The sequence below is a fragment of the Globicephala melas genome, chromosome 8, assembly GCF_963455315.2.
Source record: "Globicephala melas chromosome 8, mGloMel1.2, whole genome shotgun sequence".
NCBI classification, from domain to species: Eukaryota; Metazoa; Chordata; class Mammalia; order Artiodactyla; family Delphinidae; genus Globicephala; species Globicephala melas.
This window is the reverse complement of record NC_083321.1, coordinates 48900192-48961139: the sequence shown is the minus strand read 5'-3', so window position 1 is coordinate 48961139 and position 60948 is coordinate 48900192. Positions and strand designations below refer to the sequence as shown.

At 42.2% G+C, this 60948-nt stretch overlaps 5 protein-coding genes and 1 pseudogene across 5 annotated transcripts; 5 read left to right on the top strand and 1 right to left on the bottom strand.

Annotated features, from left to right (window-relative positions):
• Nucleotides 1-362: 362 nt before the first annotated feature.
• LOC132597759 (RNA polymerase II subunit A C-terminal domain phosphatase SSU72 like protein 3-like) lies at nucleotides 363-947 on the top strand. The gene has a single exon (XM_060304449.2). It carries the CDS (start codon nucleotides 363-365, stop codon nucleotides 945-947), a length of 585 nt encoding a protein of 194 aa, XP_060160432.1.
• A 1911-nt stretch (nucleotides 948-2858) lies between these two features.
• Nucleotides 2859-3446, top strand: LOC115839490 (RNA polymerase II subunit A C-terminal domain phosphatase SSU72 like protein 3-like). The gene has a single exon (XM_060304448.1). The coding sequence runs from the start codon at nucleotides 2862-2864 to the stop codon at nucleotides 3444-3446; it is 585 nt and encodes a 194-aa protein (XP_060160431.1). The 5' UTR covers nucleotides 2859-2861.
• A 3291-nt stretch (nucleotides 3447-6737) lies between these two features.
• Nucleotides 6738-11893, top strand: LOC115839421 (olfactory receptor 52B4-like). The gene is given in 3 exon segments (XM_030831064.1): nucleotides 6738-6750; nucleotides 10921-11301; nucleotides 11304-11893. Coding segments are annotated over 3 exon segments (984 nt in total).
• Nucleotides 11894-35113: 23220 nt separating this feature from the next.
• On the top strand, nucleotides 35114-36072 carry LOC115839422 (olfactory receptor 52B4-like). The gene is given in 2 exon segments (XM_030831065.1): nucleotides 35114-35873; nucleotides 35876-36072. Coding segments are annotated over 2 exon segments (957 nt in total).
• A 1715-nt stretch (nucleotides 36073-37787) lies between these two features.
• Nucleotides 37788-45986, bottom strand: TRIM21 (tripartite motif containing 21). Its single transcript, XM_030831191.2, has 7 exons — nucleotides 45921-45986; nucleotides 44367-44821; nucleotides 43771-43866; nucleotides 42441-42671; nucleotides 39697-39719; nucleotides 38919-39019; nucleotides 37788-38625 (listed from the first exon to the last, which is right to left on the bottom strand). The coding sequence occupies exons 2-7, from the start codon at nucleotides 44772-44774 to the stop codon at nucleotides 38075-38077; spliced, it is 1410 nt and encodes a 469-aa protein (XP_030687051.1). The 5' UTR covers nucleotides 44775-44821; nucleotides 45921-45986; the 3' UTR covers nucleotides 37788-38074.
• Nucleotides 45987-60578: 14592 nt separating this feature from the next.
• Nucleotides 60579-60948, top strand: part of LOC115839423 (olfactory receptor 51L1-like) — a 953-nt pseudogene continuing 583 nt past the window's right edge.

The window sequence follows — 60948 nt, the reverse complement described above, 5'->3', positions numbered from 1 at the left end:
GCCCCATCCACAGGTGCACCAACAGGGCTAAGTGGAGATATCAAGACACACCCAGGGGTAAGCATACCCTTGTGGAGATTTAGACGTTCAGGTGATTTAACGACTGGATGGTTCTGATGACTGGATTGGGTTCTCTGGTCAGAGTCCACTATCCAAACCCAATCACTCAAGAGCTAAGCCAATCATCAATCAAGAATTCTCCTCCCACTGTGGGGAGGTGACTCCATATAAACCCGGTTTCCGTTGTTTGACACTAACACAGGTTGGGAGAGCTGGACCCAGCCGGTCATCCTTCTGGATTCAGAGTTCCCTCGGCCCCTGAAGTCCACTCATCTGGCTGGGAGTCCCAAGGAGCTTCCATCATGCCCTCCTCTCCACTCAGGGTGGCTGTGGTCTGTATGAGTAACATGAACAGGAGCATGGAAGCCCACAGCGTCCTCATGAAGAAAGGGTTCAATGTCAAGTCTTTTGGAGTCGGATCCTGTGTGAGGCTCCCAGGACGTGCAGGTAACCTCCCCGTGGTTTATGATTTTTCCACCACGTATGAGCAAATGAGCAAGGACCTTCTCCACAAAGATGGAGAACGCTATAGAAGCAATGGCGTCTTACACATCTTGGGAAGAAATGAGAGAATCAAGCCTCACCCGGAAAGATTTCAAGAGTGCAGGGATCCCTTTGATGTCATCTTCACATGTCAGGAGAGCGTCTATGACAGGGTGGTGGCAGATCTGTGCACCCGAGAGCAGGAGACCTGTCAGCCTGTTCACGTGATCAATGTGGACATAGACGACACCCTGGAGGACGCCACTCTTGGATCTCTGATCATCTGTGAGCTCTGCCAAGGTCTCCAGCAGGCAGATGACATGGAAAGCAGTCTGGCTGAGCTTCTCCTGGCAGCAGAGGGGAAAACAGGAAGGAGCTTTCTGCACACGGTCTGCTTCTACTGAAGATCTTGGCTGGTTTGAACTCCTTCCTCGGTAAGAACTTGTGCCTGGACTTTTGGGCTAGTTGGTATTTTCTGTGAGAAGTGTATTCAAAACTCTTTTTGCTAAAGGACATGTGTATGATTTTTTTTATCAGAGACACCCCAGCCAGGGAAGGAAGTGGGGAAAAGCATTTTATGGGAAATGGAACATGGACTACCACTAGGCATAAAACCCTTTCAACAATGGGGACAGCATTCGAGGTACTTTCCTTGGAAGAGACAATTCAGTGCTCACATAGTTCCGTGAGGAAGTGAACATCCAGGAACTCCACTTCCAGATGAGCAAACCATGGCCGATCCCCTGAGTCTCCCCCCTTCACCTTCTTCACATTATGTGGCACCAGTTAGTGTACTAGTCTTCAAGGGTTGGCTTAAAGAAGTATTTCTCAATTCTTCTGAAACATGGTCCTCCCCTCTGGTCTTGATTATAGTTTGAGCCCAAGATCTTGCTCTTCGCCGTGTGTTAGAATGTTTCAGGTCTGGGTCACTGACGCTAATAAAAAAAATTTCATGCTGTATGTAAGTTCTGAGTACATTTTCATTTATGCCTGGTTTTTCCTACCATGACTTTTCTCTTACAAACATCCTGCTTCCCTTGTGCTCTTGAAGCCCTGCTTGGAACGAATTCCCAGGGACTTCTAAGGTCCAGCCAAGGCTCAGGACCCTCTGCTTTGAGACAGCTGCTCTCATGCTTTGGTGCACATCACAATCACCCTAAGGGCTTCGTACATCCCAGATCTCCAGGCTTGACTCCCAGAGTTTCTGATTTGGTGGTCTGGGGTCCAAATTTGCCTTTGTCTCACATTCCAGGTTGATGTTAAGGCCCTGGGTCTTGGATTCACGCTATGAGAAGACCGAGTGCGTTTACCGAGGTAGGACTCTTTTCAATGTGGCAATCACTATAATTGACAGAGGCACAGGGACATAAAATCTGTGGCTTTCTAAATGGATGTTCATTCTGTACCATTTTGAAGTGACAGGACTGTCTCTCCTTCCTGTTTGGTGTCCCGTTCATGAGTTTTACCTCTATGACCTTTGCTCAGTCAACTGTGCAAACTAACAAAAGGAGTGGAACTATAAATGACTATTTCAGTATAGAATGGTCTGACAGAGCCATACTTGAAGACATGGGAGAGCCGGTGGAGGCCGCCCCAGTCCCTGGAGAACCATCATGAATTCAAGAAAATCAATAGGAGGATGTGTAGTGTTCTTGTAACTCCTGAAACACTGTCAGCAGGGATGTTTTCCAGGAGTAGCTTTTTACACTGGTGAATCATTTTATTACTTTATAGGCAAAACTATAGGAATCCTCCTGAGATTTGACACAATTACACTTCTAGAGTATCAGCTGATGAAAGGAATATGAAACAACTCTTGTAATTTTATGTAAAATTGGCTTAAGTGTGAGCTTGGACGTTTCAAACACGTTTTTCACAGGCATGTTCTCAAGTCACTGGAGGGGCTGGTGACAAGTTTTGGAGGACTCTAGGTAATTTGCCTAATATCAATCGTAGCCCCATCCACAGGTGCACCAACAGGGCTAAGTGGAGATTTCAAGGCACACCCACGGGGTAAGAATACCCTTGTGGAGATTTAGATGTTCAGGTGATTTAACGACCGGATGGTTCTGATGACTGGATGGGGTTCTCTGGTCAGAGCCCACTATCCAAACCCAATCACTCAAGAGCTAAGCCAATCATCAATCAAGAATTCTCCTCCCACTGTGGGGAGGTGACTCCATGTAAACCCGGTTTCTGTTCTTTGACACTAACACAGGTTGGGAGAGCTGGACCCAGCCGGTCAACCTCCTGGCTTCAGAGTTCCCTCGGCCCCTGAAGTCCACTCGTCTGGCTGGGAGTTCCAAGGAGCCGCCATAATGCCCTCCTCTCCACTCAGAGTGGCTGTGGTCTGTATGCGTAACATAAACAGGAGCATGGAAGCCCACAGCATTCTCGGGAAGAAAAGTTTCAGTGTCAGGTCTTTTGGAATGGGATCCCTCATGAGGTTCCCAAGACTGGCGCCCAAGGAACCAGTGGCTTATGACTTTTCAACTTCATGTAATATGATGCAGAAGGACCTTTCCTGTAAAGACCGAAAATACTACAAAGGGAATGGAGTCTTACACATCTTGAAAAGAAGTGACAGAATCAAGCCTCACCCAGAAAGATTTCAAGAGTGCAGAGATCCCTTCGATGTCATCTTCACCTGTGCGGAGACAGTCTATAACAGGGTTGTGGCAGATATGTGTGCCAGAGATCAGGAGACCTGGCAGCCTGTGCACGTGATTAATGTGGACATAGAGGACACCCTGGAATTAGCCACCCTTGGATCTCTGATCATCTGTGAGCTCTGCCAAGGTCTCCAGCAGGTGGAAGACATGGAAGGCAGTCTGGCTGAGTTGCTCCAGGCAGAGAAGGAGAAAACAGGAGGGAACCTTCTTCACACAATCTGCTTCTACTGAAGATCTTGGCTGATTTCAGCTCCTTTGCAGATAAGAACTTGTGCCTGGACTTTTGGGCTAGTGGTATCTTCTGTGAGAAGTGTCCTCAAAGCCCTTTCCACTAAAGGCTGTCTCTATAATTTTTTTCAAGTACCCTTTTTTCAACCCAGGGAAGGAAGTAGAGGAGAATATATTTCATGGGAAACGGAACATGGACCGCTAGTCGGCATCCAAAGCCTTCCAATTTGAGGGACAATGGTGTGGGTACTTGACTCAGAAGAAAGAATTCATGCCTCTCTCTCGCTTTGTCACAGCCCACCCTTCCCCCTCCCCATATCCTCAAGTCCGTTCTCTAGTAGGTCTGTGTCTTTATTCCTGTCGTACCCCTAGGTTCTTCATGACATTTTTTTCCCTTAAATTCCATATATATGTGTTAGGATACGGTATTCGTCTTTCTCTTTCTGACTTAATTCACTCTGTATGACAGACTCTAGGTCTATCCACCTCATTACAAATAGCTCAATTTCGTTTCTTTTTATGGCGGAGTAATATTCCATTGTATATATGTGCCACATCTTCTTCTTTTTTTTTTTTTAAAACATCTTTATTGGGGTATAATTGCTTTACAATGGTGTGTTAATTTCTGCTTTATAACAAAGTGAATCAGTTATACATATATATATGTTCCCATATCTCTTCCCTCTTGCGTCTCCCTCCATCCCACCCTCCCTATCCCACCCCTCCAGGCGGTCACAAAGCACCAAGCTGATCTCCCTGTGCTATGCGGCTGCTTCCCACTAGCTATCTACCTTACGTTTGGTAGTGTATATATGTCCATGCCTCTCTCTCGCTTTGTCACAGCTTACACTTCCCCCTCCCCATATCCTCAAGTCTGTTCTCCAGTAGGTCTGTGTCTTTATTCCTGTCTTACCCCTAGGTCCTTCATGACATTTTTTTTCTTAAATTCCATATATATGTGTTAGCATACGGTATTTGTCTTTCTCTTTCTGACTTACCTCACTCTGTAAGACAGACTCTAGGTCTATCGACCTCATTACAAATAGCTCAATTTCGTTTCTTTTTATGGCTGAGTAATATTCCATTGTATATATGTGCCACATCTTCTTTATCCATTCATCCGATGATGGACGCTTAGGTTGTTTCCATCTCCGGGCTATTGTAAATAGAGCTGCAATGAACATTTTGGTACATGACTCTTTTTGAATTATGGTTTTCTCAGGGTATATGCCCAGTAGTGGGATTGCTGGGTCATATGGTAGTTCTATTTGTAGTTTTTTAAGGAACCTCCATACTGTTCTCCATAGTGGCTGTACCAATTCACATTCCCACCAGAAGTGCAAGAGTGTTCCCTTTTCTCCACACCCTCTCCAGCATTTATTGTTTCTAGATTTTTTGATGATGGCCATTCTGACTGGTGTGAGATGATGTCTCATTGTAGTTTTGATTTGCATTTCTCTAATGAGAGGCATGGACATATATACACGACCAAACATAAGGTAGATAGCTAATGCCAACTGTATTAGAAACTCAGAGTAGATAATGGGTGGCATTTATTACTAAAATCCTGGTATGATCTGTTTAATTAAATAGCTCATTAAATGAAATAAAACCTCTAATTTAAAGATAAAGTGTCTTTTCATTTGTGGTAGGGGATGCATATTACAAATGGATCCCCTTGGCTTCTTATTGTTCAAGCCATTTGAATTCCATGGAGAAAGCATTCTTTCCTAAGGAGAATTTTCTTTATGCTTAAAACATTTATCATTTTGAGTTTTGTGCTCCTCTGAAAGTGGATCCTTACTATTGGGAAGTAAAACACTCTTGGTTCTAATCAGCAGTGGCACCAAGTCCTGTGTGACATGCAGGAGAAAATAAAGGAGAGGTAGTTGGGTTGGTTGAATTAGGTTACTTGCTATGTCACAAAGTAGATGTCGACTTTCTTTACAGAATGTAGGCACATTGGAGCAAGGTTGGACCTGTTGGGACTAGCTTGTACAGTAATTCCTGAGGATAAACGTGGACCCAGTTGTAGGGTGGTGGCTCTGGAGAGGTGGAGTAGATATGGGACCAGAGAGATATTGGAGTTGAAATTACAGGACTTGCTGAAGAGCAGAGAGAGGGAGGAATTTAGAAGCACTCTCAATTTTCTGGTTTTCACCATAGGTGACCAGGTGCACGTACATTCATGTGGCAGTGCTGGTGGTAGGGCGGTGAGGGTTTCTTTCCTGGTAGATTCAGTACCCTTTATGATCAGTCTCTCCTCTGATGGTTGGTAGAGGGTCAGGATAGGTGCCAGGAGGGGATAATCCATTGAGGCTATCATTTCATGTGATGGGAACACCAAATTGAAGTAGATTTTTAGGTAGTTTTGGGTGTTCTGAAGATAGAAATGTTTTGTCCAGTTGATATTATTTTTGCTGGAAAATCCATTTTGAGGAAAATTTAACATGTTGCTAATTGAGTTCCTATCTTTTTGGGCAAGTCAATGAAAATATGACAGATCTGTAAAATGTTGCAGGTGCTAAAAGGTAGTGATTACAGTGATGAATTACAAAATATAAAGTGTATATAAAATAGATAACTAATAAGGACCTACTGTATAGCACAAGGAACTCTTTTCAACTCTGTAATGAGCTATATGGGAAAAGAATCTAAAAAAGAGTGGATATATATATGTATAACTGATTCACTTTGCTGTACAGTAGAAACTAATACAACATTGTAAATCAACTATATAGTCCAATAAAAATTAAAAATAATATAATACATTTACTTAAAAAAACAAAATATAAAGTGTATGTGAATAAGTGAAAAGGAATGGGACTGGATTAAATAGATGGTGGAACATTGTTTGTCTAAGAGTCCTTATAGGCCATAAACATATAAAAGAGATTGGAAAGTTAGAACTTCAATGTTCGTGAATTTACTGTTTCAATTTTGATCTAGTGGTAGAGTTCTTGATGGAACTGTAGAAGTTGGTGTCTCTTGTAGAGTTAGAAAAATGCAGTTGAAGGACTTCCCAGGTAGCCCAGTGTTTGGGACTTCACCTTCCAAGGTAGGGGGTGGGGGTTCGATCCCTGGTCAGGGAGCTAAGATCCCACGTGCCTTGCAGGAAAAAAGCCAAAAAATAAAACAGAAGCAAGATTGTAACCAATTCAGTAAAGACTTTTAAAAAAATGGTCCACATCACAAAAATCTTTAAAAAAAAAAGATGCAGTTGAGGAAGACGTCAAAACCCTGAACATTGTGGGCATTGAGTGGGTAAACTTTTGGTTGCTGGAGTTGCTAAGAATGAGAGCAGAAGGTGAGTTAAAGGTCACCTGGGAGGCTGCCTGGGCCCATGTTTCCTGCTGAACCCGTGCAGCACCGGGGGCTTCCTTGTGCGGAGAGTCGGAAACAGATTAGAAGGGGTGATTGGAACCCAGAGATCATTTACGTGGAGCTGTAGATGTTACCCACAGTGTTTAGCCAGGATTGCGAACTGCTGGCTATCTTCAGGTCTTACTCGTGGTGAGTGCAGTCCCAGGATGCCGAATCCTGATCTTCATAATTGGACAGTCCTTTTACCAGTATCTTAGGATGCTCTTCATTGTGGCAAGTTCTTTCCAGCTTCAGATCCACCAAAATTGAGTCAAAATTTGGACCAGAAAGCTGCTAAATTCTCTGTGGTCCTCTGGGTGCTACATTAAAAAAAATCATTGGGTGGGGAGGATGGGGCTAGATCAGGTGTTAGTTAAATATGGTGGGAGAACAGTTGCCATGTGGTCTGAACACCACTGGTGTTGGTAGTTTTGCTAAATGGAGGGGAAGTTATGCTTGTAAATTGTAATTGTAGCTAACAGTAATATCGTTCTGTCTAACCATGAGGAATGGGAAATAAAGATTCAGATGTGCTGCTGGAAATACAGCAGTTTCTTGAGTAGACAGACATGGTTCCAGTTAAGACACAGAGGCAAATGGAATATTTAGAAGGTTGTTGAAGATGAAATGGCAGCATTTAGATGCAAATTGCTGTAAGATATGAATATACATGTAACTAGAAAGGTTAGGTATGCCAAGGATGGCTTTGTGACTGTGACTGGGCACATGGACACAGCTGCAGGTGTGTCTGATCAAGTTTTATTTCTTAACCTGGGTGATGTTTGCCTTATAAGAATTTGTTAGGCCATTCATTTGTTTTGTTTTGTTTTCTGTATTTGTGTGTTTACAATAACAATTTTAAAAAGTCCAAAAATGACAGAAATACTTTATAATCCAAGAAGCAATAACCTCACAATATAAGTGTGTCAGTAGCTTCATTTGTAATTATTTTATTTCAGTTCCCTCACTTCCCAAGTCCAATCTACCCTGGTGTTGCTTCTTGATTATATATTCACCTTCTGACTGTTGTTCCTACTTTCACTTCACTGTAAATCCACTGGGCAGAGGATATAATACTTCCACCTCACTCCATTGGCCAAAGCAAGTTATGAGGCCATCACAGATGCAAGGGAGTGGATAATAGACTGTAGCTCATGATGGAGGAGTTGTCTTGTGTGGACAGCAGAGGGAAGAATTATTGCCATCCATTTGTGCAGATAGTCCCACTCGACAAACGATCAGATTGACAAATGTTCAATGACTTGACAATATAGTCTACAGGCAAGTCTGTGAGGAAAAAGTTACTTTCATACATTGCTGTTAGTAATGAAAGATAGTGTAGCCTCTCAAAGGGAATCTATCCACATAGGACAAAACTACAAATGCATTTACCCCTTGACCAAGGTAACCTACTTGTGGAAATAGACAATCAGATCTTTCAATAGAATTATCCAATTGGAGAAGAGACAGAAAATACAGAAAAATCAAGAGACTTTCAAATACTGATGGAACAATGTCAAAAGATCTAACATGTGTGTTGTTGTTGGGATGTCGAAATGAAATGAGAGAAGGGGACAGAAAAATGTTTTGTAAGAAATAATTGCTGAGTATATCCAAATGTGGTAAAAACAATAGATTTACAGAGTCGAAAATCTCTGAGAACTTCAAGGACTTTAAAAACAAAGAAAGCTATGTGTAGGCCTCTGCAGATCAAACTGAAAATTAAGATAAAGTGAACAATCTTGAATGCAGTTAAAGGAGTTAGTTAGGCAAATGAAATAGAGACATATCTAAGGCATCCAGACTCACACGTCTCCTACTAACTGCTAAGCTTGTACAATTCTATACCCTTAGACAACAGAGGTAAACATCAGTATTCATGACTCTGGAATTTGAAACTCATGTGAATTTCATTAATTGTTTTCCTGAAGAATAAAACTTTAAAAACCATGAGTCCATATTAATTGTAGGTATTTATATTCCTGTTGTATTACAATAGGCCTGAAGCAAGGCTGGTTTACATGGTAGATGATTTATGTGTCAGATTATCTGGAGATGAAAAAGAGAGAAAAGGAGCGGGAGGAAGTGAGGAAGATGTGAAGTCGTCTTAGAGACCCAGCCCATTTAGGAAGAAGGTGAGGCTCTTGGAGACAGTTCTGTCCCTGGAGCCCTGGTGTAAGTGCTTTCCCTCAAGGGCTCTCGTGACAGAGGATAAACAGCCCAAATCCTGCAACAAGGTAAATTTCCTCTCCAATTGAACGGCTGTTCCTGAAGACTCAGTCTAAGGCTGATAAATGAATTATACACCTGCAGATGGGGTTGGTTCAAGGACGAAGGTAAGTTCTGGGCAGGTGTTATGTCCCAGACAGGCCAGAGGGTACAGGACACTTGGAGGCTGTTAATATGTGTGGAATGATAGTGACCAGAGACACAAATCTGGTTGGTTCTAGCAGAAGTGGAGGGTGAGGTCTGGGGAGGGAGGTGAGAATACATGGTCTATCTGATGTTCCTGAAAGTTAGTAATAAAGAATCATCATCCAAAAAAATAACTGGTGCCCAATAAGTGGACCGGGCATTAAAAGATGGAGATACTGACTTAGACTGCAGATATGTCTTGGCAAATATGAGAGGAGCCCTGAGAATGTCTGGGATCTGTGCTGGGGTTCCTAAAGTAGGGTGTGGAAAGAGGAGACCTCCAGGCCCTCTTAGGCAGATGTGAGAAGAAAACATGAGACAGGAGACATTTGAAAGGGGATTTCTAGGATGAACATGTATTACACCAAAGTCGCTCTATCAGGAGACCAAACAGGCAAATACCCCTGAGTTCCCTGGCTTCCATTTTTCAGTGAAAAAACCCCCAAAAAACAAACAGCACTTCCCTTTTACTCTTTTTCTCCAAACACACACCCATCCTCAGCTTCTGTCATCTCCTCCCTTCTCAAGCCCCTCTCTGTGTTGAATTGTGTCTTTCTGGCTTTTTCCTTCTCACAGAGTAGCCCTATACTCTCCAGAGACAGTTCACTGTATCAAGGCCAGTGACTAGGCTCTCTTGACCAGTAACTGTAATTGTAGAACAGTTTCTTCCATCACTGGGAGGATGGTTATAGGAGCTGATTTTCCTCCGCTCAAAGAAAAAACAGAGGCACAAAGAGAGGTAACCTGGGATGGAAGATAAACTATTAATGAGCCTAAGACATAACTTATACTGAGATAGATATTCTGAGATACCCATCAACAGAAAGAATCAACATTTATCTCCAATATTCTAAAACCACCTGCTTAAAGTTTGCTTCACTCTCAAACTTAAGCCCCTAGGATCCTGGAAGTTTCCCATTTTTTTCTGCATCTGGATTAATGAACGAATGAATGTACACTAAGAACCAAATGACAATATTTCTGCCTGCAGAAAAATCTTCCAATGTCATCCCCATCCCCTTCCAGCACTAATGCCTTATTTTCCAATTTCAGTCATTTCTAAACGTAGTTCCTAAGATGTGAGCATGAGCAGTGTGTCACCTCAGGCACTCAGGCCCTGTCAGTGTTACTCCTTAACCTTTGTCTACTGAATCCCTTCACAAGTGTGCAAATTGTATGTGGTGAATTCAGAGAGATTTTAAATCTCATTTCCATTAGTTAGGCTAAATCTGCCTGTATGACCCCACATGCTGCTTTCTTCAGTATTCCCTGTGCATAGCCGCCTGGATCTGAATGAACACTGTTCATAAATGGTATACTTCAATTTGAATACCTACGTTTTCCATATTACTTTGTTCTCTTTTCATTCTCTTTATGATAAACCATCCACCACAAGGTGAAGTTCAAGTTTATATTCAAGAAACCTCTTGTTACAGCCTTCACAGGTACATATAATGATTTCCTTTGAATATTAATAAGTCTCTGTTGGTAGGAGAAATATATACAATGATATGTTTTGTTTGATTATCTGGAGATATGCATATCTTTTAATTGGACTGTCACTCATTGAAGCAGAGAACATACCCTATTGACCTTTTATGTTTCTTATTATTTGCATGTTCAAAGAAGATGGAGAGTGTGAGATATGCCAAAAGGATATTCCAGGAACATCTGAATTTTTCATCTCTGTGAGTATGAGGTGATGTCTCTGGTGGTCTCCATGGGTATGTTTCCTTAAACCACACTGGTGTCAGTCACACAGTCTTCCACTTGCTGGGCATCCCTGGCCTAGAGGACCAGCACATGTGGATTTCCATCCCTTTCTTCTTTTCGTACGTCATTGCCCTATCTGGGAACAGCCTTCTCATATTCATTATTGTGACAAAACACAGCCTCCATGAACCCATGTACCTCTTCCTCTGCATGCTGGCTGGGGCAGACTTTGTCCTCTCCACATGCGTAGTACCTCAGGCCTTGGCCATCTTCTGGTTCTGTGCTGGGGACATCTCCTTGAATCGCTGCATCACACAGTTCTTCATTACACACAGCACTTTCATGTCTGAGTCAGGGACCTTGGTGGTGTGGTATTTGACTGCTACATTGCCATATGCTTCTACCCACTGAGATACACCACTATTCTTACACACACACTGATCGGGCAAATTGGTGTTACCATCTTTCTGAGAAGTTATTGTATGATTTTCCCCATGATATTTCTTCTGAAAAGACTGACTTTCTGCCAAAGTAATATAATTCCAGACACCTGTTGTGAACACATTGGCTTGGCCAAATATGCTTGTAATGACATACGAGTAAACATCTGGTATGGACTCTCTGTTATAATGTCAACAGTGGTCTTAGATGTCCTATTAATTTTCGTTTCCTACACGCTTATTCTCCATGCTGTCTTCCACGTGCCTTCCCAAGATGCTTGTCACAAGGCTCTCAACACGTGTGGCTCTCATGTCTGCATCATCATCCTCTTTTATGGGCCTGCGATCATCACAACGATTACTCAGCAGTTTGGAAGCCAGGTTCTACCTCATATCCACATCTTGTTGGATAATGTGTGCATTCTGGCTCCACCTATGCTGAATCCCATCACTTATGGGATCAAGATCGAGCAAATTCGAGAGCAGGTAGCTCACATATTTTTTCCAATGCAGAAATAACTTTGGAGGAGGAACAGCGTTTTCAACATCTCTAGCTATCCATGATGTGAACTATGGAACTGGTGGATATAAATGCTAGTGGTAAACTAACACACTAGGTAATAGTTTAGTGAATTGTTTCTGTAGAATGTTCACCAGGTAGGTACTGAACTTCCAGTTTCTACTATCAAAGCAGTACAGTGAACAATGTCGTGTTTGACTGAGTAAGCTCCATCCTGCACAGAGTATGTGGCTAGAAATAGGACTTCCCAAAGTCTTACATCTTACATATCACTAACCTGATCTTTGGTAACAGAAGAAATGAGAACAATGCTCTGGTTTCACATTTTTTTCAATTATTCGTCACTGAGTTTCTCATCCTTTGAGACATCTTGTGACATCCCTGAACTATCACATATAAACCTGCATTCCTTTATGTCTTTCTATATAGCTAAGCGACTTTCTTAGAATCAGTGATTCTTAGGGTTTCAGGTATTTTTATTATACTATAATTTATATCCTATCACATATATGTCAGAGCACAGGAATGTAAATGAATTGCTTGAATCACATTTTCAAAACCCTTTGGGAGACTGAGGCTGATCCCTTGTGTAACGGGAAAATGCTAACGTGGTATTTGATGGGTGCTATGTACCAGGAGAATGTTGAAGAATGGGAAGTCCCTCAATCTTCACATCAGACCATGATCTTCAGTGATCTCATCAGCTGGGCAGTCAAGGACTGTTTTTTGGCCTCCTTTAATGCAGTACTTCCTAGATCAATTTCCAAGGAATCTGCTCTTCCACTGACCCGTCAGCTCATTAACTCTTTACCTTTCCTAATTCATGCCATACTCCAAATATATCCATGCTTTGTCTTGGGATAACATCTCTTGACTTGTAGAAAATATTTTCTCCCAGGTTTATTGAGATATAGTTGCCATACAACATTGTGTAATTTAAGGTGTATATCTTGTTGTTCCTACACACTTAGTTTTTTACAGCATGATTGCCACAGTAGCATTAGTTAACGCCTCCATCATCGAACAAAACTATCATTTCCTTTTTTTGTGGTGAGAACATCTAAGATGTACAGTGTTATCGACTTTCTAGTATATGACACAGTGTTGTTCACTCTAATCACCATGCTGTTATTATCCTGAGAACTTAGTCCTCTTCTAACTGGTAGTTTGTACCCTTTGACCAACATCTCCTCCTTTCCCCCACCCCCAGACTCTGGCAACCACCTTTCTATTACCAATCTCTCTGAGCTCAACTTCTTTAGATTTCACATACAAGTGATATCACACAGTATTTATTTTTTCTCTGTCTAACCTATTTCACTTGACATAATGCCATCAAGTTCCATCTATGTGATCACAAATGGCAGGATTTATTTATTTTTTAATCTGGAATAATATTTCATGATACATATGCTGTATTTTCTTTATCTATCCATGCATCCATGTACACTTATGTTGTTGCCATGCCTTAGCTATGGTAGATAATGCTGCAATAATAAACCTGGGGGTGCAGATGGTTTTTGAGTCAGTATTTTCATTTCCTTCAGATAAATACCCAGAAGTGCAATTTGAGGATCACATGGTAGCTATATTTTTAATTTTTTGAGGAACCTCCATACTCTTTTCTGTAGTGGTTGCAACAATTTACATTCCCACAACAGTGCACGGTGGTTCCCTTTTCTTCACATCCTCACTGGCACTTGTTATTTCTTGTCTTTTTGATAATATCCACTGCAAAGGTGTGAGATGACATCTCCTTGTGGTTTTGATTTGTATTTCTCTGATGATTAATGATGCTGACCTCCTTTTCATGTACCTGTTGGCCATCTGTATGTCTTCTTTGGAAAAATGTTTATTCAGATCCTCTGCTCATTTTAAAATCAGATTGTTTCAGTTTTTCCTATTGAGCTGTATGAGTTCTTCATATATTTTGGATATTAAGCCCTTACCATTGTTGAAAAATTCAATTAACAATCAAATTGAGAAGAAAAAGAGAATTTTTTTCGAGCCAAATTGAGGATTATAACCCGGGAGACAGACCCTCGGAATCTCTGAGAACTGTTCTGTCTCTTAGAAGTAGAAGGCAGAGTACATTTTTGAGACAAAGGATCATATATCAAATGACATACTGACATTTTACATAAAGTTCACCAAAGATACATAGTCCAGATAAGCAGGTACAAAGTGAACAGCAAGTCACCATGACCCCCTACAGAGTTGGAAAGAAGGCTGATATTTTAAGAAGTTACAGTGTTAGCTTCAGAAGAAAGGAAGAAAGACATTGCTCTTTGTGATTGAGAAATATTTCTCCCTTTGAGGAGATCTGTTTAATGTGTAAGGCAGATGCACATTGCACATTAGGGAGGGAAGGAGGAAGCCCAGACAGACAGAGCAAAGAATCTTATGTTTAAATGTTCTTGTCCTGCCTTAAAATATACATTTTATTTCATTACCAGATATACGATTTGCAAATATTTTTTTCCCAGTTGGTAGGTTGTCTTTCCATTTTGTTGATGGTTTCGTTTGCTGTTCAGAGGCTTTTTAGTTTGATGTAATCTCACTTGTTTATTTTACTTTTGCCTTTGGTGTCAGTTTCAAGAAATTATCACCAAGACCAATGTCACATGGCTTACTGCCTATGTTTCCTTCTAGGTGTTTTACAGTTTCAGGTCTTCTGTTCAAGTCTTTAATCCATTTTGAATTGATTTTTATGAATGGTATAAGAGAGGGGTCCAGTTTCACTCTTTTGCATGTGGCTGTTGAGTTTTTCCAAGACCATTTGTTGAAGAGACTGTCCTTTCCCTATTGTATATGCTTGTCTTCTTTGTTGTAAGTCAATTAACTTTATATGGATAGGTTGATTACTTGGCTCTCTTTTCTGTTCCATTGATCTATGTGTCTGTGTTTATGCCAATATCATGTTTGATTACCATGGCTTTGTGAATTAGTGTGAGCTCAGGAAGCATGATGCCTCTAGCTTGCTCTTTCTCAAGATTGGTTTGGTTATTTGGGGGTTTTGTAGCTCCATACAAATTTTAGTATTGTTTTTCTATATCTCTGAAAAATGCCATTGGAATTTTTATAGGGGTTGCATTGTATTTGTAGATTGCTTTGGGTAGTATGGTTCTTTCAACAACATGAGTTCTTCCAATCCATGACCACAAAATAATTTTCCATTTGTTTGTGTCTTCTTCAATTTCTTCCACCAATGTCTTATAGTTTTTAGGGTACAGGTCTTTCATCTCTTTGGTTAAATTTATTCCTAGGTAGTTTATTCATTTTATGTAATTGTAAATGGAATTGTGTGTTAATTTCTCTTTTGGATTGTTTGTTATTAGTGTATAGATACAGAACTGATTTTTGTGTATTGATTTGTATCCTGCAAGTTAGCTGAATTTGGGTTTTTTGCTAACAGTTTTTTGATTACTACTGAGTTTGAATATTTGTTGGATAGTTTTATTTCTTCTTGTGAGTTAAAGATAGCTATCATTTGTTAAGTGATTAGCAAATTGCAGCTCCATGCAATAAGCATGATACCGAGGAAACTGAAACTCTGCCAAGATCAATGGAAGAGGTAGGGACAAACCAATTTCTGTTTTATTTTTAAAGTCTGTTCTCTTGGGTCCTTTAACTTGTAAATGATCTGGCTCTTCCTGTCTTTGCTCATTTAACTCTTGAAAGCTCTATGTTTTTCTTTTCTATTTTCATTTTCTTTAAAAAAACCAATAATTATATTTTCTCTATTATATTTAGTTTAACTATTTGTGCAGTATTTTTAAAAACTTTTTATTTTATATTGGAGTATAGCTGATTAACAAAGTTCTGATAATTTCAGGTGCACAGCAAAGCGACTCAGTCATACATATACATGTATCCATTCTCCCAGAAACTCCCCTCCCATCCAGGCTGCCACATAACATTGAGCAGAGTTCCATGTGCTATACAGTAGGTCCTTGTTGGTTATCCATTTTAAATATAGCAATGTGTACATGTCAATCACAAACTCCCTAACTATCCCTTCCCCCACCCTTCCCCCCAGTAACCATGTTTGTTCTCTAAATCTGTGAGTCTGTTTTGTAAATAAATTCATCTGTATCATTTCTTTTTAGATTCCACATATAAGTGTATCATACAACATTTCTCTTTGTCTGACTTGCTTCACTTAGTATGATAATCTCTAGGTCCATCCATGTTCCTGCAAATGGCATTATTTCATTCTCTTTAATGGCAAAGTAATACTCCATTAGTTAAAAAAAAGACAAACATTAATAGCTATATTTGTGAAATATACTTTGTCTTTTTCATTGTTTAATGTTTGAAAATTCTTAAGCTACGATTTGAATGTTGTTTACATCAATTTCTATATTTTAGTTTTTAAACTTAAAAATGAAAGATTATTTAATCAACAGAGAATTTGAGTGAGGATTACATGGGATATTATACATAAAGTACTTGGAAAGGCATCTATAGATTTAGAGGTTTTATATATATATTTGCTGTCATTATGATTATGTTCATTCTTTTTTGTTTCATTGAAGTTTTATTTATTTATTTATTTTATTGATTTACAATGTGCAAGTTTCCAGTGCATAGCAAAATAACTCAGTTATAAGTGTATATGTATATATATTCTTTTTCATATTAATTTCCATTATGGTTTATTACAGGATATTGAATATATTTCCCTGTGGTATAAAGTAGGACTTTGTTGTTTATCTATTTTATTTTTAAATTATTATTTTAAAAAACTGATGTATAGTGGAATTACAATATTGTGTTAGTTTCTGGTGTACAGCATAGTGATTCAGATATATATATGTGTGTGTATATATATATATATATATATACACACACACACACACATACATATAATCTTTTCCTTTTCTTTCTCATCAAAAGTATTAGAAGATATTGAATGTAGTTCCCTGTGCTATACATATATATATATGTTGTTTATCTATTTTCTATATAGTAGTTTGTATCTGCTAATCCTAAACTCCTAATTTATCCCTCCTCCACCCCCTTTCCCCTTTGGTAACCATAAGCTTGTTTTCTATGGCTGTGAGACTGTTTCTGTTTTATAAATGAGTTAATTTTTGTTATATTTTAGATTCCACATATAAGTGGTATCATATGCTATTTGTCTCTCTTTCTGACTTACTTCACTTAGTATGATAATCTCTGGGTCCATCCATGTTGCTGCAAATGTCATTATTTTGTTCTTTTTATGGTTGAGTAATATTCCATTGCATATAAGTACCACATCCTCCTAATCCATTCTTCTGTCAATGGACATTTAGGTTGCTTCCATGTCTGGCTATTGTAAATAGAGCTACAATGAACATTGGGGGTGCATGTATCTTTTCAAATTAGAGTTTCCTCCAAATATAGGCCCAGGAATGGAATTGCTAGATCATGTGGCAACTCTATTTTTAGTTTTTTGAGGAACCTCCATACAGTTTTCCATAGTTGCTGCACCAATTTACATTCCCAACCACAGTGTAGGAGGGTTCGCTTTCCTGCCCACCCTCTCCAGCATTTATTTTTAAACATTTTAATGATGGCCATTCTGACTGGTGTGAAGTGATATCTCATTGTAGTTTTGATTTGTATTTCTCTAATTAGTGATGTTCAGCATCTTCTTATGGGCTTATTGGCCATCTGTATCTCTTCTTTGGAGAAATGTCTATTTAGCTCTTCTGCCCATCTTTTGATGGGTTGTTTGTTTTTTTGTTATTGAGTTGTATGAGCTGTTTGTATACTTCGTAAAGTAAGCTTCTGTTGGTTGTATGGTTTGCAGATATTTTCTCCCATTCTGTAGGTTGTCTTTTCATTTCATTAGTCGTTTTATTTGCTGTGCATGTTTAATTTTTTTTTTTTTTTCCGGTACGCGGGCCTCTCACTGTTGTGGCCTCTTCCATTGCGGAGCACAGGCTCCAGACGCGCAGGTTCAGCGGCCATGGCTCACGGGCCCAGCCGCTCCGCCGCATGTGGGATCTTCCCAGACCGGGGCACGAACCCTAGTCCCCTGCATCGGCAGGCAGACTCTCAACCACTGCGCCACAAGGGAAGCCCTGTTTAGTATTTTTGATGTTTGTTTTGTGACCCAGGATGTGGCTTATTTTGTTGTATGATCTCCAAAATCTTGAAAAAATATATTCTGCTGTTGATGGATGGACTGATGTATACATGTCCATTAGAATTTGTTGGTGGTGTTATTCAGGCCTTCTCTATCTTTGCAGATTTACTGTCTAGTAGTTGTATCAATTAGTGAGAATGGGCTATTAAATCCCCAATTATAAATGTAGATTTGTCTGTTTTTCCTTATAGTTCTATCAGTTTGGGGAGGAGCGTCAAGATGGCGGAAGAGTAAGACGCGGAGATCACCTTCCTCCCCACAAATACATCAGAAATACATCTACATGTGGAACAACTCCTACAGAACACCTACTGAACGCTGGCAGAAGACCTCAGACCTCCCAAAAGGCAAGAAACTCCCCACGTACCTGGGTAGGGCAAAAGAAAAAAGAAAAAACAGAGGCAAAAGAATAGGGACGGGACCTGCACCAGTGGGAGGGAGCTGGGAAGGAGGAAAGGTTTCCACACACTAGGAAGGCCCTTCGCGAGCGGAGACTGCGGGTGGTGGAGGGGGGAAGCTTCGGAGCCGCGGAGGAGAGTGCAGCAACAGGGGTGCGGAGGGCAAAGCGGAGAGATTCCCGCACAGAGGATCGGTGCCGACCGGCACTCACCAGCCCGAGAGGCTTGTCTGCTCACCCGCCCCGGCGGGCTGGGAGCTGAGGCTCGGGCTTCGGTCGGAACGCCGGGAGAGGACTGGGGTTGGCGGCGTGAACACAGCCTGCAGGGGGTTAGTGCGCCACGGCTAGCCGGGAGGGAGTCCGGGGAAAAGTCTGGAGCTGCCGAAGAGGCAAGAGACTTTTTCTTCCCTCTTTGTTTCCTGGTGCGGGAGGAGAGGGGATTAAGAGTGCTGCTTAAAGGAGCTCCAGAGACGGGCGCGAGCCGCGGCTAAAAACGCGGACCCCAGAGACGGGCATGAGACGCTAAGGCTGCTGCTGCCGCCACCACCAAGAAGCCTGTGTGCAAGCACAGGTCACCATCTACACCCCCCTTCCGGGAGCCTGTGCAGACCGCCACTGCCAGGGTCCCGGGATCCAGGGACAACTTCCCCGGGAGAACGCACAGCGCGCCTCAGGCTGGTGCAACGTCACGCCAGCCTCTGCCGCCAGCAGGCTCGCCCCGCACTCTGTACCCCCTCCCCCCCAACCCCGGCCTGAGTGAGTCAGAGCCCCCAATCAGCTGTTCCTTTAACCCCGCCCTGTCTAAGCGGGAACAGAAGCCCTCAGGCGACCTACACCCACAGGCGGGGCCAAATCCAAACTGAACCCCAGGAGCTGTGCGAACAAAGAAGAGAAAGGGAAATTTCTGCCAGCAGCCTCAGGAGCAGCGGATTAAATCTCCACCGTCAACTTGATGTGCCCTGAATCTGTGGAATACCTGAATAGACAACGAATCATCCCAAATTGAGGAGGTGGACTTTGGGAGCAAAGATATATTATTTTTTCCCCTTTTTCTCTTTTTGTGAGTGTGTATGTGTATGCTTCTGTGTGTGATTTTGTCTGTATAGCTTTGCTTTCACCATTTGTCCTAGGGTTCTGTCTGTCCTTTTCTTTAAACAAAGAAACAAACAACCCAATCCAAAAATGGGCAGACCTAAATAGACATTTCTCCAAAGAAGATATACAGATTGCCAACAAACACATGAAAGAATGCTCAACATCATTAATCATTAGAGAAATGCAAATCAAAACTACAATGAGATATCATCTCACACCGGTCAGAATGGCCATCATCAAAAAATCTAGAAACAATAAATGCTGGAGAGGGTATGGAGAAAAGGGAACACTCTTGCACTGCTGGTGGGAATGTGAATTGGTTCAGCCACTATGGAGAACAGTATGGAGATTCCTTAAAAAACTACAAATAGAACTACCATATGACCCAGCAATCCCACTACTGGGCATATACCCTGAGAAAACCATAATTCAAAAAGAGTCATGTACCAAAATGTTTATTGCAACTCTATTTACAATAGCCTGGAGATGGAAACAGGCTAAGTGTCCATCAACAGATGAATGGATAAAGAAGATGTGGCATATATATACAATGGAATATTACTCAGCCATAAAAAGAAATGAAATTGAGCTATTTGTAATGAGGTGGATGGACCTAGAGTCTGTCATACGGAGTGAAGTAAGTCAGAAAGAGAAAGACAAATACCGTATGCTGACACATATATATGCAATTTAAGGAAAAAAATGTCATGAAGAACCTAGGGATAAGACATGAATAAAGACACAGACCTACTAGAGAATGGACTTGAGGATATGGGGAGGGGGAAGCGTAAGCTGTGACAAAGCGAGAGAGAGGCATGGACATATATACACTACCAAACGTAGAATAGATAGCTAGTGGGAAGCAGCCGCATAGCACAGGGAGATCAGCTCGGTGGTTTGTGACCACCTAGAGAGGTGGGATAGGGAGGGTGGGATGGAGGGAGAAGCAAGAGGGAAGAGATATGGGAACATATGTATATGTATAACTGATTCACTTTGTTATAAAGCAGAAACTAACATATCATTGTAAAGCAGTTATACTCCAATAAAGATGTAAAAAAAATTTCTTTTTCCTAATAATTATTTTTAGTTTTAATTATTTTATTTTACTTTATTTTATTTTATCTTCTTCTTCCTTTCTTCCTTCCTTTTCTTTCTCCCTTTTATTCTGAGCCATGTGGATGACAGGCTCTAGGTGCTCCAGCCAGGCATCAGGGCTGTGCCTCTGAGATGGGAGAGGGAAGTTCAGGACACGGGTCCACAAGAGACCTCCCAGCTCCACGTAATATCAAACGGCGGAAATCTCCCAGAGATCTCCATCTCAATGCCAAGACCCAGCTCCACTCAAGGACCAGCAAGCTACAGTGCTGGACACACTACGCCAAACAACTAGCAAGACAGGAACACAACTCCATCCATGAGCACAGAGGCTGCCTAAAATCATAAGGCCATAAACACCCCAAAACACACCATGAGACGTGGACTTGCCCACCAGAAAGACAAGATCCAGCCTCCTCCACCAGAACACAGACACTAATCCCCTCCACCAGGAAGCCTACACAACCCACTGAACCAACCTTAGCCACTGGGGACAGACACCAAAAACAACGGGAACTATGAACCTGCAGCCTGCGAAAAGGAGACCCCAAACACAGTAAGTTAAGCATAATGAGAAGACAGAGAAACAGCAGATGAAGGAGCAAGATAAAAACCCACCAGACCTAACAAATGAAGAGGAAATAGGCAGTCTACCTGAAAAAGAATTCAGAATAATGATAGTAAAGGTGATCCAATATATTGGAAATAGAATGGAGAAAATACAAGAAACGTTTAAAAAGGACCTAGAAGAACTAAAGAGCAAACAGTGATGAACAACACAATAAATGAAACTAAAAATTCTCTAGATGGGATCAATAGCAGAATAACGGAGACAGAAGAACGGATAAGTGACCTGGAAGATAAAATAGTGGCAATAATTACTGCAGAGCAGAATAAAGAAAAAAGAATGAAAAGAACTGAGGACAGTCTCAGAGACCTCTGGGACAACATTAAACGCATTAAGTTTCTAATGATCTCCTTAGCTCTATCCAATAAGCTGTTTAACCAATCCATTGTTTTAATGTTTTTAATTTCAAGGATTGCATTAAAAAATTAATAGATATTATTTTTTAAGAGTAGTTTTAAGTTTATAGAAAGTAGAGAGAGTTCCCATATACACCCTACCCCCTTCCTCCTCCTTTGATCAGAGAGTTTCCCCTATTATTAGCGTCTTGCATTAGTGTGGCACATTTGTTACAGTTAATGAACCAATACTGATACATTATCATTAATGAAAGACTGTAGCTTATATTAGGGTACACTCTTTGTGTTGTATAGTTTATGGGTTTTGAAAAATGTATAATGACATGTATCCACCATTATAGTACTATTCAGAATATTTTCAATGCCCTAAAAATCCCTGTTTGCCCCTATTTATCCCTCTCCTGCTCCCTCAAAATTCCTGAAAGCCATGGATTTTTTTTTTTTACTATCTCCATAGATTTACCTTTTTCCAGAATGTCATAAGGTTGGTATCATACAGCATGTAACCTTTACAGAGCACCTTATTTTGCTGAGTATAGTGCTTTTAAAATTCCACCATGTCTTTTTGTCTTATCTCACTTCTTTATATTGCTGAATAATATTCCATTGTTCGGATGTACCTGAGTTTGTTCATCCATTCACCTGTTCAAAGGCATTTTGGCTGCTTCCAAAATTTAGCAATTATGCATAAAGATTCTGTAAATGTCTGTGTGCAGGTTTTTGTGTAGACATAAATTTTCAGCTTCTTTGGGTAAATACTAAGAAGTGTGATTGCTGGATCATGTGGTAAGAGTATGTTTAGCTTTGTAGGAAACTGCAGAACAGTTTTCTAAAGTGTCTTTACCATTTTGCATTTCTACCAGCAATGAATAAGAGTCCTATTGATCCACATTCTTACCAGCATTTGGTATTGTTAGTGTATTGGATTTTAGCCATTCTACTAGGTGTGTAGTGGTAACTCATTGTTGTTTTAATTTGCATTTCCTTAATGAAGTATGATGATATTGGGTATTTTTTCATATGCTCATTTGACATCTCATTGGACCCTCCTTACCAGGACAGCTATTGTTTAATTTATCAACATTTTCCTCCCCAGACTATACAATCACTGCAAGTTTTAGCCCAAATAATGCTTTGCAGGTTCATGACTATGAATGCTCAGGCTAACCTTTCTTATTGGTGTCCAGAGAACAAATGGAGGGATTATTACTTGACAGGAGAGACAGTTCCTCAGCAAGAAGGAATGAAGAGAGGGTAGGAGCAGATGTAGTTGTGTTTTAAGATTTAGAGTCTTGAATTTGTGTGGGTTTCTCACTGATCAGTTCTGATTTAGTAGGCTACCTTTTCTGCCAAAGGTAGAGAGGTGGGTTCTTGAATCAAGGTTGGAGGTTTGAATAGGGTGTACACACAAAGCATTAATTAGGTGGAGTGGGGGAATGAGCTGACTTGAGCAAAATGTGTAAACTGGGCTCTGTTGGTAGCCTAGGTTGGTAATCATTTAATGGCACCATTCTGTTCTCTGGGTGACTACCCAAATCTAGTTATTGATTTGGTGTATAATAACTTTGGGATGGGCCAGAAAGAATGGAGAAAAAGATTTAAAGGATTTGAGAATACTTAAGAGATTTATTATAATGAAGAGCATGGAATCTAAACTTAAGAATCAGAGAGTGGGTTGGTGGTTTGGAAAGAAAATTGTAGTGTTAATAGATTAGCAGTTTTTGTGATGCTTAAAAAACAGGCATAGTTAAGACATATTTGGGCTTAAGTACTTATGGCTGGACAGTGGGATGTTAGAATTAGTGAATTTGGAAAAGGAGAAAGGAGGTGGTTATGGGAGTGCATAACTACAGTAGAGTGAAGGGAAAGACAACTCAGATTAGGAGGAAATGGAATCAAGAGCACAGGATGAAGAATTAGCTTTCCACATGGACACCGAAGTCCCTCTAATACTAATGTAATGACTTGCATGCATTTGTTTATGAGGGAATTGAAAAGAACTTAAGACAGCATTGAAGAGTAGAAGGAAGATAGCATGAGTCTCAAAGCAGAATTAGTCTATAAGAAAGTGAATGAGCATTATTTTGGAACAAAACCTGGGAAATATTTGGAAGTAAAAATGGCCCCCAAATCAGTTTATAACTTTAAAATATCAAGAGCTCCCACAAGTTCTAAATATATGGCAGCAAAGTACTAATGAACAAAAATACTTAACTGGAGGATTTTGCTTTTTGTCTTTGTACCATAAATTCCACAAAGACACCTGTGTTGTTCACTCTTGTATTGCAAAGTGCCTGGCACAGAGTAGGTTGCCAGTGAAAAAATTTAACTTTGTCACAAAAAAAGAACTCTAAATAATTATGAAAGTATGAGAAAATTATATCAATAAAAACTACATAGAAATAGAAACATTGCCATAATAATTTCCTTCTTTTGAATATTGAATATTTAAATAAAATAATCTGGAAAACATACAGAAGTTTATCTATAAATATACTCATCACAGGGCTTCTCTGGTGGCGCAGTGGTTGAGAGTCCGCCTGCCGATGCGGGAGACACGGGTTCGTGCCCCGGTCCGGGAAGATCTCACATGCCGCGGAGTGGCTGGGCCCCTGAGCCATGGCCGCTGAGCCTGCGCATCTGGAGCCTGTGCTCCGCAACGGGAGAGACCACAACAGTGAGAGGCCCACGTACTGCAAAAAAAAAAAAAATATATATATATATATATATATATGTGTATATATATATATATATATATATATATATACACTCATCACAGAATTTTTTTAGTGAAGTATAGTTGGTTTATAATATTCTATTAGTTTCAGATGTACATCAAAGTGATTCAGTTATATATATAATTTTTTCAGATAATTTTTCATTATAAGTTTTTACAAGATATTGAATATTTTCTCCTGTGTTACACAGTAAATCCTGTTGCTTACCTATTTTATATATAATGGTGTGTATATACTCCTAATTTATCCCCCCTCTTTCCCCTTTGGTATACATAAGTTTGTTTTCTATGTTTTGTCACAGAATATATTTTTTAATGTCTTTATTGGAGTATAATTGCTTTACAATGTTGTGTTAGTTTCTGCTGTACAACAAAGTGAATCAGCTATATGTATATATGTATTGCTATATTCCCTCCCTCTTGAGCCTCCCTCCCACCCTCCCTATCCCACTCCTCTAAGTCATCACAAAGCATCGAGCTGATCTCCCTGTGCTATGCAGCAGCTTCCCACTAGCCATACATTTTACATCTGTTAGTATATATATATCAGTGCTACTCTATCACTTCATACCACTTACCCTTCCCCACCGTGTCCTCAAGTCCGTTCTCTACATCTGCATCTTTATTCCTGCACTGCCACTAGGTTAATCAGTACCGTTTTTTTAAGATTCCATATATGTGCGTTAGCATACGGTATTTGTTTTTCTCTTTCTGACTTACTTCACTCTGTATGACAGACTCTAGGTCCATCCACCTCATTACAAATAACTCAATTTCATTTCTTTTTATGGCTGAGTAATATTCCATCATATATATTTGCCACATCTTCTTATCCATTCATCTGTTGGTTTAGGTTGCTTCCATGTCCTGGCTATTGTAAATAGTGCTACAGTGAACATTGTGGTACATGTCTCTTTTTGAATTATGGTTTTCTCAGGGTATATGCCCAGTAGTGGGATTGCTGGGTCATATGGTAGTTCTGTTTTTAGGTTTTAAGAAACCTCCATACTGTTCTCTATAGTGACTGTATCAATTTACATTCCCACTAACAGTGCAGGAGGGTTCCCTTTTTTCCACACCTTCTCCAGCATTTATTGTTTGTAGATTTTTTGATGATGGCCATTCTGACCGGTGTGAGGTGATACCTCATTGTGGTTTTGATTTGCATTTCTCTAATGATTAGTGATGTTGAGCATCTTTTCATGTGTTTGGCAATCTGTATGTCTTCTTTGGAGAAATGTCTATTTCGGTCTTCTGCTCATTTTGGGATTGGGTTGTTTGTATTTTTAATATTGAGCTGCATGAGCTGCTTGTATATTTTGGAGATTAATCCTTTGTCAGTTGCTTTGTTTGCAAATATTTTCACCCATTCTGAGGGTTGTCTTTTCCTCTTGTTTATGGTTTCCTTTTCTGTGCAAAAGCTTTTAAGTTTCATTAGGTCCCATTTGTTTATTTTTGTTTTTATTTCCATTCCTCTAGGAGGTAGATGAAAAAGGATCTTGCTGTGATTTATGTCACAGAGTGTTCTGCCTATGTTTTCCTTAAGAGTTTTATAGTGCCTGGCCTTACATTTATGTCTTTAATCCATTTTGAGTTTATTTTTGTGTATGGTGTTAGGAAGTGTTCTAATTTCATTCTTTTACATGTAGCTGTCCAGTTTTCCCAGCACCACTTATTGAAGAGGCTTTTCTCCACTGTATATTCTTGCCTCCTTTGTCAAACATAAGGTGACCATATGTGTGTGGGTTTATCTCTGGGCTTTCTATCCTGTTCCATTGATCTATATTTCTGTTTTTGTTCCAGTACCATACTGTCTTGATTACTGTTGCTTTGTAGTATAGTACAAAGTCAGGGAGCCTGATTCCTCCAGCTCCATTTTTCTTTCTCAAGATTGCTTTGGCTATTCTGGGTCTTCCGTGTTTCCATACAATTTGTAAATTTTTTTGTTCTAGTTCTGTGAAAAATGCCATTGGTAATTTGATAGGGATTGCACTGAATCTATAGATTGCTTTGGGTAGTAGAGTCATTTTCACAATGTTGATTCTTCCAATCCAAGAACATGGTATATCTTTCCATCTGTTTGTATCGTCTTTGATTTCTTTCATCAGTCATCATAGAATACATTTAACAGAGGAAAATGGAAGCTATATAAATATTCAATATTAGTGGATAGGTTAAACATATTGTAGTACATCACCAAGGTGGAATATTTAGTTACATATTTTTTCAAGAAGTACTTACAGAGTACAGGCATACATCATTTTACTGTGCTTTGCTTTATTGCACTTTGCAGATATTGCATTTTTTTTAGAAATAGAAGGTCTGTGGCAACCCTGCATCGAGCAAGTCTATCAGCACAATTTTTCCAGCGGCATTTGTTCACTTTGTGCCTCTTTGTCACATTTTGATATTTCTCTCAGTATTTCAAACCTTTTCATTATTATTATATTTATTATAGTGAACTGTGATCAGTGATCTTTGATCTTACTGTTGTAATTGTTTTGGGGTGGCAAGAACTGTTTGTATGTAAGACAGAGAAAACTTGATGATAAATGTGTGAGTTTTGACTGCTCATCTCTCTCCCTCTCCTTAAGCCTCTCTATTGCCTGAGATGCAACAATATTGAAATTAGGTCAATTAATAACCCTACAATAGCCTTCTTGTGTTCAAGTGAGGGAAGAGTCACACATTTCTCACTTTAAATCAAAAGCTAAAAATGATTAAACTTAATGGGGAAGACATGTTGAAAGCCAACATAGGCTGAAAGCTAGGACTCTTGTGCTAAACAGTTAGCCAAGTTGGAAATGCAAAGGAAGTTCCTGAAGGAAATTAAAAGTGCCACTCCAGGGCTTCCCTGGTGGTGCAGTGGCTGAGGGTCCGCCTGCCGATGCAGGGGACACGGGTTCGTGCCCCGATCTGGGAAGATCCCACGTACCACGGAGTGGCTAGGCCCGTGAGCCATGGCCGCTGAGCTTGCACGTTCGGAGCCTGTGCTCCACAACGGGAGAAGCCACAACAGTGAGAGGCCCGCGTACCGCAAAAAAAAAAAAAAAAGTGCCACTCCAGTGAATGATGAGAAAGTCAAACAGCCTTATTACTGATATGGAGAAATTTAGTGGTCTGGATAGAAGATCCAAGAAGCCACAACATTCCCTTAAGCTAAAGTCTAATCCAGAGCAAGCCCCAAACTCTCTTAAATTCTATGAAGACTGAGAGAACTGAGGAAGTTGCAGAAGAAGAGTTTGAATGTAGCAGAGGTTGGTTCATGAGGTTTAAGAAAAGAAGCCATCATACAACATAAAAGTGCAAGATGAAGCAGCAAGTACTAATGTAGAAGCTGCAGCAAGTTATCCGGAAGATATAGCTAAGATAGTTAATGAAGGTGGCTACACTAAACAGCAGAGTTTCAATGTAGATGAAACAGCCTTGTATTGGAAGGAGATGCCATTGAGCACTTTCAGAGCTAGAGAGGAGGTCAATGCCTGGCTTCAAACTTCAAAGAACAGGCTGACTTTCTCATCAGGGAATAATGCAGCTGGTAAATTTAAGTTGAAGCCAATGCTCACTTACCATTCCAAAATCCCAGGGCTCTTAAGAATTATGCTAAATCTACTCTGCCTGTGCTCTAAAATGGAAGGACAAAGCCTGGATGACAGCACATCTATTTACAACATGGTTTACAGAATAGTTTAAGCCACTGTTGAGACCTACTGCTCAGAAAAAGAGACTCCTTTCAAACTGTTACTGCTCATTGACAATGACCTTGTCACCCAAGAGCTCTGATGAAAGATGTACAATGAAATTAATATTGCTTTCATGACTGCTAACACAATATTCCTTCTACAGTCCATGGATCAAGGAGTAATATTTAAGTCTTGTTATTTAAGAAACACATTTCATATGGCTGTAGCTGCCATTGATAGTGATTCCCCTGGTGGACATGGACAAAGTAAATTGAAATCCTTCTGGAAAAGATTCACCATTCCAGATACTATTAAGAACATTCATGATTTATGGTAAGAGGTCAAAATATCAACATTAACAGGAGTTTGGAAGAAGCTAAGTCCAACACTCATGGATAACTTTGAAAGGTTCAAGACTTCAGTGGAGGAAGTAACTGCAGAAGTGGCAGAAATAGCAAGAGAACTGGAATTAGAAGATGAGCCTGAAGATGTGACTAAATTGCTGCAATCTCATGATAAAACTTTAGTGGATTAAGAGTTGCTTCTTACGGATGAGCAAAGAAAGTGGTTTCTTAAGATGGAAACTACTCCTGGTGAAGATACTGTGAAACCGTTGAAATGACAACAAAGGATTTAGAATATTACAGAAGCTTAGTTGATAAAGCAGCAGCAGGGTTTGAGATGACTGACTTCAATTTTGAAGGAAGTTCTACTGTGGGTAAAATGCTGTCAAACAGCACTGCATGTTACAGAGAAATCGTTTGTGAAAGGAAGAGTCAATCAATGTGGTAAACTTCATTGTTGTTTTATTTTAAGAAATTGCCACAGATACCTAACTTTCAGCCACCACCATCCTGACTAGTCAGCAACCATCAACACAGAAGCAAGATCCTTCACTAACAAAAAGATTAGGACTCGCTGAAGCCTCAGATGATGGGTAACATTTTTTAGCAATAAAGTATTTTTAAATTAAGGTATGTACATTGGTTTTTAAAGACAATGCTATTACACATAGTATAGTGTAAATATATTTTGGATACACGGGGAAATAAAAAATTTGTGTCATTGCTTTATTGCGATATTCACGTTATTGTGGTGGTCTGGATCTGAACCAGCAATATCTCTGAGGTATGCCTGTACTATGTGTGTGGCATTGTGTCATACTGAAGACAAATGCAGCTGTAATAAAGGAGCAGAACAAAAATGTTGACAGAACATTTGTTACCAATGAAAATTTCTATATTATGAAATTAAAGGGCATGGCACGTGTACAATATGATCCATCATCACAATGTAAAAATCCATAAATAGAGCAGAGAAAAAACTTGGAGGGTTATCAATGAAAATGTTCCAGTGAAAATCCCCTGAAAAAGGGAACCGTGGTACACTGTTGGTGGGAATGTAATTGGGGGCAGTCACTGTGGAAAACAGTATGGAGGGTCTTCAAAATACTAAAAATAAAACTACCGACTTCCCTGATGGTGCAGTGGTTAAGAATCCGCCTACCAATGCAGGGGACATGGGTTTGAGCCCTAGTCCGGGAAGACCCCACATGTCGTGGAGCAACTAAGCCCGCACGCCACAACTACGGAGCCTGAGCTCTAGAGCCCGTGTGCCACAACTACTGAAGCCCGTGCGCCTAGAGCCCATGCTCCATAACAATGAGAAGCCCACGCACCGCAATGAAGAGTAGCCCCTGCTCGCCGCAACTAGAGAAAGCCCCCATGCAGCAACAAAGACCCAACGCAGCCAAAAAACAAAAACAAAAGAAAACTACCATTTGACCCAGAAATTCCACTGTTGGGTATATATCCCCCCAAAAATGCTAATTCAAAAAGATACACCCCAATGTTCATAGCAGCACTATTTACAGTTGACAAGATATGGAAGTGTCCAACAGATGAATGGATAAAGAAGATACACACACACACACACACACACACACAATGGAATGCTACTCAGCCATAACAAAGAATGAAGATTTGCCATTTGCAACAACATGGATGGACCTGGAGTGTATTATGCTAAGTGAAATAAGTCAGACAGAGAAAGACAAATACTGTATGATGTCACTTATATGAGGAATCTAAAAAATACAACAAACTAGTGGATATAACAGAAAAGAAACAGACTCACAGATATAGAGAACAAACTAGTGGTTACCAGTGGGGGGAGGAAAGGGAGGAGGAGCTATACAGGGGGAGGGGATTAAGAGGTACAAACTATTATATATAAAATAAGCTACAGGGATATATTGTACAACACAAGGAACATAACCAATATTTTATAATAACTGTAAATGGAATATAACCTTTAAAAATTGTGAATTACTATATTGTACACTTGTAACATATAGTATTGTACATCAACTCTACTTTGATGAAAATAAATAAATAATTAAAAAGAAAATCCTTCAATGAAAGAATCAAAGCATTAGTCTCAATACAAAACAATATAATTAAATTTTAAGTGGATTTGATTTTGTTCATCTTATTATGGTGCCATTAACATAGTTAGCACTTAATACACATTGGCTTGAATGAGTGGTGAATGAATACATGAATGTTTGAGAGACTCTAGAGCAGGGATCCCCAGCCCGCGGGCCACGGACAGGTACCAGTCCGTGGCCTGTTAGGAACCGGGCTGCACAGCAGGAGATAAGTGGCGGGCAAGCGAGCTGTATTTACAGCTGCTTCCCATTGCTCGCATTACTGCCTGAGCTCCGCCTCCTGTCAGATCAGCTGCGGCATTAGATTCTCATAGGAGCGGGAACCTTACTGTGAACTGCGCATGCGAGGGATCTGGGTTGCAAGCTCCTTATGAGAATCTAATGTTTGATGATCTGAGGTGGAGCTGAGGCAGTGATGCTGGCACTGGGGAGCGGCCACAAATATAGATTATCATTAGCAGAGAGGTTTGACTGCACAGAGACCATAATAAACCAGTTGCTTGCCGACTCATATCAAAACCCTATCAGTGAGTGGCAAGTGAAAACAAGCTCAGGGCTCCCTGTGATTCTGCATCATGGTGAGTTGTATCATTATTTAATTATATATTACCATGTAATAATAATAGAAATAAAGTGCACAATAAATGTAATGCCCTTGAATCATCCTGAAACCTGCCCTCACCCCCCCGCCCCCACTCTCTGTGGAAAAATTGTCTTCCACGAAACCGGCCCCTGGTGCCAAAAATGTTGGGGACCGCTGCTCTATAAGACTCCAGCTCCTGAAGCGTTTCTATGCCTTCTGGAAGTCAGGGTTGATGAAGATGCACTGGAATAAGTTCCGGGGACTTGACCAAGCTCCGGGGACTTAACCACACTCCCATTCCTTGCCCTGACCTCTCACTCCAAAACTTCTCTCCCACCTCCTTTTCTCTCTTAAGCTCATATAACCTCTCTGGCATTCTTTTCACATGAGGCTTCTGGCACTCAGACAAGAAGGGTTAAGGGCTTTACAGTTACATCACGAAGGAGATCCTCAGTAGAGGAGATCCTAGGGGAGAAGAGAGTCACATGAGTAAGCCCATGGTCCCCAAAGATGCTCAGAGAAAAAATCATTTGCCCTGCAGTTCCTCCTCCGGCTTGGTCCCCTGGCCATTGAACACAGTCTGCTGGTTATCGGAATACCCTGCCACCTAGGCAGGGGCATGGCTCCAGTCTGCGATTCCTGATGGCTGTGATAGACAGTTTGGGGTGAAGAGAGATGTAGGTTGGTACTGACCAGGGTGGGCTGGTGCCTCTTTGGGTCCTTCTGCCTATGGGCAGGAATGGTGGGGATAAAGGAAGTGGGAAACACTGAGTTTATTGATGAGAGAGATGGGAAACAATAATGAATTGTCTTCATCCTTTGGTCACCCAATAGAGGCTGTATTTGGAATTCTCCATCCCCTGAGAGCAGAGTCAGAGAGGACAGACCAAAATGTGTCTGCAGAAGCTTTGTGGCATGGTGGAAACAGTGGCATGATAGGCAAGAAATCTTAACTCACTTCCTCTGTGGCCTTGGGAAAATTGCCTTTCCTTCTGTGGCTTTTGTAAATAATAAATCATACAACAAGATTATTCTAAAGCAGGGATTGCCAAAAATTTTTTGTAAAGGGCAACAGCAAATATTTTAAGTTTCGAATGTAGTCTCTGCTGCGACTATTCAATCTGTCCCACGAAAGCAGTCACAGACAATACGTAAGTAACTGGGCATGGTTGTGTTCCAATAAGATTTTATTTATAAAAGAAGGCAGTGGCAGGATTTGGCCCACAGGCAGCAGTTTGATGACCGCTGGTATAAAGTGTCAACCAGCATTGATATTTTACATCTCTGATTCATGTTTGGGCAATTCCAGGGTGGAACTGGTGAAGCAGGGTGGGGGTTTGTCTTGTGAATTGCATTCCCAGAGAGAGTTCTTTGTTCTGGCCTATGTTATAGGACTGTCAGGCTGGAGGCAGAGGTAAGAGTTGAATAACATTTGGAATCTCCACCTCCCTGAGGAAACTGATTTAATGGGAGGAAAGCTAGCATGCTGAATGGAGATAGGCAAAGTTATGACTTAGATAAGTGAGAGTGAGTTTGACTGGGTAATGACTGTGCGAATTTCGGTGGGTATCTACATGAAGGAAAGTTTAAAAGTGTGTGTGTGTGTGTGTGTGTGTGTGTGTGCTTGCGTTCATGGGGAAGGGCCGTTTGTGTGAATAGGGAAAATGTGTGTTAGTGTGTAAATCATCAAAACTTGTGTGAGTAACTATGTGTGTTGTGACTGTATAAATGAATGTGTATGATAATATGGTAATATGAATGAAAGTTTGTGTGTTTGTGGATTTGAAGCAGGCAGAGCTGGAACTGAACTCAGGTAGGTCTAAAGCCCATATGATTTTTCCTCTATTACATTGTCTTACATGTCTCAGACATTCTGGCAAAATAAAAGAATGAGAAGGGAGTGGAGGGGAAGCCAAAGAAAGGTGGTTAGGTAATCAACAAACAAGTGGACGTTTCAAAAGCTAATGGAAGCTTTGGCTCTAATAATCTTGGTTTCAAATATCAGCTTAGCCTCTAACAGGTTGTTTGGCTTTGGGCAGTTGCCTATATGAGATTAGTTTCTTCACGCAGGAACTAGTGATACTTTCAATTTCATATGTTTGGTGCAATAATTACAAATAATAAATATATCTAACAGTAGATATTTAATGGTTGCTATCATCAAATAAAGAAGTATTAATGATAGAAATTGGAGATTACTAGTAATAAGAAATGAAAACTAATATTAGATTTGGCAACTATGATATGATAGATTATTTTGGAAAAGGAAGCTTTAGTGGCACATTGGTGTTGTAAGTAAAATGGCATTGGGTAAAGATTACGAGGGTGGTAAGAGGATAGATGAAGAGAGTGCACATCTCTCCTTTTGTAAAGCTGAGGTGAACAGGGGAAGAGACACACTAAGGAGAAGGGGCCAGCAGAGAGGGAGAGTTTGAAATTACCAGTGACAGATTAATGGAGAGAAGGTTGGGATCCAGTGCACCAATGGAGGGCTGAGCCTTGAATGGGAGCGAGAGGGAAAAGACAATTCAAATATAAATTTGTAGGTGGCAGAATGAGGGTGGTTAAGGGAATTAACAACAGGTGACTTTTGTTTTCTCCCTTGGATCAGGAGTTAGGAAACCACAAGCACCTGATGAAGGGGACCAAGGTGGAGTAAGGTAGATGTGATGTGATTCAAAGCATGGTGTGGGTAGCCAAATTCTAGCTCCACCATTTACCAGCCAGGTGACCTTGGGTGAGGGGATGATGAACTCTCCAAGCTCTCTTTGCTCTCCTTTGGTAAAATGGGAAAATGAGTACAGTTATCTCACATGGTGGTGATTGAGATAATGCACGTGCAGCCCTTAGTGCAGAGCTGCTCCTAAACGATCCGTCTCAGTCCTCCAACCTGCCTCTTTCTTTCCCCACCCTTCTTACACAGTACTGCCAGAGAGAGAGCGACCCAAAATGCAAACTGCACCATGCCGTTCTCTCACTACAAACCCTTCAGTGGCTCCAACTGCTTCAACATAAATTCTAAATTCCTTACACTCGTACCCAAAGCCCTAAGTGATGTGGCCCCTACTTCACTGCCTGACATTATTTCCTATCATTACGTGCCATGTCCTCCAGGCTATGGTAACCCTGAATCATGATAATTTTCCTCCAAACTCCACGTCCTTTTAGATCTCTGTGACTTTGTGTTCTCCCCTCCTGTCATGACTTTACTTGGCAAACTCTTACTTATTTTTCAAGGTTCAACTCAGGGTGGCACCTTTAGAAAAACTTTTCTGAACTCCTAGAAAACTTTCCATGTTTCCACAGCCCCTGTGTTTAACATTCTTCTACACTATCTGTATTGTAGAGCTATTTTGTTTAATTGTCTGTCTCCCCTCAAGTAGGTCCTCCAGGAGCCATGGTACGTGCTCAGTGTGTTCAGTAAGGTTTGTTAAATTGATAACTCAGTTACCATTTGCCTTTTGAGATGCATATCCCATTCTGATGGTCCAAGTGGAAACTGCAGTGATATTCACAGCTCTCAACTGTTTGTAACCATCTGATGCTAAGAGCCTATGGCATTCTAGAGCTGGAACCACTCTCTTACAGATATCTAGTTCAACTTTAGTTTTAAAGTGATAAAAGAGAAACCCAGAGCAGGGAAGTGATTTTACTGAGACCACATAGCTGGTGAATAGAATGGCAAGGTATGCGGGCCTCTCACTGTTGTGGCCTCTCCCGTTGCGGAGCACAGGCTCCGGACGCGCAGGCTCAGCGGCCATGGCTCACGGGCCCAGCCGCTCCGCGGCACGTGGGATCCTCCCGGACCGGGGCACGAACCCGCATTCCCTGCATCGGCAGGCGGACCCTCAACCACTGCGCCACCAGGGAAGCCCTGGCAAGGAGTTTTAACCCATGTTTCCTGATTTCCTGACCAGGTCCTTTTCTACTTCTCATTCAGTGAAAAGTGATCTGTTTCCACTTCCCCCACTCCAGCCCCATTCACCATTTTGGAAAGAGAGAAGAGATGACTGCTAAATCCCATATACCAACATCCAAATGACTCATCCCAGGCATGGCAACCCCCAACCACACTGGTACCAGCCATTCACTCTTCATTCTGCTGGGGATCCCTGGCCTGGAAGACCAGCACATATGGATCTCTCGCCCCTTCTTTATTTCTTACCTTGTTGCTGTCCTTGGGAATAGCCTCCTTGTCTTCATCGTCGTCACTGAATGCAGCCTCCATGAACCCATGGACTTCTTCCTCTGCATGCTGGCTGTGGCTGACCTCATCTTGTCCACTACCACTGTGCCCAAAGCCCTGGCCGTATTCCGGTTCCATGCTGGAGAGATTTCCCTTCATGGCTGTGCCGCCCAAATCCTCTTCATCCATGCCACCTTCATTGCTGAATTGGGAATCCTGTTGGCCATGGCATTTGACTGCTCTGTGGCCATCTGTGACCCACTGCACTATGTCAGTGTGCCCTGTTGTGAAGTAATCATAAGGGTTGGTCTGGCTGTGGTCCTGAGGAGCTTCTCTGTGATACTCCCAGGTGTGTTCCTGGTGAAGAGACCACCTTTCTGCCATAGCAATGTGCTACCACATACCTACTGTGAGCACATGGCTGTTGCTAAATTTGCTTGTGCTGACATTCGTGTCAATGTCTGGTATGGCTTGTCTGCTCTGCTCTCTACTGCAGTGATAGATGCCTTGCACATCTGGGTTTCCTATACCTTCATCCTCAACGCAGTCTTCCGCCTCCCTTCCCGAGGAGCTTGGCAAAAGGCCCTAGGCACGTGTGGCTCCCATCTTGGGGTCATTTCCACGTTCAACTTACTGGCATTTTTACCATAATCGCCCAGCATTTTGGGCATCATGTTCCTCCTTATGCCCACATTCTGCTGGCAAACATCTGCATGTTTGAAGGGAACATCAAACATCCTCAACTGAAGGGAAAAACTTGCCACCATCATTTACATTGGTCAAACCCAAGACAGAGACACAGAGAAGCAGAAAAGCTGATTTCGTAACCTACTCTGCTATTAAAAAATATTTCTCTATGACCCATGTTGGGTATACAGAATCCAACCCTCCCCCAGTACATCCCATTCATAGAGGACTGAGTTCTCCTCCATATTCTCTCCAGTGGATCAACCAAGGCACTGGTCGACTTTGCCAACTTACACTGATTTAACTCTGTGATGTTGTCTCTTGCCTGAGGACTCTGTTCCTTTTATCTTTCCATCAAAGTATCTTCTTTCTGTCCAGTGTTGAGATAGACCATTACTCATTCTTAGAAACAACTCCTTTATCAATAGGCTCTTTTTAAGGTCACTGACGTCTTTGTATAGTATCTAAGTTTTTCATGAAATATTTAGATGTGCTAAGGGCAATCTGAGATTCTATTTAGATAAGGAATCAGGGTTCCTAGAAGGATAGTGGCTCTCAGGCAGCCTACTGATGCTCAGGTGTAGAACTTCATTGTGCCAACCTTCAAAGCTTAAATTCGAGAGGTTGATGAAACCAGGTGACACTGTTACCTCCATCCTGGCCTTCACACCAGTGAGGGTTCAACTGGAGAAGGAGAACTAGCAGGAGATAAATATTAAGAGATTTACTTATTTATTGCAAAACATTCACATATGCAACAGTGGGAGCCGGCAAAGCACGTTGTAAATCCGCAGGGCAGGCTATCAGGAAGGGGACGCGGGGACTCTTGGGCATGCGTTGAAGCTTCTGTTCACAAATGGAATAGCTTCAGGAAAGCCTCAGATCTGGCCCTTAGGGACTTTCATCTGATTGAACATTAGGCCCACCCAGCTTATCTAAGACAGTCTCCCTTACTTAAAGTCAAATGATTATGGACTTTGATGACATCTACAACAATACCTTCACAGCAACATCTGGATTAGTGTTTGATTGAAAAACTGGGGGCTTATAGCCTAGGCAAGTTGGCATATCAAAACCCATCACACCTGCCATTTATATTGATATGCCCTTTAACCAGCTCCACTAACAAGAAGACGTGGTTGGGAGATAATAGTGGGAATGGGGCAGCACATCCGGCTGGATATTTAACATGGCAATCGGAGACACGCATAATTCAGCCTTTATTTTACCTTTTTTTTTTTCTTTTGGCTGCACCACGGGGCTTGCGGATCTTAGTTCCCTGACCAGGGATTGAACCCGCATCCTCAGCAGTGAAAGCGCGGAGTCCTAACCGCTGGGCCACCAGGGAATTACCTCAGCCTTTATTTTTTTTTATTTTTATTTTTATTTTTTTCAGCCTTTATTTTAAAAGTGTGGCTGCTGGGCTTCCCTGGTGGCGCAGTGGTTGAGAGTCTGCCTGCCGATGCAGGAGACACAGGTTCGTGCCCTGGTCCGGGAGGATCCCACATGCCGCGGAGTGGCTGGGCCCGTGAGCCATGGCCGCTGAGCCTGTGCGTCCGGAGCCTGTGCTCCGCAACGCGAGAGGCCACAACAGTGAGAGGCCTGTGTACCGCAAAAAAAAAAAAAAAAAAAAAAAAAGTGTGGCTGCTAATGGCTGTTTTTCTATAGGCAGTGGGGAGCCACTCATGATCTGATGCGTGTATGTTGGAAAGATAATCCTAGATGTGTACGAGACAGGAATGATGGGATAGACTGAGGCCCAATTTATTTAGGAAGCCCTTTGCAAGATACATAGTAGGGATCTGACCAAAGGCCTAGAGATGGAGAGGAGACAACAAAACTCGAATCACATAAGGAAGGCAGAAACATGTTTTAGTTGATCCAGATGAGTTTGGGGGCCAAATACAAGTAGCTTGTTTCATGGAGGGAATCATAAGGCAATGCAGGGCAGGAATATTGGTGTTGCAGGTCATTTGATATAGACCTCCGGTGACCTCCCTGCCAAAGTTTGCCTGCTGGCATCCTGACACCTCTGCAGAGACAAAGGTGGTTTGGAGTTCATGGGCAAAGGAGACAGGGCCAGTGGCTGAGAAGGGGAACCAACAGAGAGGTGCTGGTGTCCAGAGAGAGCCATCTGGATCCCTACCAGCCCATCGTCAGTGGACAGAGGGTCAGAGGGGCTGCATTTCTTCCTCCGTCATTGAAACCAGGATTGAAGAAGGGCCGCAGAGCTCCAGTGAAGGCACATTCAGAGAAGGTGTACATGAGGGAGCCATGGTCAGTGATGTTGTAGAAGGAAACAGTGCTGGCCTCATAGTCTAGGAAGATCCCAACTCGGCGTGGAGGCACCTGAAGGTGGAGGGGAGTCTGGGGGCAGGTGCCAGCCTCATAGTTTTGTTTGTTCCACAGCCAAATTGTCCAGAAGCCATTGTCAGGGCTGAGCAAAAACTGCCCCTTCCTCTTCACGGAGTCTCTACAAACCCCCAGGTCCCAGGCCTCCTTTCCCGTCACATCTACCTCCCAGTAAACTTTTCCAGAGTCAAAGCTCTGGGTACCCAGGACCATGGGGTAGGTATCAAATCTCTCCTCGTTTTCAGGCACTTCCTGCTGGGTGTCTCCAAGCCTCACTTGTCTCCGATTCTCCGAAAGGATGAGCCACGGATTGGCTGTTTGTGGATCCAGAGTGACGTGTACTGCAGAGAGAAGACTACAGTCAGGCCAGGAGAGTGTGGGGAGTCAGTGACCCTGTGTCTGGTGGGGGGATGAGGATGAAAGGGTGACCCTGAGCCTCACTGGGTGAGAAATGACCCCCTAGCCAACTCTGACCCTTGCCCTGACCTTTGAGGGAACCACCTTCCCTATTTCTGCCCCTGCCCCACCTACTCTGACCTGCCATCTCTCCGCCACCCTGGGATGCACTGTGAAGCCTCCTCATCCCCTTTCACTCCCCGGCAGGCCAGTCCCACAACCCTGGTACTGGCCTCACCTCCACATGTCCTCAGCATCTTCTTAACCCCGGGCACATAGCACACATTCCTCAGGTCTGGGGAGGTGATGTCCAGCTCCTTCAGGTTCCAAGACTCACTCCTGGGGGAAAAAGAGTTAGAGACCCTGACTCCAACTCCTACCTCACCCAATTCCTGTTGCTATAATCGCCTTCGGGGATGACTGATAATTTAATATAATGCAAATTTGCAAAAACACCTCCCGTGTTAGGATTCCTGAGGGTGAAGGGCCAAAGGAGGTAGGATTTAGTGTCTATCCAAGCCTTGCTGGCTACAATGGGCCTCTGCAGCACCTGGACAGTCTGTATCTCCACTCCGAGCCTGAGGTCACCACGCAAGCACATTCTGTTTCATTTTACATCAAGGTGTCTGATATAGGCTGAATCACTTCCACGAGGAACCTAAGGAGTCTCACCCCTATCGTGGGTCTTACCCATGGCTCTTTCTGGGAGGTCTGAAACTGGTTAGATTCTTTTTAAAGAAAGAGTCCCAGCAGGCTGTAGACTCAGAACTTCCCTGTTGGTCATAACTTCACTTTGTGAAGACGTTACAATCCAATTACTCTGGGCAACTCACCAACTGAGATGTCCATTAATTAGCCTTCTGAGACCAGAAAATATTTTATGGAGGATTGGGTCTTTGAGAATAGGGAAGAGGATGGGTATAACTTCAGTGCACATTTTCTAACTCAAAACCGTTTTTCACAGGTATATATGCCTCCTGCTGCCCCATCCTCTAACAAAGAAAACCTCTCCTTACCTTTCCAGGACACTTTTCACCTCCTGAGGAGAAAAGAGACAGAGAGTAAGATCTGGAGTCATTGGTTTACGACTGAGACTTCAGTCCTGTGGGTGACGCGATGCCACCCTGAGGTCCACAGGATACTGCTCGCTGCCCCATCCCTCTGGGCCAAGGCCCAAAAGATGCTTCTGACCAGCTTGGAACAAAAGGCATGTGTGGGTGCTTGTGGGGGAAGCAGAAACCCAGCATGGGTGTGACTTACAGTTAGGGGAAGCAAGAGCAGCTTACAAACTCTGACTCAGAAGACAAATTAAAAAGACCAGATTCTTGGTGGGGGTGGGTGGGAGGGAAAAAAGGGGCAGAAAGAGCCAGGCTGGCTGAGGCCCAGAGACAGTCACAGAGAAAGAACGGCCAAGTCAGCATGCACAGAACGCACAGAAACTGCCCTTATCTGTGGGCTTGCACCATTCGGGGAGGAAGGGCTGGCTAGTTAGAGCTCTGTCCTCTGCTGTAGTTAATGTAGCCCCCGTCACGTATGTGAAACCAAAACGTCTGAGAATATTCTGTGGCAGGGGTTGGGGTCCTTACCTGGGGAACTGGCAGGCTCCTAGGCCCAGGCAAAAGTGCCTTAGAAAGCTCTGCTCAATGCTGGGCAGAAGCAAGATTTAGATAACGGGAAGAAGACAGCCTGCCAAGTCAAATCAATCCTGTGGGCTTTTCTGCACAAACCAGAAATGGCTTCATGACCATATCTGACCCAGAGACAGTGAAAAGGTGTGGGGAAAAGAGGAACCATAGAATGTTACAGCATAGAGGGACTTTTGAGACCATCTAGTCCAAAGGTTCCCAAAGTGAGGCAAGCATTATCATTGGTGGATATGAGATGACTTTAAGTAGAACACACATCAATGAATGTATAAAAACTAGTTAAAAAAAATAAATTCATTGATGTGTGTTCTACTTAATACCTCTAACTATTCAGGTGAACTTGGTTAAGCTTTAGTCTCTCACTAAGTCTCTTCACATCTCTGCACCTTAGTTTTCTCATCTATGAAATGGGGATAACAGTAGCATCCAACTCATTGTGTTGTCATGAGGGACTAAACACCTGGCATGTTATATATACTATTTAAGAATTTGCAGTTATTAATATTGTTACGAAATACATTAGAAGAGGTATCAGTAACATAACACGTGGCTACTATTGCTTAGGACAAATTTCTTTTTCTTTCTTTTTTTTGTATAACTTGTCTTGTTTAATTATTACTAAACTCCTATTAGGTAAGTGCTGTTATTTATATTCCATTTACAGATTAGGAAACAGGCATAGAACAAGCAAAGTCACAAGGATAGCCATATAACTCAATAATTCGTGCAATTAGCATATACAGCTAAGCTATATTACCAAATGAGAACACTGGCTTAGGCCAAATAAGGGAGAAACGAAGTCACATTTTAATATTTCTCTAAAATTCTCATTTCCTGGTCCTGATTTTCCTGGGAGGACAAAATTATGCTCACAAGGTTTAATTTTATTTTCTCAGTTATTTTACTTTTAGCTTTATTTCCTCATTTCCAATCTACTGTTTTTATGTTCAGTAGCTAGTTAATAATATAAATGACAATAAAATTAACTAACATTTATGCAACCACATACTGTATTCCAGGTACTGTTCTAAGCATTTTATATGTACTGAAACCGAGCAGGACCCTGTGTGGCTTTCCCAAGAGCAGACTTTTTTTTGTCCCATCTCTTTTTTCTTTTTTTTTAAATTGAAGTATAGTTGATTTTAATTGAAGTATAGTTAATGTTTCAGGTGTATGGCAAAGTGATTCAGTTACACATATATATATATATATATATACATATCGATTCTTTTTCAGATTCTTTTCCATTATAGATTATTGCAAGATATTGAATACAGTTCCCTGTGCTATTCAGTAGGTCCTTGTTATTTATCTATTTTATATATAGTAGTGTATATCTGTTAGTCCCAAACCTCTAATTTATCTCCCACCCCCTTTCCCCCTTGGTAACCATAAGTCTGTTTTTTATGTCTGTGAGTCTGTTTCTGTTTTGTAAAATAAGTTCCTTTGTATTATTTTTTTAGATTCCACATATAAGTGATATCATGATATTTGTCTTTGAGGACAAATTTCCTTTTAAACTAAATTTATTCAGGTAAAAGAGTGAGACAATTTAAAGAAAAAAGTAACATGCTCAAATCATTTGGGTAGTTCACAGAAGTAGCAGAAAGTGTAAAGACGATAAATTTATGACTAAAGCCTGGGGAACCCCTGTTATTTAGCCCACTCCCTCCCCCTTGTTTCACAAATGGAGAAATTAGGTCTAGGAAAGGAAAATGACAACTTAGGGTAACAGAGAGAATTGGTGGCAGGGCTGGGGCTGGTCTACTGTCTCTCTGAGATATGTAATACTCTAATATCCATTTAACATATGAGAAACCTGATCCTCAGAAAGATTAAGGTACTTTCTCAAGGTCATGAATCTGGTATGTATTAGAGCAGGCACTTAGCAGAGATGTCCATTTCTTTTAACGGCTGCATGGAATATTCCCACCTAAATTTGTACCTTTCCATGCCTTGAATGCAAACCACTCATGGGTCTGAATTCCAGTTTGTTTTATTTAAGAAAACTCCAGGGACCAAGTCTCTGTGTGCTCTGAAGGTAGCCCTGAAGAGCTCTGGCTTTTTTCAATTACTCCTTGAATCTCAGAGGGGAGCCCGTCCTCAGGCCTCACCTGCAGCAGTTCCAGCGCTGAGCCCCGACTCCTCCTGTCTAGTTCTGAGATCAGCTCCTGCAGGGCCTGGCTCTGCTGGGCCAGGCTGGCCTCAGTGGCCCCCAGGACTCTCAGCTGTTCCCTCTCATCCTCCTCCAGCTTCTGCAGTTGCCTCTGCTCCTCTTCAGCCAGGAAGTTTTTCTGTCTTACAAACTCTTCGTGAATCCTCAATTTGTGTCCCTCAACCTTCCCCTTTGGTGTCAATGGAAAGAAAAGAGGTGGTTTTTTTTTTTTTTTTTTTTTTTTTAAAATCACAGTCTCCTAAGCTTTGGGAATGGAAGTGCCCATATCTATTTCTATTCCTGGAAGACTCACCACTCTGGCTCTGTCTGGGAATAAACACACACATCTACAATTTTGCTGGGGAGGTGGGGGGCTGAGGCTCCTGGGACTAAGAGGGGAACAGGGCTGCCGGGGGTGCACCATGGCTGCCCTGCAACCACAGCGGCATCCGCCTATGGTATCGGAGATTTCCTCAACCTCCTTCAAATCGCCACCCAAACATGCCCCTTGGTCTTCATATCTCAGTGAGTAACTGAGGGAGTAACATCTGGCCCCACTGCCAACAACCTCGCAAAGACAGGCTCACAACCCCGTTCCTAAGTTCTGGGGAAAAGGAGTCTTTGGGATATTCTTGGCTTGCTCTCTCCTGCTTGTAACTGGAGGGTCACTCGATGACACAGGATGGCCCCTTTTGCCACCACAGCCTGACTCACCCTTCCCCGGTCCCAAATCTTCCTCTTCTGGGATCTCCTGGCCATGAGCTCCTTCCCCTCCCTTCTAGTCCCTGGCATGCCCCGCCTCCTAATTCCTGGTACAGAACAAGCTGTAGCTCTCCATTACACTTGGACCAGTGATCTGGACATGGTCAAGCAACCAACTGGTCAGACTGTTTTTCCTACCTTAGACCTTGATGGTTCCCTTAAGCCTGTTCCTCACAGCCCGTGTCATTTCCCGACGGGCCAAGTCATTGGCATCTCTCCTGGGATTCCTCTGTCCCAGACACTGAGGCTCTGTGCTGTCATCTCCAGAGACTGGGCTCAAGGAGAAGGAGCTTCAGGGTGTGTCTCGTCCCTCAGCAGCTTCTCTTAAGACTCTCCATCTGATTGGGAGCTCTCTTTGAGCTCCACCCTTTTTTATTCCCCTCCATCAGGAGACCTAGGGGACAGCTGGTTCTTGAGGAGTGAGATATAGGGACTGGCATAGCTATGGTTAGGGCTTTCTTGAGTCCAGGACCCTGGACCCTCCCCAGGCTTCTGATCTAAGATTCCCTTCAGGACATGACTCTTGCCTTCCAGGCTGCTTTCTTCTTTGCAACATCCACTTCCAACTTCTCAGTCAACCTCTGCTTGTTTCTTAGTTTCTGTAGTGCCACCTGGAGCTTCTCCTGCAGAGAAAGATAGCAGGTTAATGCCCACTCAGATCAAGAAGTAAGATGCGGTGGCATGAGGTGGGGGAAGATCATACTGATTCTTAGAAAAGTCTGAGTGCAGAGGATGAGCAAGAACTAGAGTCTGTTTGGGGTAGGAATTCTGTGGATGGGAAGACTTTGGAAAAAGTCTGATGTTTCTTACAAAATAGAGCCACACTGTTGGGGTAGTAGGGATGGGGGCACTACTCATTCTTAATTAACCAGGAGGCCACAGGGAAACATGATCCATGCAGCATTTTCCCATAGCATATACCCTGCTCCTGGGGAATGAGAAAATTGTGCTGAGCTTGCAATTCTCCCCTTAAATAAGACACAGAAGGCAGGAGACCCCCATCCTTTCCCCATCCCCTCAACTCCACAGGTGACTCTCTCCCATTCCCAGCCCTGGGGAACAAAGCAGTCATCAAGGCCCTATCTGCTTTCTACCCGTTCGTGCCTCCATGCTAAGGCCTCACCTGGTACTCCTGAGCGGCTTCCTCAATAGGGACCATGGGGTGGTCACGGTGTTTCTGGGACTGGGAACACACCCAGCAAAGGGCCTTCCCATCTTCCTTACAAAATAGGTGAAGTTTCTCTCTGTGCACCACACACAGCTCCCCTTGTGTGCCCTCCTTGGCATCCTGGCTGATTTTTCTAAGATTCTCCACCATGTTGGCCACCTGTCGATTGGGCCGGAGGTTCCGGAGCAGGAAGCGGTGCCGGCACACAGGACAGACGCTGCCCCCAATTTTCCCAACCTCAGCGATGCATTCCTGGCAGAAGCTGTGACCACATTCGATGCTCACGGGCTCCACCATGGGATCCAGGCAGATAGAGCACGTGACCTCCTCCCACATCATTGTCAAGGGCACTGCTGAGGCCATAGGGGTAATGTTCCTATTAAGCACCACTGGGGAGATCTTCCAGTAGCCTAGTGGGAGAGAAGAAGAGGAAAGGAGGAGATGAGAAGAGCTGTGTGAGAAAAGCAAGACAATTCAAGGGAAACCACCAGGGAGAGTGAGCTGGAGGGGGTGAAAACAAGAAAAGAAAAGGAACTCAACCTGAATAACAAGAGCTTCTCCTCCATAGTCTGGTTCACTGATCCAGTCAGACAGAAGGGGAAACTGAGTCCCCAAAAGAGATAGCAAAAATTGTTGAGAACCTGAGATACTGCTGCTTACAATTTGACTTTCATCATGTCCATCCCTTCTTAAGCCCTCAGTGCTCAGGCTTTACCTGTCCATCTTCCATCTCAGGCCACTGGTCTTTGACTCCGTTGACAGCTAATCCTAAAAGTAGCGACCATTTACCATGCACCTTCCATGTGCCAGGTGCTACCTACTTCACATAGATCTTCATTAAGTTTTGCAATAATGGCAGGAACTATCTATATCTATCTATCTGTAATATGAATATATATAAGAATATTTATATTTATTCTTATATATTCTCATAAGTATGTATATATATCTGTATGTGCACATATGTATATACACATGTGTATACACACACACATACACACAAATGTGTGGTTGGTTGAGCACTCCCTGGGCTCTTCTCTCAGCTACTCTGAACCTGGCACCTGTCTTCGTTTCTTCCAGGGCATAGACCCATACGTTTCTAACATTCTAAGCAACCCTGTCCCTCTCACCTCCAGAGGGGGCCTTTTGGGGATAGGAGTCTCAGGGATTGCAGAACCACCCCACACCGGGCTCCCCTGGACCACCCTCCGAGCTAGGTTGCCATCCTAGTTCTCCCAGTTTCCCTGGGTCCTTCATCCCAGCTCAGGTGCCGGCAGCAGGGCAGCCCGAGTTCATTCTTGGACGTCAGGTTCGCAGCCCAGCCTCCACCCAGGCAGCAGGGGAAGAACTGCTGGGTTAGGGTTGAGGGAGACCTGCTGCGAAGGGAAAACTGAGATCGAAGGCTCTAGGGGTGGGAACTGCTTAGGAAGGGGCTCTTCAGATCTGCGGAAGGGGAGAGAGGTCCCCAAGGCAGGGCTGGGGTACCTCCGTCTAGTCAAATTCACTCACCTTTTCAAAGACCTTAGCAGGTAGTAGCCGGCTCCCTGTTTCACTTTCGATTTCCTGTCAAAGACCCGTCTGAAAGGGAGGGGGGCGGAGCAGGAGGTGAGTGGGAGGGGCAAAGGGAGGAGGAAGGAGGAGGGGTTGAGGTGCGGCCTGCGACGGGAACCGTGGGCGGGGTTTTTTGGAGGCTGGGGCTGAGTGAAAGCTCCGCAGCGTTTAGTCTTTGCTTTGCGCTCCCTCTCGTGTCCTCACTGTCTGAGAGTAAAATATCGTTATCTGCTGCGTGGAGGAGTCATGCTGCTTTATCTGACACTGGTCATCACCCCACGCCTAAGTGGTGTGCCCGCGTGCAGGAGCGGCTTTTAAGGAGGTTTGGATGGACAGGAGTGCCCGGAGCTCTCCCGCAAAGGCCACCTTCTGTTTCCTACTTCCCCAAACCATTCCTTTTCAGGAGACTTGATATTCTTTTTCTTTTTCTTTTTTTTTTTTGCGGTTCACGGGCCTCTCACTGTTGTGGCCTCTCCCGTTGCGGAGCACAGGCTCCGGACGCGCAGGCTCAGCGGCCATGGCTCACGGGCCCAGCCGCTCCGCGGCATGTGGGATCTTCCCGGACTGGGGCACGAACCCGTGTCCCCTGCCTCGGCAGGCGGACTCTCAACCACTGCGCCACTAGGGAAGCCCAGGAGACTTGATATTCTTTTAATATCAGGGGGAGAGAGATTCTTTTCGCATTACCCCAAGGTGGCATCACATCAGTGAGTGGTAAGAAGGGACTTGACATTTATTTATTCAGCACCAACTGTGCACTTATCACTGAGCTAGGGATTTTCTCTGGCTGTTATATTAGTATTATTAAAGTTGTGGAAAAATACACATAACATTTACCATCTTAACCAATTTTAAGTGTATAGTTCAGTGTCATTCAATACATTCACATTGTTGTATAACCATTACCACCACCCATGCACAGAACTTTCTTCATCTTGCCAGACTAAAACTCTGTACCCATTAAACAATAATTTCCCATTCCCTCCCCTCAGACCCTGGCAACCACCGTTTTGTTTCTGTAAGTTTGACTATTTTAGGTGCCTCATGTAAGTGGAATCATACCCTATTTGTCCCTTCGTGACTGGTTTCTTTTACTTAACGTAATGTCCTCAATGTTTATCCATGTTGTAGCATGTAACAGAATTTCCTTCCTCTTTAAGTCTGAATAATATTCCAGTGTCTGGGTATACATTTTGATTATCCATTCATCTGTCAGTGGATGCTTGGGTGGCTTCCATCTTTTGGCTATTGTGAATAACACTGCTATGTCAGGTTATATTATTTAAGTCACACAACAACTTAGCGATTCAGGGTTTATTACTCATATTACAGGAACGGACACAGAGGCTGAATGGAGTGAGGTGACTTGCTTTAAGTGATGCAGTAGGCATAGTGCATGAGAGTTAAAGTTCCAGGGAAAATCCTCATTTTAGGGACAGCCAGGAGATAACAGGCTGCCCTGATAGTTCGGGCAGAGGCTGCAGGGGCAGCTGATAGAAATGTGGCTGTAGAGGAGGAAGGAGAAAAGAGGAAGGATGGTAAGGCTAGAAGAATTCTCAATTCCTTCTTACTCATTCTTTTTTTTTTTTTTTGGTCCCTGTATAACTTAAGGTAAAAACATCCGTTGAACTTCACTTAATATTTTCTATAGATTTTGGAAACCTAAAGACACTTCATGCTTCTTTGAAATTTCCAATTCTGTTTTGAAGAGAATTTGCTCAGTGAAAGGCTCTCAGGTGATATCTAATGTCCAAATTGTGCCACTCTACCCAGACTTAATTCCAGGAACATAGTCCCAGAAAGCAAAGTTGGAAACAGAGTTAAACAAACAAACAAACAAATGAAAAAATGAAAGGAAGAAGAGACTTATATGTGAGTTTGAAAACACTCAGAAAATGGCTGCTTCACATCACTGCAGACCCTCTTTGGTTTCCAGCAGGCACGAAGTAGAACTGTCGGGAGGAGAACTGTAGAAAAGAGCACAGGTCTCATGATAGGGCAGACTGGATTCAGTGCTAGCCTTGCTATTTACTAGTGACATGCCATTTTCTGAGCATCCGTGTCCTCATCTATCATATGAGGATGTTAATCCATACGCCACAGGGTTTCTTTGGCAAATGTTCAATAATATGCACACAGATCAATTAACGTAATGCATACATGGCTGCAACAGTTCCCACCTTGGCAATTGGCCATAAGACCAAAGTTGCCACTCATTCCAAATTCTCCTCATTCACTGCCAGCACTTTAGTACTTCAGTGTTCTTTTCCTAGTAAGGTGACCCAAATCTTCATTCCTGAAGGTTCAATATCAATGTTCCTATCTTTAATGCATTGGCCACTGTTACTGGACAATGGTAACTAGGAATCTCTCCAATGCATATTTTAGGTTTTAGGCATAGTCTTCCTTGCCCCCATTATGTACCAGCAACTCAAGTTCTCTTGGTAATAGGGATGTCATTCCAGCTAGTATAGAAACCCCATCCTCTCTTTCTTCAGTGGCTTCTTCACTATCCCCAAAGATCCAGGGGATAGTGGCAAATTCCTATTTGTTAGAACAGATTTTCTTACTCTGGTGGAAGAGCTTCTCCTTTCTTTACTAGACCCTTCGAACAGTGCTGAGCCCTATGTTGGGGAGGTGGAAAGAAAATGTTCTGTAAATATTACTAGTTTGATGGTAATAGGGGCCACATCCACCTCCCTTCTTGATTCTCTGAAGAGTGTGTTTATAATGGATATAAAAATCACATATTAGTTGTTGATTTTAAGCATGTACCAGAATTTATGGGACAACTTTCCTATATCATAGGGTGGGCTTTCCAAATTGCTGCCATACCTGAGCCTTCAGCAGTACATCCCAGAGTTTTACTGGGCCAGCTTTTTCTGGCTGACGGTGTACATTGTCAGACCACTGCATTCCACAGGGCAATCCCACTATCAGAATTCTTGGACTGTAAAATCAGTTCCTTGGTTGCAGGTGATATTGTTGGATACACAGATGGTGTAAGTCTAAAAATGGTGGTGCTGGCAGAAGCAATGTAAGATGGAAAATGAATCTGTCTCTGGATGGAAAATGAATCTGTCTCTGGAACAGTACCTATTTTGTGAGGACAAATTGCTGTCGGTTCAATGTAATTAACATTCCACTAGAAGACTGTCTAGATTCTCTTAGAAATAGGGAAAAATCAGGCTTCAGAGTTGGCCTTTTAGGTGCAAGTGTTGGTAGCAGCAGGGATATAATCTCTGCCTGAGCATGGGTTTCTCCTCAAGCTATCTGTTTACCACTACTGATAAAGACACTTGTATAAGAGCCCACTGAACAAGCAACATGTGACTGGGAAGAGGCTGATCAACACCCACAGGATGGGTCCTCTTATTTACCTGATTACTGAGTGCCTTCTCTGTGTTGTATGTCCTCTGGTGTGTATTTACATGGGACAAAAATATTTTCACTCTGGACCCTTTCCTAGACGTTCAATGTATACTTCTATCCATAACTCTTTTATCAATCTTTGAATCTTTTATTTTTCAGCCCTGGACCACAGGCCAACCTGTAAGACACAGTCAAGGTGGTATATATATCATCTACATCAATTCATCTTTTTTTTTTTTTTCAAGCAAAGCAGACAACCCCCTGCTTCAAGTTTTGTCCATTGGGAAGATTTTCCTTCACCACTGTCTTGCGGGATGATATGTATTGGATACTAATCTTGTGCACCATATCAGATTCTCCAGAACCCCCTCTTATTCTCTTAGCACCCTACCAGTGCTGGGTTACCACTCCATACACACACTGTCGGATTTGGATGAGACATCACGCTGCAGGGCATGGGATCCAGATTTCTGAGAAGCTGTTATAGGCAAATGCCACAAGCAAAAAGTGCAGGGGGTTAGTTCTCCATGAGGTGAACATTGATAGGAGAGATAGGAGAGAGTGGGACTGATAAATTCCCTTCCTTTCTCTCCCCTGGACTATTTCTAGATGAGACTCCTTCTTGCAGTTCTGATGAGCAAATCCACTGGCCAAGGAGCTTGTCAGGTCTTTTTTAAAACTCATTATGAATCATTATCCAGGGTGATAATGCATTGAATTGCATTGTTTTGCGTTTTTTCCTTGCCTCACTTCCCTTTCCCCCAAGGCTGATTGTCTTGCTTCTCTTTTTTCTTACCCTCACTGCCTGCTGAATAAAGGCCACTAATTTAATCATACCTCAGGTTCATCTAGAGGATCTGGTCAACCTTCCTCCAATATTTGCAATGCTTAAACCCAGTTAGAAACCAGATCGCAAGGGAGCCTGGGAAACCCAGCATTCAGGAATTAACCTCTTGCAATAAAGAGAGAGAAGGGATATATTTGAGAGCAACCATGCAAATGACTGGCTCGGTGTTTTATACATATCATCTTATTTATAACTCTCTAGATAGTCTTATCATGTCAATTTTATAGAATGGATGCCGATGCATTTAGAGTCTAGGTACCTGGCACAGGGTACCTAGTTTAAAAGTCAGGAGTTTAAGTTCTACTTGATGCCATATACAATGATCTTAACTATAATCCAGGCAAGCCTTTTGTTTTTATGTATTTAAGGCCAACGTATCCTTAAAGTCTCAACTCAAACACCATCCTCTTTTACATAAAGTCTTCCCTATTCCTCCTTGTCTACTAAAGAAGAGAGTAATATACCAGTTTAGTTTTTACACACATTTACTCTTTTTTTGAGGCATAAGCTACTAGAGGATAGGATTGATGCCTATCTAATCTCTGGGTAAAGCACAGTGAATAAAGGGACCCCAAATTTGTGAACCATTTCAAATAATATTGGATAATTTAGATTTTAGAATGAGTAGAATGGGGAGCACTCTCTCATAAGAAGATAGAATTACACTTAAGTTTCAACTGCCTACTTCCATTTAACATTCTTTATCCCATCCCTGATTTGAGAGCTGACTCTTGCATTAGCCATATTTATTACTTGTAAGGCAAAGAAAGCATCCTAGAATTAGGTACTGGAAAAGCTAAAGAAAATATTTCATCAGAGAGATGTCAGTATTTCAACAAACAGTTAAGAATTCATTAAAAAATGATCTCTTTATCCCTAGAAACTGAAATATAAGAAACTCCAAAATTTCTAAAATTTCAATGAATGAAAAAATGGTGTGTAATAGGTATAGGAAGGCTTATATTGGGGTGTGGCCCATGGAGGACAGAGAGATTGGTCTCCTGGTTGAAAGAACCACCTGGAAAACCCCAGGAACTGCTAATAGCCTCAAGCAGACAGAACCTGGAAATATCCTGTTCCCTAATCTGCAGGAAACACTGGAACCTGGAGTGGAATAAAGAGGAGTTAGGACTCACAGATATAGAGAGCAAACAGTGGTTACCAGTGGGCGTGGAGGGGAAATATAGGGGTGGGGGAGTGGAGCTTACAAACTACTGGGTGTAAGATAGCCTCAAGAATGTATTGTACAACACAGGGACTATAGACAATGTTTTGTAATAACTGTAAATGGAAAGTAACCTTTAAAAATTGTATAAGAAATAAAACTAAATTTAAAAAAAGAGGCGTCAGGACATCCTGCAGTGTAGCCTGACACCTCTACATTGTCTTCTTTTCATGCTAGAGAGAAAGGAAGAGAGGATGGCTTTTCTACAAAATAACTGACCAACTTTCTTAAGACTCTCAAGGTTATGAAAACCAAGGAAAAATTGAGAAACCATCACAGACCAGAAGAGACTAAGGAGACATGATAACTAACTGGGATATAGTACCTACATTGAATCCTGGAACAGACAGAAAACAGACACTAGTAAGAAAACTGGTGAAATCCAAATAAAATCTGAACTTTAGTTGATAGTAATGTACCAATATTAGTCCCTTAGTTTTGACAAATGTACCATGTTTTTGTATTACGTTAACATTAAGAAAACTGGGTGAAGGGTATACAGAAATTCTCTACACTATCTTTTTAACTTTTCCACAAATCTAAATTTATCCCAAGATAAAAAGAGACAAAACTCTGACTCTGAGTGGTGGAGGAAGTGTGGCATATGGATGGACAATGCAGAAGAGTCCAGGCAGATTACTGAAGCCTGTTCTCAATTTCCTATTGGAAAGGAAAAGGGAGTATGTATGGAGCTTATATGATGTGTCAAGTTCCTTTCTGAGCGCCTTTCTATTGTAATATCATTCTAACCATGATCCCATGAAATAATTATTATTCCTGGTTTACAAGTGAACCATGAAAGGTTCAGGGAGTTAAAGTCATTTGCTCATTATCACACAGTTGATGAGTGGCAGATCCAGAAATAGATCGCAGCTTTTCTACATCATGCTTGATGTATGATCCCTGAGGGTATTAACAGGTGAGAGATGTTGCTTCATCATTATAACTGTTTTCAACCACCTTCATTCCCTAGGTACAGGCATAAAGTTAGATAGAAAACTTTTCTCCTTTCCAGCACACTCTCCACCTTTAAAGCACTTACACATGTCTCTTTGGTTACATGCCTGATTTCTCATTCTCTCTAGAAATGGAAATTCCTTGCAGCCTCTGTTACCGCAGGAGGACAGACTATGTCCCAGTCTCTAACTATTACCAACCAGGGTTCTTGGCCTTCCCCAGTCAATAGAAATTGACTAGAGGCCAGACAAGAAATTCAAGCAAGGCTTTATTGGGGCCCCTGCTGCAGCAGTGGGGAGTGAAAACAAACAACAGGTTCCCTTGCTTGCTGCCTGAAGTGGGGGGCACGTTTGTTCCTTATATGGGGTGAGGGTAGGGGTGTGTCCAGGGGTCGTGCCAGAGGGGTGGCTTAGGTGTTTTGCCCACTGCTTAGGTGGTGTGTGCAGGGGGCATGCTCAGTACCCTGCTTTTGCTCCCGACTCCCTGTTTTTGCTCCAGGCTCTTCAAAAGTGGCAGTTGGGTTTTTTTGGTCTCTTTGTAACTTTGGGGTCCAGAATTTGCCCGATCTGGGCATGCACGCAGTTATTTTTAGTTCCATACAGTTTCTTTGTATTTTGTTGCTTGAGGAGAGGTGTGTCCAGGTGCAAGCACTGCAGCACTGCAGCAAAGGGCCCCAGGTCTCAGCCTGTCTCAGAACCATCCTCTTAGGCCCCACCTGCCTCCATTTATCGCTGGGCTACTTAGGGGCTGGCTCTTTGGGAAGGAGCAGGCGTACTGTAGTCTCCTCTGGCGGCCCCTCTGAGAAATCATCAGGATGTACTGCTTGATGCTCCCTTCCAAGTCCCAGGGCTGCCTGGCCCAGCACTCAGGGGGTTCAGGAAGTTCAACTATGAAAATCTCTTGGCTTTGCACGCAGATCTCAGCAGACCTGTTACTTCCCTACCTCCATCAGGAGGTTTATAAAGTACTGGTCTTTATTGACACAGCAGAAAATGCTTTTCACAAACACCGGTTCAGATGAGAGGAGACACAAGCTCTGGAGCCATGGTGAGTGCCGGGACCGGGGTGTCAGAGCTGGGGCCTGGGGTGAGGGCACTGAGCCTGGAGGCTTTGCGCCACTGCCCTACACCAGCATTTCTTCGTCTGGCCAGCACTAAATGGTCTCTGCTCAGGGCAGGCAACTACCCTCCAGGTCTTCCCATAACCTGAGAGGTGAGAGTTACCTCAAGGCCTTTGCCATCCTCCTTTTAATAACATAATGGGCTTGGGTGGGCATCGGTAGTGAGTTCTTATCACATCAACGTCCTTTCTGAGCTTGACAGTTCCTTGCTGAGAAACATGGTCACCTCATGATAAAAGGAAACACTGAACCTTCTCAGTCCTCAACCAACTAGCCAAACTGACGCTACAAGCTCCAGATTCCCCAGATTCACCTGCAGGGGCTGCTCCTTGCACAGGCTTAAACTGACAGGTTTCCTGCAGCCTACTGTGGGTCTTCTGATTATGGGGCAAAGATAGTCATAAATGATAGACTCTGCCTTAATTTGGGGTCGAGCTGCGTGAGCAAACCTCCCCTTAGGCAGCATATTCTGACAAGTTTGAGCAGGCATAGAGGGCCACTTTCTAGCTCATCCTTAGCTAACTCAAGGTGAGAAGGCTAGTAGCTATGCAACAGCTGATCAGAGTTAACGTTCATTAAGGGATTAGGAATTCTTGGTGACCTCATTTAACCTCAGCACAACTCAGTGCGAGAAATTTCTCTTTTACAGCTGAGAACCTTAGGACAGAGAAGTGTTAAGAAATTTGCCCATGGTCATATAGTTAATCAGTAGTAAAGCCAGGATTTAAACTCAGGCGGTCTGGGTCTGGAGCATGTACTTCTACTATGTACTGCCTACCCTGGATAAGATATATGTAAGATGCCAACCTATCCCAACCTCTGAAATGCTAATGTGACGAGTTCTATTTTAATAGAACATCCATTATTCATGCTATTTAAGACATTCAAGGAAGTTAAAGAGATATCACATTTACAGACATATCAGACATCCTTAGCAGATTTATCTTTGTTAATCCTGGAGGGAGAATCATAGAAGGCTGTGTTACAATGTCTTCACAGGTACTGGTGATTTACACAAACAAGCCTCTAAACCAGATTGATTCTACCTATCTACCTACTTACCTGTCTACCATTTTAGCTTAAATATTATTCAGTACTAGAGACATTCTTGATCCATTCCAGACCCTGGCATCTCTTCCTAAATAACCAGGCTTCACCAGTTAAATCTAATCAAGGATTTTGGTTGACAGCTTTTGAAATGAGGCAACACTTATATAGTCAGATTTGAAGGGGGTCTCCTGTTAAAAAACATTTAAAGAGATCAAGTAAAGAAAAGAATTTTTAAAAGACTGATGGGATCAGATTTATTTAATAATCATGATTTTTTTTTTGTATATGGATCCCAAATCTGTAAACAAACTAAGACTTTTAGAAGAATTCCAGTTTTATTCCTTTACTCAGATTTCAGTGAAATTTCATTGCTAGCTTTCAGGATTTAAGTCTTGTCTTAAAGTAGCGGCCTCTGAGCATCTCTTAGTTTATATGTAGTGTGGGGTGGACATCTCTCCACACATTCCTTCTTCAGCCCTAGAACATAATAAAGCTTAACACTTCTAGAAAGCAGCAGGAGATGGAGGGGGTCCGAGTTGTTTCTGAGGAGCTAGAGCCCCTGCAGACAGGTAGTGGCTTCCCAGTTACAGGTGCCCGACCTAGACAGGTTTGTGCTAAGCTCATTTCCGAGCAGAAGTATTAGAGCTAATCTTGGCTAAAGCACAACAGTATCAAGGGCTTGGGGAAAACTTGGATCCCCGTCTCCTGATAGTTTTTGCTAGGCTAGGACTGCAGTGTCAGGGCCTATTTTTCTGTAACCTCCCTTTTGGCCCTAGGCCTGGGGCTTCTTCAGTCCCAGGACTCAGCTGGCAAATCCAGAGGCTTAAAGCTTTACATCCCCTTGGGCATTAGTTGCCATAGGACTCTTCTTGTGGGAAGAGGGTCTCTAGCTTTCTCTAAGCTGGGTCATATCTTTTTGGTGGCTCATAATTTGGCCTTGAACCATCTGGGGACAGACTTCCTTGATTAGATAAATATAATCTTTGTACTATTCCTGGTCTTCTGGAACCTGGATGAGTAAAATGGTGGAGGGGCAGAGAGTGTAGTTTAATTTTTTTTTCACTCATCCTTGAAAGGGTCTGCTATGCATCGATTCTCTCTCTCCATCTCTTTCTTTCTTTCATTGTTTCCTCCCGCAGGTAGTTTTATCGCGTTTTTCTTTTGCTTTCTCAGGAGATTACTTCTTTGAGGAGGACATGCTTCTTCCTAAGCCATAAGCCCGTAACTAAACTCATGCAGTGTGCAATACAGAAATTGTCAGTATGCACGTGGGCCCCTTATAGTCTTAGAACTTCAAGGATTGATGCGTATAAGCAGTCAGGGAGGAGGTAGGAGTGGTAAATGAGATCTTATAAATCTGTAATCCTATTTCATCTTCTTTGGGGATGAGAATTTGCAGCTTTCATAATAATAGCCATCATAGCTAGCAGACAGAGGCAGCATAACACAGTGCTTAAGAATGTAGGCTCTGAAGTTACAGCACAGGGAACTTGACTCAATATTCTGTAATAACCTAAATGGGAAAATAATTTGAAAAGGAATAGTATATGTATATGTATAACTGAATCACTTTGCTGTACACCTGAAACTAATACAGCATTGTAAATCAACTATGCTCCAATATAAAATAAAAATTAAAATAAATAGAAATTAGAGGGAAAAAAAGAATGTGGGATCTGGAATCCGACTGCTTAGATTTAAACCCTGGCTCATCCACTTTCTTACTTCATGATCTTAGACGAGTTATTCAACCACTTGGTGCCTCAGTTTTCCTATATGCAGAATGGGAATGGAAATGATTCCTACCTCATAAGGCAGTAAATACTTGATAAATATCAAGCATTATTATTTTTAAGCGCTTGTTATGTGCCAGGCACTATGCTAAGTGCTTTGCATGTATTCTCAATCTCTATATTGATTTCAAGAGACAAATATTTTCAAAGATTTTAGAGAGGAGAGTGCTGAGGGATGGACAGATGCATGAGCTTTGGAGTCAAATGGGACGTTCTTGAAACCGGTCTCTTCTGCTTCCTCTTAATGGGGTCACTGACAGGTTTCCTCATCTCTGAGGCTCTATTGCCTCATCTACGGAAAGGGGATGACGCCACTCACAGGCTTTGTTTTTTTTCTTTTTAAACATCTTTATTGGGGTATAATTGCTTTACAATGGTGTGTTAGTTTCTGCTTTATAACAAGGTGAATCAGTTATACATATACATATGTTCCCATATCTCTTCCCTCTTGAATCTCCCTCCCTCCCACCCTCCCTATCCCACCCCTCCAGGCGGTCACAAAGCACTGAGCTGATCTCCCTATGCTATGCGGCTCTCACAGGCTTTGGAAGGAGGTGGACATCATGAGATAAGGGGCGTGAAAATCCTAGGTGTCTCTGCTTATTGTTACATTTTAATAAATGCCTACTGTGTGCTAAACAGTTTATAGTCTTTCCCATGTTCACAACCACTCTGCGAAGTCAATGTTATTGTTCTTTTTTTTTTTTTTTTTTTTACATGATAAGCACACAACTTTTTGTTGAACTCCTTGTCACCCTGCAGCATTAGAACAGGGGGAGGAGAATGCAGCCTCCCTTGTATCACACACTGCTGAATTCTTGGGTGCAGGTGCGCTGTGCAAGGTAAATTGGCCATTGTATTCAGACGATGAGCCACATCCTGTGTGGAAAGGTTGGAAGAACCGGGAGTGATGGAAGCAGAGAGGCCTGGCTGGACTGGTTTGAAGGCCACTTCTCTTAGCATATGACTTCACTCTGGTCTCAAACCTCTGCATCTGCTTTAAAGGGAGATGGTGTTGGAGGGAGGGGACAGAAAAACTGGCCTTTAAATTATCCTGAGGACAAAGGATCTAATAACCACAAAGCGCCAGAATTGCTTTTTCTTTTATGAAGCAGTTAAGCGAGTAGCCTTTGTCTTTAGGCCAGCTTGGATTTACATCCTGGATCTATCACCTAACATCACGACCTTGGGGAAGTTACTTAGCCTCTCTGAGACCCAACTTCTTCATCAGAAAATGGGAAAATATACCACAGGGTCAGAGGATTAAGTAAGCATAGGTGTAGAGAGCATTTATAAAAGACAAATGTGTTTTTTTCTGACTCTTACTATTATTTAGTAAAAAAAAATAAACTTAGGACCCTGAAGAAGTGTCAGAAAGCAAGAGACCTGGCAAAAAGGGGAAAAAATAGGGTAAGGCAAGGTGTATTTAACCCCAGCACAGTGATGCAGGGATCTCTAGGGACCACAGAGAAAGAGGATGTCCAAGTTGCTTGAGAAGGTCCAAATGCTTGAGAAGGCCGTTCTATTTTTCAGGCGGGATTGTGGGCACTTGGGTGTCATTTTACTCTGCTGTGGACAGAAGCTTTGTGCAAAACTATATGATGCCATATGGAATGACAGTCCATGAAAACATTGCTCGCAGGTGGGCCTCAAGCTGCTATTTTTGTATGGGTTAAGTTGCATCTGGAGAAAAAGCCTTTCTGTTTGGGCTCCGGCCTATCAGGTAATGTATGTCTTGCCTGACGGTTTGGGAAATGTTTCAGAGCTTTCTGATAGCACGTGGCCTTGAGAATCAGGGCTGAGCTGAGATCAGGGTCATTCACTTTGGCTTAACAGCAAGTTATTCAGCCTGAGACTCGGCTCTTTACTGTGAAGATGGTAGAGAACATCCTTACTCAATGTCTGAACATAGTCAAGAGATGATAGCAATTACTCTTACTATCATTGCGAATAATCATCATCAGAAACCAGTTGGTGGAATCGCACATGCTCATAGTGGAACAAATAAGCACATTCCTTTAGGGGACTCCTGCTTTACGTGAGCTTTCATTGCTATATGCTGTTTCCTGGCACAGTTCTTGACACATAATGGAAAGTCAGTTTAGTAAGACGGTGATTGTAAAACGTAAATCAAACCATCTATTCATTCCTTCAATAAATAGACATAAAGTTGAGTGGAGGGAGGCAGACAGGAAAGAGTATATATATAGATAATGCATGACATATACAGGCAAAATCAGGATAGTGATTATCATTGAGAGGATGGAGTGACTGGAAGGGGTAACAAGAGAATTCTGGGAGGCTGACAATATTCTGTTTCTTGATCTGGGTGCTTGTTACGTGGGTGTGCTCACTTTGAGGAAATTCATCAAGTTTTACATTTAGGAGATGTAGGCTTTTCTATGTGTATTTTATATTTCAACAAAAAAGACATTTTAAGAATTATCAACTATGGTAAGTTTGATGAGTAGAATGATAGCTTATGAGTAGCATTTATAAGACTTAGGGGAGAGGCGACTGTATAGGCTACAGATGTCGGATGAACAAGGTCCTTCCTCTTCTGGATCCAGTATAAAGATCTTACTTAGACCTGATCCTGAAGCATCAGGGACCAGTGAGGATCATTAAAGTTATGGTAGGAGATATATTCCTGAAGCAAATATGATCACTGTGTTTCCTCCCCAGGCGCATACTCATTTCCATGTCCATGCTTGCCTTTTCTTCAGTATTCTGATCATGATTCGAATGGAAATTTAGAAGGTGAATCAGAATACAGAAAGACTGAAGAAAGTGGGATAGTTAGGAGGCTGTTATAATATTAAGGGAAATGATGGTGATTTGGGCTAGATTATTTTCATTGGGATCTGAAAGGAGGGGATAGTTCAAAGTTGACTTGGGGAATGTATTACAGAGTGAAAAGAGATTCTAGTTTGTTTGTTTGTTTTGTTTTCCTGGAGTTTTCATGGATAACAGGAAAGGGAGGAAGGCCCAACAGGTCTTAGAGGGTGAACTCGGGGGAAAGGGGAATTATAATTTGTGGTTCTGCTGGACGTTCAGTTTACAATGCACACCAATGTGAAGATACTTAATAGACAAATGGAAACAAACGTTCCCATTGCAGAGGAAAGAAGTTGGGGAGGCTTTGCAGCCCAAAAGTGTTATGTGAAGTAATGGGAATATATGAGCTTACACACTACACTCTGGGCTCCTTGCTAAATGTTATGAAGCCTGGGGTTCTGGAAACTCATGATTCTCTGCCTGGGTCTGTAGGTAATGCCCCTCAAGACCTGTCAGCTTCACCCTCCAGCCCCCAACTCTGGAGAACTTCAAAGCACTTGGTGCTGTCATAACAGCTTTTATGATAAGAGGGATGAAAAAAAAGATTTAAGAGAAAAGTGCCTTCTAATTAAGCCCATGGTCATAGGACTGTCTCAAAGACAAGGTCAGAAGAAAATATACAAGTTTAAGCAGCCAGTGAGGTGGAGGTGGGATTGGGTAAGAAGGAGTTTAACAAAAGTGAATTCATCTCAGTTCCCATCTTGTTTACCAGATTTAGCTTCAAAGAACTGTTGAATACTTCCTCTAGGCCAACCCACCTTCACGGGAGATAAATTTGTCACTATTGAGCACATTGGATAGAACCTTTGCGCTCCAAAGGCTTTTCCAGAAAAGAAACACAGAAAATGTTGGTTCTTTAACAGCGCCAGAGGAAAAAACAACCGGCCTCCTCAGAGGGTGGTTTTGAAAATACATCATTTGTTTGAATGTGTCTCTTTTGTTAACAGGTAGGTCACACTATGGAAAACCTGTCTCTAAGAATAAATAGAAATGGAGTCTAAACTGCTTGTTCCTAACATCATACTAAATTTAAACAGAAAATTATTCTCCCTTCTTCATTATTTATTTTGAGAATACAGTCTGGAGATAGGCTTTTGGGTATAGCTTAAGTGAGAAAGGAGATTGTTTATTTAGGCCAAAGAGAGAATAGATACTGAGAGGCTAAAGCAATAAGCAGAGATTAGCTCATAAAATTTATTCAATGTCACTTTATTCAAGGAGAAGATTAAATTATACAGAAAATGGAGGGAATGGAGCTCCTCAGAGGAATGAGTTTTCTCTCATGGCCTGAGAAAGGGTGACGGGGCAGCTCTTCCTTTCCAGCCCTTAGTACTTGGTAGGGACTTTATAAGTGATGATCAAATGAATGAATGTTTCTTACATATAGGGTGGACAGCTCCCTCCTGGAATCACTATGCTTTCCTGCAACACCAGCACTTCTGGTTATTCTACCTTCCTCCTCACTGGCTTCCCAGGTCTAGGAGCGTCTCATAATTGGGTTTCCATCCCCATCAACCTCATCTGTGTGGTTTCCATCCTGGGTAACAGTATCATCCTCTTCCTGATCTGCACAGATCCAGCCTTACACGAACCCATGTACATCTTCCTGTCCATGCTGGCAGCCTCTGATCTGGGCCTCTGGGCCTCCACCTTCCCCACCATGGTGCAGCTCTTCTGGCTGGGTGCTGGTGAGCTGCCCTTCAATCTTTGTGCGGCACAGATGTTCTTCATCCACACGTTCACCTATGTGGAATTTGGTGTGCTGCTGGCCATGGCCTTTGATC

Excerpts from the sequence above, each read along its gene's own strand:
- LOC132597759 (XM_060304449.2), top strand. The coding sequence starts at position 363 with ATGCCCTCCTCTCCACTCAGGGTGGCTGTGGTCTGTATGAGTAACATG.
- LOC115839490 (XM_060304448.1), top strand. The coding sequence starts at position 2,862 with ATGCCCTCCTCTCCACTCAGAGTGGCTGTGGTCTGTATGCGTAACATA.
- TRIM21 (XM_030831191.2), bottom strand. The coding sequence starts at position 44,774 with ATGGCCTCAGCAGTGCCCTTGACAATGATGTGGGAGGAGGTCACGTGC. Across the intron at positions 39,020-39,696 it reads GTGAAAAGTGTCCTGGAAAG|GAGTGAGTCTTGGAACCTGA; the intron begins GTAAGGAGAGGT and ends TTTTTCCCCCAG. Across the intron at positions 38,626-38,918 it reads GATGCTGAGGACATGTGGAG|TACACGTCACTCTGGATCCA; the intron begins GTGAGGCCAGTA and ends TTCTCTCTGCAG.